Source organism: Urtica dioica, chromosome 8 (assembly GCF_054948205.1).
Source record: "Urtica dioica subsp. dioica isolate 48M chromosome 8, U.dioica_male_clone48M_v1_H2, whole genome shotgun sequence".
NCBI classification, from domain to species: domain Eukaryota; kingdom Viridiplantae; phylum Streptophyta; class Magnoliopsida; order Rosales; family Urticaceae; genus Urtica; species Urtica dioica.
Genome location: NC_142763.1, coordinates 28,200,612 through 28,254,079, shown reverse-complemented (window position 1 = coordinate 28,254,079; position 53,468 = coordinate 28,200,612). Strand labels below are relative to the sequence as shown.

At 34.9% G+C, this 53,468-nt stretch overlaps 2 protein-coding genes and 3 pseudogenes across 6 annotated transcripts; 1 reads left to right on the top strand and 4 right to left on the bottom strand.

The window, feature by feature from the left end:
- Positions 1–6,214: 6,214 nt before the first annotated feature.
- LOC149388884 (zinc metalloproteinase aureolysin) lies at positions 6,215–8,609 on the top strand. Of its 5 annotated transcripts, none has more exons than XR_016300468.1 (4): positions 6,215–6,552; positions 7,230–7,340; positions 7,412–7,587; positions 8,094–8,206. XR_016300468.1 is itself a non-coding variant. In XM_089621614.1 (4 exons), exons 3-4 carry the CDS (start codon positions 7,517–7,519, stop codon positions 8,284–8,286), a joined length of 204 nt encoding a protein of 67 aa, XP_089477740.1. In that variant the 5' UTR covers positions 6,336–6,552; positions 7,269–7,340; positions 7,412–7,516; the 3' UTR covers positions 8,287–8,609. The 5 variants fall into 5 exon arrangements, 4 of the variants coding, with proteins under 4 accessions (XP_089477740.1, XP_089477738.1, XP_089477739.1 ...); XM_089621614.1 differs by having other exon boundaries at positions 6,336–6,552; positions 7,269–7,340; positions 7,412–7,527; positions 8,094–8,609; XM_089621612.1 differs by having other exon boundaries at positions 6,336–6,552; positions 7,412–7,527; positions 8,094–8,609.
- Positions 8,610–19,645: 11,036 nt separating this feature from the next.
- On the bottom strand, positions 19,646–20,328 carry LOC149388883 (monothiol glutaredoxin-S1 pseudogene; annotated as a pseudogene).
- A 13,687-nt stretch (positions 20,329–34,015) lies between these two features.
- Positions 34,016–34,321, bottom strand: LOC149388882 (monothiol glutaredoxin-S6 pseudogene; annotated as a pseudogene).
- Positions 34,322–38,087: 3,766 nt separating this feature from the next.
- Positions 38,088–38,417, bottom strand: LOC149388881 (monothiol glutaredoxin-S6 pseudogene; annotated as a pseudogene).
- Positions 38,418–48,753: 10,336 nt separating this feature from the next.
- On the bottom strand, positions 48,754–50,720 carry LOC149388880 (Cysteine proteinases superfamily protein). Its single transcript, XM_089624679.1, has 3 exons — positions 50,590–50,720; positions 50,150–50,266; positions 48,754–49,905 (listed from the first exon to the last, which is right to left on the bottom strand). The coding sequence occupies exons 2-3, from the start codon at positions 50,254–50,256 to the stop codon at positions 49,068–49,070; spliced, it is 945 nt and encodes a 314-aa protein (XP_089480805.1). The 5' UTR covers positions 50,257–50,266; positions 50,590–50,720; the 3' UTR covers positions 48,754–49,067.
- Between the last annotated feature and the right edge of the window lie 2,748 nt (positions 50,721–53,468).

Genomic DNA, 53,468 nt, shown 5'->3' with positions numbered 1-53,468 from the left:
TCCTCAAACTTGACACTCACTGATTAAGTGATGATTATGACAAGAGCTTGAAAGCTTGAGGCTGGCTATCAACCAAAAAAAACTTCTCTTCAAGTATTGCACATAAATTTTATGGTAGAAATTTAGTATGGTGCATGTTTATTATAGACAAAATGACTCATATATACCATGTGTTTAACTGAAATGTTGAGGTTAAATTTTATTTTGATGATTTTCGAATGTCGATTTTTATCCTTTCCTCTATTTGTGTTCTTCACGGTATTTCAGATTTAAGAAATTGCTGTTTTTTGTTTTTTTAACAATAAATTACATGTAGGCTATAAGGCGCGAATGAATAAGGGTAAAATGAGATTAACATATAACTATCAGAGTCAACATTAATGAAAAGTCAATAAAAGAAATATTTGTAGCATAATTATTTATTTTATAGTATAATTTCGTCATTTTAATTAAATTGAGAGTACAAACTAGACATTTTTTAAAACTAAAGGTTAAATTCGAAAATTTACTTAAACACATGATATATATATATATGTCATTTTCCCTTTATTATATTAGTTTAGGCTATTTTTTAATTTTAAGATAATATGGTTAGAATCATAACATAAAAAAAAAATTAAATAAGGTATATGTCTGATCGACTCCCCAATATATATATATATATAAATTAGTAAAGTTGAAGGAGGCAATTGGGTGAAAGCACATAGACATGAAATTGGGGCTAGTTTAATTCGTATCTAAAAAATAATTTAGAAATTCGGGTGAGCGATGTTTTGAATACATATATTCCATAAAATATTGGTGGTTCAGTTGAAAGTTGTCCCATGCTTTTTGGGGCTGCCCTTGGGCCAAGAAGGTGTAGAAGCTCGGTGGGTTTAACGATCTTATTCCGTGTTTCCGGGCCGACGACACGATTGGGATGCTCCTTCTTGCCTCGACGAGACTCAAGGTACGTACTCTCGAACTCTTTCTTACTATTATGTGGGAGCTATGGAATCACATGAATGGTGTATGCTCGGGGCGGAAGGTGTGGAAACCAGACGCTCTCCTTGAGTGGTCGGGAATGTTTCTATGAGATTACCAAGAAGCGTGCGGTGGCCTTAAGGGGAAGCGGGAGGCTGTCCCGCCGAGGAAGTGGAAACCACCTCCGGAAGACAAAGTGGCGATCTCGGTGGATGCCGCCGTTCGTGCGGAAGAACGTTGGATTGGGCTTGGGGTGATTGCGCGGAATGCGAGGGGGGAGATCCTTGGTTTGGAAATGAAGATTATTCATCTTGGTCTCTTGCCCCAAGTTTCATAAGCTTCGGTGGTGCTTCAAGGTATGCTTTTTGCGCTTGATATGGGTTGGTCTCGTGTGGTTGTGCAATCCGATTGTCTTGAAGTTATCTTGGCTACCCGAAGGTGCGAGGCGCCGGCTACGGAGTTAGGTACGATTATCAATGATATTTTCCTTCTTTTATCTAGATTTGATAGCTTGAATTTTGTGTTTCACCTTCGTGATTGTAATAAGGCTGCCCATGTTTTTGCTAGTTATGCTTTTAATTATGACCTGGGGGCCCGGTGGTTGGGATCGGCCCCTCCTAGTGTTGTTCAAGAGACCGTGAACGACCTCCGTGGTATTAGTCCTTGATGTAACCATGGTATTCCTCCGCTACTTAAGTGAGAGTTTTTAATAATATTTTCCCGTGGTGCCGTCCACAATTTTTCAAAAAAAAAAAAAAATTGAAAGTTGTCCACGGTTATCATTTTTTTTAATATTGGTGAACTTTCCTGATTGGAAGTAGCCAATTTTTTAATATATTTTTTAATCTAACCATTTATCAGAATTTACATATGAAAAATATTCGAATTACTCTTATGTAGCTAAATCACAAAAACCAACAACTAGCTCACGTTTCAAGATTTTGTAATCAATAGTCATTGAAATCAGTTAAATAATTGCATAGGCCACATTTGACAATTTAAAAATAAAAAAATAAAAAAGAAAGTATTTATTAAATTAAACAAAATTAACACAATATCCTCTTTTTTCAAACCTAATAAGATTAAAATAAGCTATTTTTATAAATGGGTCAGAAATTAACAAAAAATTTCAATACGAAAAAATAGAAAAATAATTACAAAGATTGATTTCCTTGATCATCTCACCAATGATCGTTCAAAAAATTTAAATTACATATGACAGTTTAAGTTACATAACTAAATAACCATTTTTCAAAAAAAAAAAAAAGTTACACAACTAAATAAGGTAATGATATATACGAAAATAAATAATAAAGGTCAATTGCCTAATATAATCATATTTGGTACGTTATTATTTTTTTTTAAAAATAACTAACCCCTGTATGAATGAAAGTCAATGTAAATGAGAGCAAATATATGGACTATAAAATAGGCAAGTGAATATCATCAAATAAATGAGTATTACGAATGAATGGCAATACATCAATGCCGAAACGTGTGCTAGCATTTAGCATTTTTTTAACTGGGGATAATTATGTAAATTGCTATTTGATTAATGAGTCGTCTCATCGAATATGGCTACGTTGACTATCAGAGTTCTTCCGATTATGAATTGTGAATATAGATAAATAAATATGTATATCAGAGAAAAAAAAAATAGCAAACTAAAACGTTTGACATTGCTAAATAGCCAATATTTAGTAACTCTTGGGTAAATAGTCACTTTCAGACATAAATCTTAGGTAAATAGTCACTTTCAGACATAAATCTTAGGTAAACAGTCAACGTTTAATATATGAAAGTGATTATTTACCTAAGATTTACATCTGAAATGACTATTTATCTAAGATTTACCAAACATTAGTTATTTAGCAATGTCAAACGTTTAAGTTGACTATTTTCCTAATGGACGCTACATATATTACTTACATTTAAGTTGTTACAAAATCAATCAATTGATCATCAATGTTGCAGGAACATATCATGGGGGTACGAGATTCGAGCCTCAAAGATAAAAAGAATTGTTTGCCGACAACACTCATATCTTCCAAGTGAAGGGTGGTCATTCACCTTTTTTTTTCAAAAATTAAGTAACTATCCATTTTAAACGTGTGAGATTGTCATATAGCTACCTTTTCGTAAATACTAAATAAATGGTCACAAACATGACGTATCATTCCCGATTTACTCTTTTAATTTATTGAAATAAAATAGTGAGATATTTACGTCAATTTAAGCATGTAAATATGTGGATATGACCATTTATCTATTGTGTACAAAATATTGGTTATATAATAATGTACAATTGTAAATATAATGGACTCTTTTTTTTTTTTTTTTTTTTTTTGGATTATAGCCGAACATGCTTCATCATATAAAAGTTGTTCCGAGTGATCTCGCATGCTCTATATACTTTATAGCCATTGCAATTATGAACCAAGTGTGATAATGTGAGAATGACACATTTTGTATATATGACATGGGTCAGCAATTGACAAGACCTTATCCCCATAAGCTATTTACGAATTCATCGTTACTCGCCCATTTTTGCATCTTTCATAAGTAGTTGAACAATTACACATTCTATGAGAATTAAATTAGCTTTTGTCAATAAACGAGAATTTCACGACTTGGTTAGTGCTTCTTCCACTAACTCTTGCGTCCCAAATTCAAATCTTTATCTTACATTATATTTTGAGAGGAAAACAAACTTAAAGACAAAGTAATTGCACAAACTTAAAGACAAAGTAATTGCATATGTACATGATTCATTATGGGAAAAGAAACAAGAGTACTATTATTAGTATTACTCACACAAAGGTCATAAACTTGGAAATATTTTTTGCCCATGATAAAAGTCCTCACGGCGTATATTAGTTTACGATATTATACGTAGACTACAAAAAAAAAAAAGGTATATAATATATTGAACTTGGTGAATGACAACGATGATAGACAACCGTCAAGTTTCATGAACCAAGAGGCTGTATTGTTTGGCTAAGCTTATTCAGATTGTTTTTTTTAGCTTTTTCTAGAAGTCAAACCGTTTTTAAATATTTGGTAAAATAACCTTTAGTAAAAATTCAAAAACTTTTTTTATAAAATATAGAAGAAAATAAAAAAACTACGAAAAAGTAACTTTTGGGAAAAAGTATTTTCTATTTTATGTTGAATTACAATTCTCTCCTTAATTATTCAATACAATTAAATGTCCAATTTTGTTTCCTTCTGATATAAGGTTGTGCGCGATTACTTTAGTGATCAGATTCAGTGGTGATAGATAACATTATTTTTTTTAAATTGTATTATGAGTTGTAAACATTAAGGATATACAAATCTATAATTTTACTATTTTAAAATTATCCTTTATATGTGTATTAAAATTGGACACTGATTATAGATTCAGTAAATAATATTAGTAAAAACAAATATATATATATATATATATATATATATATATATATCGCGTCAGTCTTAATGTTAATATTTTATACAAAACATCTTAAATATGGGTCACACACACACACATATATAAAACAGTATATATATACTGTTATTTTTATATTATAATTAATAATTATAATTTTATTGCATATAAATATTAATAATTTTTATTATTTTTTATAATTATATATATTTTAACGAATGCTATCTCTGTTTTTTCTATTTGCAAAAGCTATTTTAAAAGTAGTTTACCAGATGTCTGCTTAAAAAAAAAACAGTTTTTTTTAAAGCATAATTTAAAAGCATTTTTTTTAAAGCAAAATTATATCAGAGTGCCACTATTCAGAGAGTACATCTTCTTGTCGGTGCTTGTGTTATTTGTTGATGACTATTTTTTTTTTAACATTTTCTTTACTGCTATGATTCTTTACATGAGATGATTTATTAGATCATCATTATTTGTCCCTGCGTTTTTCCTTTTTTAACTCTTGCGTTTTAGAAGATTCAATGCCTAGCTAAATTTTGAAAATGGCTATATGTTAATACAAATGTTTATAATTTCTTGGTAAAAAGAAGACAATATATCTAAACTGTAAATTAAAATATAATCAACTTAAAAAAATATATTTTAAAAATATAATCAACTTAAAAAAATATATTTTAAACTAAAATAAGTATCACTAAACTATAATTATAATGTTTCAAAAAACTAAAATTGTTAAACTTGTGTTTAGTGTTTTTATCATCAAAGCATAAAGTAATAAGGATATTTCATTAAATTAAAAATATAAATTAGCTTATAAACATACTTGAAGTTGATAAGTGTATGCGGACGTGATCATTCTCTTGCCAAAATAGTCACAAAATTTAGGATAAAATCCGATTTGTATATATAATATAGTATGCCCCGCGCGTTGCAGTAGAATAATTAAAATATTTTAATTCGAAGGAAGAAATATCTAGAGACATGTTTAGAAATATTTAATTTTGAAAAAATGAATCTAAAATTTTGTTGAGACACTTTTTTCTTTCAGACAAAAAAAATCAGATGTTATAGAATGAACAGTGCTTTGTGTAGGGGTCCAATATCTTCTTTTTTTCTTTCTGATTATTAAAAAAAAAAAATTTATACAGTAAATGAATAATATTTGAGACTAAGCAGCCATCCTCTGCTTTATATACATACACAAATATACATTTATATATATATATATATATATATATATATATATATATATATATATATATATAATGAAGAAAGCGAATTGATCATGCGCAAGGAAATAAATTAGATGCTTCTATTTACTTTACATAGGGGTATTTATAAAAAAAATGATTATATAACGAGTTTCAACTTTCAAGGCATAGGGACACATCCTCGTTGAAAGTCGTTTGTCGTCAATTTGTGACATGCGTTAAAATCCAGATCTTGTGCGAGATTATTAATTCTCGTTTCCTCACTCATGCCTCAACTTGGGTTAAGCTCGTTGGTTTGATCTTCGTCAATTTCTTCTATCTTAAGGACAACTTTTAAATCACGGGCCTGATCACATAGTCTAAGCCTAAAATCCTATATATCCATTACATATAAAATAAAGAGTCTAACTCTTCTATTTTTTTTTTTTTTTTTTTTTTTAATTTGGATGTAGAGACCGCCACATGAGTTTACCAAACGACGATACATGGCGATTTTTAGATTTTTTTTCCCACATTTCTAATTTTATTCTCTCTCTCAATTTCTCTAGGACGAAATTCTAGTTTTGTAGATTTCATAAACTATCAAGTATTTAAGATAAAAATGCAATAAAATCAACAAATTAAGTATCAAAAGACGTGTGGTAGTGGCACTTAGTATAGTATAGTTTAGTTGTAATTCCATATATTGTAGGTTCAATCCTTAACAAAAAAAATAAAAATAATAAATAAATAAAAATACCAAAGGCGCCGACTAAAGCTTAGGGACTAAATTAACCCAGACATAACTCTATTTGCACCTAAAACCCTTTCCTAAATTCTCATCTCAATCACACACAAGCTTTCTCGTTCACTCGGAGAAGGAAAAGTAGGGAAAATTTTGCTTGTTCAGAGGATGAGGGTGCCTTTTTCCCGGCTAGGGAATTACTTGCCCTTCTCCAAGTTTTTCAGGTATAATAAATATGTAGTCTTGCTTGGATTTCGGTTTTCCGTCATTTCTTTTATGTTTGTGTTTTGAATTGAGAATTTTTCGGTTGTTCGCTATATCAAACCCTCAATTTGTGTGGTCAACAAAGAGATGCTTGTCAAATTGATTATCACACTCCCAAACGTCATTCACACTGGCGATTTCGCTACTCCACGGTGATTGATATGCTCTGATATTTTTAATTCGGACCAGTTTATTGTTCTCTGGCCAATGAATCCTTTATTATCCTTGTTCTGGAAGTTTGTGCATTCCAAGCTAGAATTGTGATAGTATCTTCAACAGGCAAATCAATATTCTAGTTTTAGTAGTTTTTCATTGTGATTTTTGGGAAGATGAATTAGCAAGTTAACGAGGATTTTGAGACTTAAGACACCTTGCAAGATACAAAACTCTAAGTTACATTGTTGAATAGCAGGTTCAAGTAGATTTGATTTTGATCTGTGTGTACTTGCATCGCATCTTCACATTTATAAACCATGTCTTTTTTTTTATTATTTTTTTTTCCTCTTGGTCACGCCTCGATGTAATTTGTATGTCGACCGTCTTGTTTTGTGTTTTTTTGTGTGTTTAAATAGTCGGTGACCACACAATATGCATTTGAGGCTTACGATTTGGTGGATTGTAATCTTTTTTGGTCGAGGCATTTTGCCTCAAAATTGCCTCGCAAAATCCGAGCCAGCTTGTTATCTTACCAGTCAATTTCAGTCACCGGGACTCAAAGACATGACCTAATTCAGGGGCCGTAATGGAGGTGGGAGAAAAGACATTTAAGTTTTGAAAAGCCAAGGATTATTTGAAAAATGTTTTGGGTTCAAATAACAGGGATTAGGAAGCGGGAAGGTCACGAGGCGAATATGCTGATAGGCGAGACGAAGATTCCCTAAAGTAAGCGGTGAGGCCGATGAAACCCGGCCGACACAGTGATATATGGAGAGATGGTAAACATTTTTATGGAATAGTAGACAACAACCGTCCAATCAGTGGCCGAGCCAGGAATCGTAAGTCAAGGGGGAAAGAAACAATTTCAGAGGGGTATACATGAAAAAAATATATAAGTTTGGGGTAGAAATTAATAAAACATGTCAGGTAGAAATTAGAATTTTCAAAAGTTCAGGTGGCTCCGCCAGTGCGTTCAATAAAACAAGAACTATTGAGCTGCTTGGTAATGAAGATGGTTAAGAAGAGAACAAAGTATCGGAGCATCGGACTAAACTTCAAGGCTGAAAATAGCTTTGTCCTTCTTTCTTTATTTGAAATTAACCCCGATTCCCATTTACACCTATCTGAACCTTGTTCTCTGGTAACGTGGAACGGTTCTGGAGTTTATACATCTGTGGTAAGAATAGAACCTGGGAACTCTCCCAAGAGACCCAACTAATCTGTTCTTCCCTCAATGAATTCTCTGATTTTCTACTTAACGAGACCCAACAATGCCGTGTTTGTTACTCTTATCGATTAGTTGTCTATAGTCGAGGAGGGTAACAAGGTCATTTTGCGATGTCAGGCAGGTGGAGCAAGAGGCGGAGACTGTCGTAAAGGTGTTGCAGCCGGGCCCGCTTGGAATCGTTGAACACAAATTCTCGGCGGAGGAGATTCGCAGCGCACACGCCACCGTCCGCAATGCGGTTCTGAGCTGGCAAATGAGTGCCAAGTCGGAGCAGAGCAGTCACATCTTGACTGGCTTCATTCAGAAATAGAAACCTGAATCTTTTCTCAGTAGAAAGCTCTTTTGCGTTCTTCTTTCCGCTCCAAAAATGCTGAAATAAAAGGTTTGAGTATCATCACTCGGATTTAATGGTCTTTGTTAAATAGAGTACTGGAAAATACACTCAAAGTTGATTCCTTTTTCGCTGTTACGGGCTTGTTATGCTGGTCTTTTAAGTTTCTCCGCAACTTTTGCTAATTTTATTTTGAGCTCTTTATACAAGGGTATTGGACTTTAGGAGTTTTCACAACCCAAAAGACACAAATGTGCAAGTTTTTTAAAGAAGACATTCCTATGAGTTTTTTGGTTTTTTAATACACTTTGTTAGGCATTGGAGATTCATACATAAAGTTGTTATGAATGTTTTTTATTTCTTTTATTTTTATTTTTAAGTTTACACATTTTTGTCTTTTGTCCTATAAAACTAAGGCCCAATCCCCTTATGGAAGTGCTCAAAACGTTCTATTAGAAACAAGGTTTTACGCCCCGAAGCAGTTTTAGAACTCCTTCAACCGAGGAACATCAAGTCCTTGATTTGGATCGGATCGGAAATCAAGCTGAGTAACGGCTCTTTTGCAATGCCCACGAAGGCCATATGCCAAGAAAGAGGCCATTCTTCAGCCTGATTAAACAAAACTCGTTAAAGTCATTTGCAGAGCCTGGTTCGTGGTTTCGTGACAGTGCCTAATGGTATCAAAGATAAAATGATGCCAGTCGGTAGTTTGAGGGGAACTTAGTTTTTGAGACTTGAAATACTTTGACTGGTTTTTTTTTTTAATTATTTTTTTTATAGGACCAGGGAATATTAAGAACATAATTAAATTAAAAATAAATCTCATTTTTACCCCCCGAACTCGAACGTCCGTTACATTTCGCCCCCTGGACTCGAAAATGTTGCAAAACTCAACTCACAACTCAGACACGTGTTACAAGGCCCCACTTCCATCAGTTTTCGGACATTAAGTTATAACGTTTTGATGATGTGGCAATATTTTAAAAGGTTTTTTTTTGTGAAATTATTATTTTACCCATTTTCTAATATCTTTACTTCATCTTCTTCCTCAAGATCTGAATCAATCAAAGCATAACTCGCAGAAAAACTCTTGGACCAATTCAGAATAACAAAAGGAAAACAATCCGAGAATCACAATCGACCTCGTCAAGTCTGAATCATCATCGATCACTAATCAACTTCAAATTTCAAGTTCTGATCCTAGAAATCCGAAAATCCCTAATCTGAGATTTCAAACGTCAAACCAGCTACGTAAAACTTTTTTTCTTTTTCTTTTTCGTCCGTTGCTTCCTTCAGGTTCAGTGGTTTTGGAGCCCTGTCTTGAAAGCCTGTGCTGGTCCCAATGCCTTGGACTAAACGACAATTTTTTTTTAATCTTTTGGTTGTGGGGTTTTAATTGTTTCATTAATTTTGGAGTGGGTGAAAGATAGACAACACCGAAGAAGGAAAAAAAAAGAGGAAGGAAATGAGAGAGCAGAGAGAGAGGAGTTGAGCGTGAGAAAGAGAGAAAGAGTGAGCGATTGAGAAGGAGAGCGAGAGAGTCTCGGTGAAATTGAGGAAGAAGAGCTCGGAAGCGATCCACGACGACCCAATCGCCGACCACTCATCCACGTGACCCAGCCAACCCCCGAACCCCTATTCATTAGCGCGAAACTTGGACAAGCCGACCCTGCTCGTCCCTCACCCGGACTGCCTCCTCACCCGCGAACGCGACCCGGCCAACCACCAAGACTCACCACTGGATACGCTCTCCGACCGAGGCGAACATCCACCATCGCGAGCCACCGAGACGCTGGACCAGGAATGAACACCAGAAAAAAGCGCAAAAACAACCAAGGTAGCCCACTGATCCCCTTCTTCTATTCCCGGAATTTAAGAATCAAATTCTAGGAATTTTGGATTCTAGGGTTGAATTGAGGGGGGATTGAGGTTTTAATTCCGAATTGATGAGTGGGTTTTGCTCGCTGAGTGTTTTGATGATGGGTTTCGATGATGATTCTGAATTGTTTGGTTGATTGAGTTGGTTTGTTGATTTTGTCTCTCCTCTCCTCTGTGTGGACCGATTTTGTGACTTGTGTTGAGCTTGTTTGGCCGAAAATTGGTTATGGTATATGTTGTTGTTATGAATGCTAGGGCATACTGAGTTGTTTGGGTGATGATTCACGTTGGCCATTTCGTGTTCTTACAGAGAGAGGGGATAACAATATTTAAATCTTAAAAGTATTTAGAATAATAGAAAATACTGTTATACCCTTTTAAATCTTGCCACGTCATCAAAACGTGAAACTTAACGTCCAAATAGTGACGGAAGTGAGACCTTGTAACACGCGTTTGAGTTGTGAGTTGAGTTTTACAACATTTTCGAGTCCAGAGGGCGAAATGTAACTGAGGTACGATTCAATGGGTAAAAATGATATTTATTCTTAAATTAAATAGTCACAAGTATTATGCTGTCTTGAATTTCTCTGAAATATTTTGTTTTTTCAGAATAATAATTAAGGGATATATAGTTTATTTAGATCATTTATGTTAAAATTTTAGTCTAAATATTATCTATGTTACAGTGTTAGTCTAAGTTTAAAAAAAATTAAGGAATTAGCTCAAATTACACAATACGAGAGATGTAGATATTTGTTTAATATTTGAATAATTAAACACTAATTTTAATCAAGGATAATTATTTATTCATTTCATACAGCTTCAAACAAAGTGAATATCGTGTCAGTAGCAAGAAAGATCAAAAAAGATTGAAGGAACCTCTTAAAATATAATAAAGAAATGATACGGATGACTCTCATTACTTATCGCTGGCTTGTCTTTGTCATATTGATAAAAGCCACCAAAACGCTGGCCATGATTCTGCATTACGTAGCAAATGACATCAAAACAATGACAAGAGATAAAAAGGTGTTAAAAACTACTCTCCTTTACGCCATTCTTTTCTTTTGTTCTCTAGCCCCATTTAATCCTAAATTTGACTGACAAAATGAAGATAGGGCTGTTCATTGGCTATTTTGAAACTTATAACTATAAAGTAGTCACTATTTGAGTTATCTTTGTTTATTCGCCAGCTAACATGATTACCTAACAAAAACGAACGATATCACCCTTAAAATGATTCCTGTCAATTCACGCGAAAATAATTTCTGAAAAGAAGAAATAATCAAAATAAATGAAAATAATACCTATCGCGCTAAACGAGACAACTAATCAGCAACACCCAACTGATCATCATTTTGAAACAGGAAACCAAATTATTAGTGTCAAAATAAAATGAGAAAAACCCAAAAAAAAGTAAGGTTACCTATTAACAATAATTACGATTATAAACTCATGTAGAAAGTAGAAACACAAAAAGTAAATTATTAACCGTTGTTATTAATTATTTACTGCACAATTTTTTAATAAAAAACTAGAAAACCATACATATCCAACTTATTAACAGATATTACGGATTATTAACTGTCAATTATTTAAAAATAAAAACTAAAAAAAAATCAATTTTAAAGGAAAAGAAAATGGATTCGATTATCTCTCTTAGCGAAGAAACAAATATGGACGAAGAAACTCCTATGTATGTATGGCGATGAGCGAAGAAACAAATAAAGAAAAAAAAACATGCGACCCGACCATGAAGTGAAGAGTGCCTGATGTATGGCTGTCATAGCTTTGTTCTTTGTCTATGCAAAAACAAATTTTAGTAAGAAAGAATTAAAAGATAGAGAGAGAATATCATATTTGAATCAATATCATTCACCACTGCCATTTGAAAATATTCAAATGGCAGTGGCGAAGGATAATTCAAATACGATATTCTCTCTCTCTCTATTTCAAGGTTCCTCTCTGCCGCTCTGCTTCGCCTCTCTGTTTCCGAGTTTGATTTTTCTCCCTCTCTGTCTCCATCTACCCAATCATCCCTATAGAGAAAATAGTAAACAAGATAATGACTTGAAATAGAAAAGAAATCAGCTTGGCTTTTCATTCATTAGTAAATGCTTTTATACACAAAGGTTTGTACAGATAAGGATGGGAATATTCGATATTGACAGCTAGAATATGCTGATGGTTTGCAGCTGGAAGTGTACGGGTAAAAGCGTTGCCCAATCAACATCCATTTGCTAGTACGATGAACAGTGATTGGTCAGGGGATGCTGCAGGAGGATCGCCACATCAGCACTGTTGTGTTTGAGATGAACGACCTATTATTTAGGTGATCTGTCGTTTGAGTTGACTGTCGTTTGCTTGTGAGGAGTCTTAACATTCCCCGTCAATTCGAGCTCTCTCTGCCCATTGCCGTACCCCAAGGCGACTGCGGAGATTCGTGAAGAATGCTGCAGAGAGTGGCTTTGTGAGAACGTCAGCGACTTGATCTTGTGCAGGGACATGCCTTACTTGGAGTGACCTGTCTTGAACTTTTTCCCTGACGAAGAATAGGTCAAGCTCCATGTGTTTGGTGCGCGCGTTTTGGATGAGGTTTGCTGACAGGAGCACTGTGCTCAGGTTATCTACCCAAATGACAGGGCTCTGATTGCTGGAGACTCGGAGTTCAGTGAGAAGTGATCGAAGCCAGAGGATCTCGGCGGTGGCTGAAGCTAAGCTCCGATATTCTGCTTTAGTCGAGGAGCGAGAAACTGTCTGTTGCTTTTTCGAGCTCCAGGTGACCAGATTACCTCCAAGATAGATGCATATGCCAGTGGTGGACCGTCGATCGTCTATGTCCGTCGCCCAGTCGGAATCTGAGAACCATGTGATGCTGAGATCTGGTGAGCGACGGAGTAGCAGTCCATGATTCAATGTGCCACCAAGGTATCGTAGGATTCTTTTGACTGCTTTCCAGTGAGGTTGTAGTGGGTTGTGCATGAATTGACTGGCTTTATTTACGCTGTAGCTGATTTCGGGTCGAGTAATTGTGGCGTATTGTAATGCTCCGACTACACTGCGATATTGTGTGGGATCTTCAACAGGATCACCTTGGTGTGCTGAGAGACGGAGGCCACTGATCATGGGTGTAGGCAACGAGGTGGCATTGAGCATATTGGTGTGACGAAGAAGATCAACAATGTATCGTTTTTGGGATTGGTGGATACCCTGCGGGGTGTATTGAACTTCTACACCGAGGAAAAAGCTCAAGGGCCCGAGATCCTTGAGTGAGAAGGTATGATCTAACTTCGAGATTAATGATTGTACCTCGGTTGGGTCGCTGCCAGTGATTATAATGTCGTCGACGTATACCAGAAGATACACAATTGAAGTTGGAGAAAATCGCAGAAATAGAGAGGTGTCTGCCCGAGACTCGGTGAAGCCAAAGAGGACGAGTGTGGCTCTTAGTTTTTCAAACCAAGCCCTTGGGGTTTGTTTGAGCCCATAGATTGCCTTGTGGAGACGGCAGACAGTGGGCATGGGTGAGAGGATCTCGAAGCCTGGTGGTTGATCCATGTACACCTCCTCACTGAGATCTCCGTTGAGAAACGCGTTATTGATGTCGAGCTGATGAATTCGCCAGTTGCGAGATAGAGCTATGGTGAGGACAACGCGCACCGTTACTGGTTTGACCACCGGGGAGAAGGTGTCAGAGAAGTCAAGACCAGGTATTTGATGAAACCCTTTTGCTACTAACCGGGCTTTGTAACGAGCAATGACCCCTTTGGCTGTGCGTTTGACCTTCTAGATCCATTTACAGCCTACTATTTTCCGATGACATGGGGCAGGAGTGATGGACCAGGTGTTGTTGTGTTTGAGAGCCCCAAGTTCAGCTAGCATCGCTTGTCGCCAATTGGGAGTGTCAAGTGCATCCTGCAAGGTACGTGGCTCTTCCTCCGATAGGTTGTAGGTACTGGATATGGTTGTGGCATATGCTTTGGGTTTTCTGATTCCATGTTTGCCTCTGGTGATCATATGGTGGGTGTTTGTGGGCTGTGGATGACTATTGATTGGTGGGCTGGGATCAGGTGAGGGAGGTGTAGGTTGTGTGGTTTGATGGGTGTCAACCGAGGCAGCTGAGTATGTTTGAGAGTTGGTATATGTGTGTGGTGTATGGGAGTGATGAAGGATAGGGTCAGTAAGTACCTGAGGTGCCGGCAGCAGGATCAGAGGAGGCGAGCATGGAGCTGTATCGACTGTAGTTGAGGCGCGGGTATGGTATGGGAAGACCGACTCATTAAATGTGACATCTCGTGAGAGGTATGTACGGCCGTCGGGGGCCAAGCATTTGTACCCCTTGTGTTGTGGTGAGTATCCAATGAATGTGCAAGGTTGGGAGCGAAATTCAAGTTTGTGCTTGGTGTATGGGCGGAGGTTTGGGAAACATTGGCAACCAAAAATCCGGAGAAAGGTATAGTCGAGTTTTCTGTTGAATAGTTTTTCAAAAGGGGTCAGGTATTTTAAGGTGACTGATGGAAGACGATTTATCAGGTAGGTGCTTGAGAAGAATGCGTCATCCCAAAACTTCTGGGGCATGGATGCTTGAGCGAGAAGGGTGAGACCTATCTCGACGATATGCCGGTGTTTACGTTCAGCAACGCCATTCTGCTCGGGGGTATGCGGGCAAGAGACTAAGTGATCGATGCCATGGGTGGTAAAAAATGAGGTGAGGGCTTGAAACTCCCCTCCCCAGTCGGATTGGACTTTCTGAATTTTTGTTTTGAGTTGGAGCTCGACTTTTGTTTTGAAATTTGTGAAGGTGGGAAAAACATCGGATTTTTGTCTGCGAAAATATATCCATGTGTAACGAGTGTGAGCATCGATAAAGCTAACATAATATTTGTACCCGTTTCGTGATTGAATAGGGGATGGGCCCCAAAGATCGGTGTGGATAATTTCGAGAGGCGAGGTGGTGATGGTGGATGCCCTGTTAAATGGTAATTTGTGTGACTTTCCTTGTTGACAGGCTGAGCATAGATTTAGAGATTTAGATAGAGACAAGTGACACGAAGAAATGATTTTATTTATTATTTTGACCGTGGGGTGGCCTAACCGTTGGTGCCAGTGAATTACATCATATTTGCTAGGAAATTGACTGAATGGAATAGTCTGTGAGGTAAAACACATGGGTACAGTTTGAGCCACATGGATACTAGGTGTCGAGGTCTGTGATTGATTGAGAGCTGTAAGAGGGGTTGCAGGTTGAGGGACAGTGAAGGTGGCATGGTGGTGATGGGGGCCCAACTTGAATCGATACAGTCCATGCTCAGGCACTCCGCGAAGAAGAACCTGCCGGGTCACCTGGTCCTTGATAAAACACACAAACGGGTGAAATTCGAAAAACACATGGTTATCTAAGGCAAATTGAGAAACGCTTATCAGATTTTTGGTAATCTTAGGGACATGTAGTAAGTTTTTTAGAATGAAATTTCTGGATTTGGGTTTAAGTGATGAGAGGGTAGAGTAGCCAGTGTGAGAGATTGAGAGTCCAGTACCATTGCCGACATTGACTTTGTTGTTGCCCTTGTACTCACTCCCAATGTTGAGATTCTGCAGGTCATTGGTGACGTGGTGAGTAGCTCCGGAGCCTGGATACCAGGCGTCATCACTTGGGGAAGTCTCGTTTGGGGAGAAGATCACGGCCAGGGCTGATGGGTTGTGGCACGCTGTGTTGTGGTCATTGGCGTTGCCTCCGGTGTTGTTGCCTGAGAAGGAGGACCCATCTGGTGGGGTGTAACCAGTGAATGCGCTGTTGTAGCGATTGAAGCACCGCGATGCCACGTGGCCCTGTTTGCCACAGATCTGGCACAGGAGACGGCTGTTGGAGCTTCTGCCGCGTCCACGACCACCACGACCCCCCCTGCTGGTGTATTGGTAGGTCTGAGGTGAGTAGTATTGGTGAGGGGAAGGCCGAGAGGGGTATTGCTGTCGGCGTTGGTTGTTGAACTGAGTGAGATTGATGCTTGGGAGGTTGGAGTCGTTGGTTGAGTTGGTGTTTCCTCTGTCCAGGCGTGCTTCAAAACTGAGGAGGAGAGAGCTCACGTCGTTCAGAGTGAATGGTTCTGATCGAGTGGTGACAGAGACCACAACAGGGTCATACTCACTGCCGAGACCGGCGAGAATGTGAAGGATCTGGTCTTCAACTGACAGCCTGTGTCCTGCAGAGAACAGGATGTCGATACACGCCTTCATTTTTGACAGGTATTCTCTCATTGTGAGATTTCCCTTTTTCATTTTCTGGATTTGGAGCTTGTGTTGAAGAATTTTTGCCTTAGACTGCCCTGCAAAAGCTTGTTCCAGGGTGCACCAGATCTGACAAGCATTATCCAAACCAACAGTAGAGATAAGAATTGGCTCACTTATAGATGCGAGTAGCCAGGAGGCCAGCAGCTGATCCTGGCGGAGCCATAGGTCATGAGCAGCATTTGGTTGGCCGTCGAGTTGAGCTGGTGGTGGTGGTCCAGTGGGGATGAGGATTTTTGTCAGGCCGTGACCTCGAACTGCAGTCAGCACTTGCTGGCGCCAGAGCAGGTAGTTGCTTTCAGTGAGTCTAATGGTGAGTATCTGGTTTCCTGGGTTAATCATGGGTTGAGGAATGGGTATGATAGGCTGTTGGTTTACTGGTTCAGGGAGGGCTTGGTTTGGTTCTGCCATTTTTGGTTTTAAGCTGATATTGGCTCTGATACCATATAGAGAAAATAGTAAACAAGATAATGACTTGAAATAGAAAAGAAATCAGCTTGGCTTTTCATTCATTAGTAAATGCTTTTATACACAAAGGTTTGTACAGATAAGGATGGGAATATTCGATATTGACAGCTAGAATATGCTGATGGTTTGCAGCTGGAAGTGTACGGGTAAAACCGTTGCCCAATCAACATCCATCTGCTAGTACGATGAACAGTGATTGGTCAGGGGATGCTGCAGGAGGATCGCCATATCAGCACTGTTGTGTTTGAGAGGAACGACCTATTATTTAGGTGATCTGTCGTTTGAGTTGACTGTCGTTTGCTTGTGAGGAGTCTTAACAATCCCAACTCCACCCAAATCATCTCTGCGGCAAACCCGCTTAACCACTCCACCCTAGCCGTAACGTTTTGGGCTTAAGCCGTGACATATTTCGTGGCCGACGCCCTTATTTCTTGTTGTGTTCGTGAAGTATATTGGTGTGCTCCGATGATTTGAAGTGGATTTACTCTCGCAGGGTTATTTCATCATGCGTAATTTGCGATGATTGAGCTGCCTATGCTAGTGCAATTTTTTACTCCAATGTAGTGGAATCTTAAAAGATTGAAGAATCTCGACCGTTGATTTGCGCATAAATACCAACCACTGCTTGGATAATGTTTGTAAAAAATTCAAAAAAAGAAAAGAAAAAAAAGATAATGTTTGTGCACAGCTTAAAGAAAAATGGAAGAATATAAAAATACGACAAATCATCTTCCGAGGGCCCTAAACTCACTCAAACAACCTTTATACAAAAATTTCAATAACTATATTGTCAATCCCTAAATGAAAAGATATAGGAGAAAAAATTGTCAAGTTCTATTCATTGACGACAACACCGTCGTTTGATTATATTATCATATGATAGTTTACTGATTATTTTTTGCCAAAGCTTACGAGGATGTCGCCGCCTTTCTCCGACCACATATACCGGCCACATATGTCAATGGTAGAGAAATCCCTCACTAATTATATATTTTGTATCAGCAACTGGTTATTTAAAAAATAATGATTTTATGGAAATTTATGTAGGTCTTTTACTTTCAATTTAAAGCTGGCTGCCAAAAATTATGAAAAAGAATAAATACAAATGACAAGCAATATATTTGGTAAATAGGGGCTATGCACTTCTAAAATGAACAACAATGAGTAAAAATTTTAAGAACGTTAAAGGACTAAATAAATTACTGAAAAATAATACAATACCAAAGGCCAGAGATTTGTTTTAGATTATAAGTGTTAAAATTATTATAAGTGTTAAAATTCATTTTTGTTGATTTGTATACTAAAAAGAGCTCTTACACATGGTGCATGAACATGAGAGATATTAGTTTTATGCAATTGTAAAAAATAAAATACAATTATTTAATTATATATTTTATATATATATACACATGCACACACTAAAGAACTCATTCTTTCCAATAAATATTCCGTCATATGACGACACACTAAGAGGAGAGAATATAAGCTTTTAACACTATGAATAATATTTGTGATATCATATCCTTCGTATCAGCTTCATGCGCTGATAGAAACTTATATATTAATTCAATTTAAACTCCCACTTATTCTTATTCTTAATATTTATTTTTATGTTTGAAAAAATGCACGGATCTTTTATTAGAGGTAAAACATCTATAGATTCACGAGAACAATATCTCACATATCACAAATTTAAGTTTCATCTTGTGCATACTAAATCATTTTAAAACGCTTATAATGAATAGATACAATCAACCACGATCCGTTGATATGAAGAAAATACTTCCTTAGAATGTATAAAAAACTTAATAAGCTCGAATTGAGATAGTGAACGACGAGTAATCCGTTTTGTAACGAACCAAGCAATACATAACAAAAATAAACCATTCCAAAACATAACAAAAATAAATCATTCCAAAACATACTACTACATTTTTGGGCTTTAGCAGCGGTACAAAACCTTTGTAGAAAGCTTCTACAATGATTTTGTACCATTGTAGAATCTCGAGAATTTAAAAATGTTTAAAAAATCAAATCTTAACAACATAAACTACCACACAGAGATCTACGACAACGAGAGTCCGATGATCGTAGCCGATGATGAGTGATGCCACACAACCGTCGCCAACAAGCGACGTAGCACCATCACTGACGGCCCACGTTCGACAACTGATGCAGGCGGGCCCCGCTGAACTTCCTCCACGGCCCTCAAACCTCCGTCTTCACGCTTTGCCATTGTCTCTAGTCTTCTTCGGAATATAGACTGCAGGCTAGCAAAAACTATGTTATTTCTTCTCCCCTAGAGGTGTAGGCACAAAGGCAAGCGACCGAGGCCAGTGCCTCCACAATTCCAGATCGGAGAGTTGGGTTAGGAGCCAGATTGAATTTATAATGGTACTTTTCCTAATGAGGAAGTATCCATGCACATTAAAAAGAAATAAAAATTAGCACTACCTAGTTGTTTTTAATTGGTCAATAAGTTGCTAATCTTATCATTGTTACTTTCCTAATTATTGGTTTATATTTTATTTTAACGGTCATTTTTCCGAACCCAAAATTCCACTTATTCTCTCCAAATAATCCAAAGAAAAAGGATATTGTAATTAAAAATAAATGTATAGCTTGAGATACATATTTCCCTACCTACAACCTTTATTTAGAGGCAACGATTTCATGAGACATGACGTACAAAACTAGACGCATATAATGATCAAACTCATAAAGCTTCTCATATATATAAGAATCGTAGCGTAAAAACAAGTGTTTTACCTTTTCCAGTACAATAAGATACATCTAACATGTACATATTTCTTATATCTCTGTCCCTTATTAGAAATTCAGACATATCTCACTCTCAATTTATTTATAAGATACAGAAACTAGGGGGTCAAAATCCAAAGAAAGCAAAACAAGCACGTACTAATTATTCAATATATAGCGAGCATATATAGCTACTATATCCATATGGCTTTGGCTTGAATGAGCAAATGGACGAGCTCGTTCTTGAGCTGGAGGTTGAAGATCTTGTCGGCGCCGCCGATAAACTTCTGGCCGATGAAAACCGCGGGGACGCAAGGCGAACAGCCGAGTCGGAGGAGCTCTCTTTCGATGTGAACGCCGATGGAAATCTCGTCGAGCTCGTACACCGTCGCGTTCGCACCGTAGTTCTTTATCAGAGCCTTCACCGAGAAGCACATTGACTCTGAGGTCTTGCTGAATATCACCACAGGTTTCTCTGCAATCAAACTCTTTATAATATCAGCCATTCTTCTTCTTTTGTATTGAATTGGTGACCTAGATACAGAAGTTTTTATATATTTATGTATGTGTGTATATATGATGGATGATATGTGGATATTTATCTCAGTTGATATCTGTGATGTTTTTGGTGTGAGGAAATCTTGTTGCATGCAATTGCCTTTTTATAGTAATCTAGTGGGACTAGTTAACATTTTTTCTTTCTTTCTTCAGAATTGGTGGGAATTTTAAATCTTAAACGCATATAGAATAATATTGGACACTTTTTGAATGAAGTTGGGACATATTGCGCGCTACTGTTAGATTGCAATATATTATTATCATAGCTGTATAATATATCATCTTGATATCAAAAGCTCATGGCTAAAATACAGCTCAATATTAGGGTTTTTTCTTTTCACTATTTGTATTTTAATGGTTTTCGATAAATTCTCATAAACCGATGGCCACAAAGAGAGAAAGTTACGTTTTATTGGAATATTCCCTGACTGCCCTTTCATGATTGCTTGATAGAGACCTCTTTTTGGCTCGATGCACTGGATATATACATATTATATCAATATATACATATTATATCAATATATATATATATATATATATATATATATATATATATATATATACACGGTGCAAAACTGCACGTTTGTATTGGACTACTTTTGCTAGGTCAAAAGTCCCTAAATAATAATTATGCTGTAATCTCCTTTTTCTAGTGTTGACTTTGAATTCAAACGAAGTTAATTACTTGGTGTAAACAGACAAAAATAATACAACAACAATTATTTTGAGAAAAAAACAAATAAGTTTCGAGCAAAGAGGTGTCGGGACTCGGATGAAATAGACAAAATTATCTTTAAATATAGAAAAATCGAGTTAAAGAAAAAGAGGAATAACGATTGAGGATCGTGAACGATATAGGTGAAGTCTTTGGTATGTGTATGTTAATTGTTCCCTTATTGCTTTTCTTCTTGCCTTTTATAGAGGTCGGGATTAATGAATTGATCAGACCCACGATCTAACAAATATTCGGTTACTATCCACGTTCGCATGGAGTGGGTGGTTATTGTGTTTTGAGTCTTTTTCGTGTTGAACGTTCGAGCACATGTTCCCAAGCGTTTATTTCGATTACGTGATCACTTTTGTTCACTAGTTTTTGACCTTCTAACTTCTCTTATTTCAAATTTCTATTCGAATGGGTTGACTCTTACCTTATAAGCTCTTTCGTTTGATGATCCTTAACTCTACTTTTGGATCTAAGTGTTGGATATAAGTCGTTCTCAGCACTTCTGAGCTTATGGCTCAGTTATGTGTAATAAAGGGAGTAACACTTGGAGAGAAATTTTAAGTACTAATCTATTTGAACTTGTGGTACTTTGTTTCAGTTCCGCTTTGTATTGCTTACTTTTAGTCTCCGTGTCTCCGTTTTTACTATCTTGTGTTTTATATATCATGGACGTTGATTTGTGTTGTTACATGTGTTGTTGGCTTGCATGTCTGTTTGGTAAGATGTCTTGCAACATGTTCTAAGATATGTTGAGACATTTTAGCCACTGTGTACAAAACTGTATATCTGACAAGTTTCCTGTTTCATTAGTATGATTCACAGATGACCTTCTACGTATATTTTCTTCGCGTGAATGGGTAAGGAAACCTTATTTTCAACTTTCAGAGGTGTTGACTACTATAAAAAGGAAAGATCATGCCCGTAGTAGTTTTGACGCATTCATTCACACAATTAGGGTTATTAGACGTGCACGATCGGCGGACCGAGAAACTACTTGTGTGGTGTAACTCTGTAGACGCTATTTCAGAATCATTGAGTGTTAGAGTGTTGTGTGTGGGTTTTATTATTACGTGATTGAGTTATCACGAGTGTTGACATTGAAAATTACCAAACACTTGAGAAAGTGTTTGAGATTAGAAGTGAAGGGATCTCAGATTCAGGGGGAGCCGAAGTTAAAATTCACGATAATAGTAGAAAAATCGCCTTGAGATGAAGATCGTTCATATAACATAATTGTGTATTATTAACTACTTTTCATATAGTGAATTTTCTTTCCACGGGGCAAAATGCCTCAAGAGTAAGTGACGTTTGCACCGAACTAAGTTGCCATTTGTTTGTGACAGTTTTTTTACTCATTGCTTTTATATTTTTCATCTATTACATCGGAATAGATTGTCGCAAATACTGACTCTAGCTACATTTTGTGCGACATCATATATATATATATATATATATATATATATATATTTGACTAAACATAATTTCAATTTAGATTATTAGCATTCTTTGATTTAAGTCTATGTTCCTTGGGATTCTTGGTACTCTAGTCATATAGTCCTTTGAAATGACATGATATATAGCATGAAATTTTATTTATGTAAAATCAGATTTATCTCGAATGTTTTTGATAAATCTATCTTTAATACACACGATGGTCGTCACAACACGCTATCCGGCTGAAAACAAATATCAACAAGCTAAAAAAAATTGCAATTTTTAACATAAGATCCAAAGTTATAACTTAAATCTTGAAATTTATGATACACAATAATATTCTTGAGTATACAAACATATGATGAAGTATACAAACAACTAAAAAAAAAACAACATCTCCATGAGTATTCTTGGACATTTGAAACGGAATAGACGAAACAACGGAAAATTCCATTCCAGATCATGGGCGAAAAAAATGGAACGGAATAGTTTTTTTTTTTTTTTTTAATTCCGTTTGTCCTCTCTGATTAATCTTAAACCGATTATTTTCTTTAATTTTTTAAAGTTTGATTCTGCTTCTGGAATGGAAGGATTTCGCATATACAGTTTTATGTCCGAAACGAGAGGGATCGAACATAATTTCCATCCGTCCATATGAGTTTATCCATGAGACAAACTTCAAGAAATCTTCCAAAAGACACGAAACATGTTAAAAATTTGGTACATAAAATTTGATAAAGCTCGTATGAGAATTTCATGGTTGATGTGAAACAATGAATTCAACTAATTTATTATAGAGAATAATATTTGTGGATGAAAAGACAGGTTTGGTGAAACAAAAAAACTAAAAAATTAGAGTGAGTTATATATTTTAGACGTAATTAGGCCAGTTATTGTTTAGGGTTATTATACATGTGGAAAAAAATCATCAATATAAAATGTCCCGTTATTGTTGTTGTCGTTTCTTCTTCTTCTTCTTCCCACTTCAATTTTTTTTCCCTTAACGGTAACTATATCGATAATTTATCATGATTGATGACTTATCATGGATATCGATATTTTATCATGGTATTTTGACGATATACCATGTATGAAAAATAGACCATCATATATGTCAAATGATCTCATTCTCAAAAGCTTCCATGCAAAATTTGTAATGAGTGATATTGGTCCAAATTATGAGTAATGTATTCTTTTTTAGATAAGGCCAATGGAGAAAAATATTTAATTAATTAATTAGAAATGTTGAGGCTAACTTAAAAATATATAAAATATTAGACTTTTTTTTAAAAATAACATCCCTTTACCCACTTAATATCGTGTGTCAAGTATTGAACTACTAAATATTATTTACTGGCATATACTAAAGCTGAGAAAGAAATTGCAAGTTGTCTATGAAAGAAAGTGTAGAGATTCGGATCCGGTTGAAGAAAATCTATAGCCTGCCCACTCCAAAGAAAAAGAATAAATAAACAATTAAAAAATACAACAGAACAAGAAGAAATGATAGAGAGATGCTTCGTCATACAATAAAAGCAATGATAATAAAATATAGAGAACATTTTAAAATTACAATGATAAAAGAAATGATAGAGAGATGCTTCCCTTCCTCATACTATAAAAGCAATAATAATTATCAAAAAATTTTGTTTAAAAAGATGTAAAAAATAACATATGGATCTCCATGTTAAAACTTTAATATAATTATCTAACAATTAATAATCTATTTTAGATCACTTTTGTAATTTTTTTTTTTTTTTTGATAAATAGATCACTTTTGTAATTGATTTCGCGAAGGTATGTGAATCAGTTTTTTTGTTTGGGTAATCGATTACGTTTTAAGGTTTTTCATTGTTACATGTGTTTGAGATGTTTTGGGAATGATGAAATGTGGTTGCTATGAAGTTAGCTATTTTTAGAATATGATTTATAATATTTATCACGCAAAATTGAAAATAAATTTGATACTGACAGTTAATAGTATTTATAGTACAGAGTACAGACACAGAGATGTTTTGGGAATGATGAAATGTGGTGCTATGAAGTTAGCTATTTTTAGAATATGATTTATAATATTTATCACGCAAAATTGAAAAATAAATTTGATACTGACAATTAATAGTATTTATAGTATAGACATATGATAATTAATAATATTTATCGTTCGCGAAATTTAGAAATAAATTAAACTAATTCTGGATTTGAGAATATGAAATCCATAAAATATGTTATTCGAAGTGAATGATGAATTATGAAAAAGGGAGTAACAATAAAACAACAAATAGTTGTCTAAAAATTGAGAAAATTATATTACAAACTTGATAAGCTCAGCCAAACACCACATAAAAGATTTGAACACAAAAGTTGTTAGAATTAATTATTGAGCACTTTGGTTTTAAATAGGATAGTTTAAGAATATAGTATAAGAATGGCTATTTTAATTTCATGATATTTGAATTTACATTTAACTCCCTTTTAAAAATAAGCTTAACACTTAAAAATCTCATAATTTAAATATGACTTGGTAAAACAATAAAACCAAATACACATGTAAGCATCATGATTTGTTGTAAAAGAAATTGTGAAACATGACAGAAGAATATATATATATATATATATATATATATATATATATATATATATATTGCAATATATTTATTAGTCTTTGAGTAATATAAGATGTCTTTTTAAGTAATCTAACCATTTTATATCTCTAAACTTAAAAAAAAAACAAAATTGATATTTTAAATTTGTTAAACAACTTGCCATATTCAAAATAAGAAATATTATTATTGCGTTAAATTGTTCACACTCAAATAACTGGTAAACTAATAAATAGAATATCTTTCTCATTTGTTACTAGAAAAATAGTCTAATATTATTATTTTGATATTAATATTCTGTTTTATTAAGTTTATTGTGAACATTTCTTTTATTATACATTGACAATTTTTTTTTTTTTTTTTTTAATAATTATTAGAATATATCGTCATTAGATTGAAATATATAATCATTTCATCAGATGTCGTTGGCTTGAGAAATCCTACTAATTGAATCATACATTCATTGAACACCTAAAGCTGAGCATTATAGATTGGGGTCACGCTTCTTTTATTTATTCTTTTAAGAATTTAATTATCAACGTGGGATATTTACATATTCTTTACATGGTGCTGCACGTTTGGGAATTTCATCAATCAGGTCAGCTATATAATCCACAATTTCTGACCATAACGTGACTAGTAACATTAAAGCTAAAAAATGGATTTAAGTTAATAATTAAAAAGTCATTCATATTACTCATAATTTTTTTTATACACGATATCACAAAGGCTCAACATTGGATTATAAATCACACCATAGTCTAAGAGTGAGCACGATTTAATGGTATACAATCAATCAATAAATCATATCAGATTAGTTTAAACAGTTTTAAAAAGATTGAGACCATACTAAATTGTTTAAGGAAACAAACTAACCCAAAGAATACAATTTAAGACGTCCGGTTTAGACCGGTATATATAAACTATTTTAATTTTAATTTTTTTTTTACAAAATTAATAGAAATTCAGCTATAAGATATTTGTTTTAAAAAATTCACATGAATATTCTATTGATTAAGATGTGAACCCCAAATTACTAGATTTTAATGACTTAAAATTAAGAAAAAAAATTTAAAATTAAGGACGCTCTAGCCAACTAGCTTTTTTTTTTATACTTAAAATTGTGAAAAAGCCAACGTGTTAGTAATATTTGGTAATTAGCCAATCTTTGATGCCATAAGATTAAACTGCCCTTATTTTTTCCCCTCATTCCTTGCTAAAAATAAATTAAATGAAAATAATTTATATATACCGCTAAATACTCTCTCTCTCTCTCTCTCTCTCTCTCTCTCTCTCTCTCTCTCTCTCTCTCTCTCTCTCTCTCTCTCTCTTCGTCACATTTTTACACTTGAAATTGTGAAATAGCCAAAGTGTTAGTAATATTTGGTAATTAGCTAATCTTTGATGCCATAAGATTAAATTGCCCTTATTTTTTCCCCTCATTCCGTGGTAAAAATAAATTAAATTAAAACAATTTATCTATACCTAAATACTCTCTCTCTCTCTCTCTCTCTCTCTCTCTCTCTCTCTCTCTCTCTCTCTCCCCGTCACATTTTTTAGCCATAGCTCTCCGTCACATTTTTAGCCATAGCGGATGTTAAAAACAACAACATCCCAGTTAGTATAGTTGGTAATAACTGTTAATAAGTTTATGGAACCAGGAAACCTATTAACAATTATTACCGACTATTACTGAAGCAAAAATCTATTAAATTATATTAATTGAATAATTAATAAGAGTAATAACGGTATAGATAATGTGCCACGTCAGCGTGTCGGTTATTTTTTAAATTTTGACTATAATAAAATTCTCACATTTGAAGTGGTCTAACATGGTGATAAAAATGTAAAATTAATCATTTTGCCTTTTTAACAAGGTAAAATTATTTACTGTAAAAAAGAGAAAATTTATTTTGACTTTGAGTAGCTCCGATGGTGAACATGCACAAAAAGGAAAATTGATCAACTATGAATAATAATAAAAAATAGATTATCATATCAATTCGGGGTTAAATAATTAGAGATCTTTAGACTGGTACTCCTGGATGAAATATGACACGTATCCATACTACAAAAATAAAAACAAATTTCGACGTAATTAAACCACTAAAAATTTGTGAATTGCTAAATAGCTAATTTTTCGTTTATTATAGGTAAATAGTCATTCAGATGATGTGTAATCATGTGTACAATTCAAACATTTTATACACAACTTTTTGTGTATTACGTAATTTGGCCATATTAATAGTAAAGAAAGCATGGCTATTTACTTATAATCAATGAAAGGTTAATTATAATTTGGTCATATTAATAAGCAAAACCATGGTTATTTAATTACAATAAACATAGCTATATAGTAATTTTATAATGTTTACAAGGCTATATATATCTACTAAACCCAAATAAAAATGAATTAAGTGAAATCATTAAGATAAAACACTGTATAAATACATACAAATATTTCCGATCGCTTTAATTTGCATTAGCGTATTATATATATTTTTATTTATCTTGGAAAGATATTGTTGGATCATCTGTGGCATAATTTTAAATTTGACAAAACAAAGTGTAACAGTTGTTCAAGTCAAAGTTTCAAAAAGTTGAACAAGCGAATTCAAGACATATGTATAGTTCAAGAAAAAGTGTATTTATGTATTTTTCCTCATGCGCGAAAAATAAATGAAGCACGATGTATAGTTCCGATTTTCACAGACATATAAGAACGAATTTCTTAGTGCATTCGACTTATTAGATTTCACGAGAGATTAGAAATCGTATCGTATGAAACCCACCTAGAATTGTTTTGATCAATTCACTTTTCTGTTCGGTTAATTCACGCAGCTATATTCTTGTGCTTGTCTCTCTATTCCGGAGATCATCATCGACAACGAGCTCAAGAAAACTTGCAACATGTGTACCGTCGTACAAAGTGTGTGAGAGCGTGTATTTGCATTGACGTGCTCGTCAATCTTCGGAAGAGGATTGAGGTGAATTAGAGAGGGAGTCTCGAATCGGAGGGCAGCTCAGTTCTACATTCATTGGAGAAGTCAAAGACGAATGTGTTTGTGAGAGAGTCATCAAAGTTAATATTCTTGTTCCTTTGATGATTGATATAGTTTATTGTTTTCACCCGGACGTATCAGTCCCCTTTAGTAGATGTTTTATCACCAAACATGATTACTAATTCCGTGTGTCCATTATTGCTTTATTTATTGTTTGATTGATTGTTTATTTAATTAACTATGCTAAAATAAATCAATTCAACAAGTAATTTCAACAACATACTTAAACAACCATCTAATATCAAATTAAGTAATTTCGGATATAATCCGTATACTATTTTAAGCAAAACTATATATAATATAACACATAAAATCTATATCTTCACCTCGCTAAATAAATTATCCTAACTTCGTCTCTCCTTTCTAAGATACCTTTAGCGATTTGATGATATGCAGGGAACAAAATGCAAAGCGTAGTCCCACGGCTACGACTACGAGTACTCTACTTCAACAAGTTATAAATATATAATTATATATGCGACAAAACCTTAAGAATTTATGTGTTTTTGACGTTTCAAAGGAATGTCAATTCTTTATAGAATAGGCATTATAATATATTTTCGACAAGTAGAGTTTAAGATTATAAATTGTTCAAGGTGCGGTTATTATCATGAATAGTTTCCCTCCTCTAAATGAGTATAATTCCTTCAAGTCTATGATGACATGATACTCGTGCATTGTGACAATTTGTTTGAAGACGCCTGTATTAAGAGGGTTGGTTTATGATTTTTTTTAAAATAGGATATTGCACGTGAAGTTTGGCTAATGACAATGCGTGGGGTATAAAAAAAAAAGTATTCCAAGAGGGAATAAAAAAGTAGAGCATACAATTTATTTCACTACTCAAGGCAAAATCTCTTTTCAGAATCTCATTTTCCCTCAAAAAAAAAAAAATGAGTAGTTCTTTTCTACTTTAGTGGAGAGCACGGGGTAAACTATTCCATATATGATATATTCTGTCTTTATGCTCGATCTGACATTTGGTGGTCCCAAGGCGTGTGCCACGTGTTTTTTTTTTCTTGTTTTGATGGCATATTGTCCTCAAATAGTTGCTTTAGCTGGAGCGCATTAATTTTAAACAAGCATCCATACATATATCCATATTCCATATCATATTGCCATATTGTTCGCCTCAAAATATTAATAATAAGCAAGTCTTCACACGAGAGAGATTTTTCTTCATTCTCTAAGAAAATTTTTATCACTTCTTATTTTCTAAGAATATCTTCCTGTTATTCATAGAGGTTTCAAAGATATTATTCTCAAGATAAGTAAAGCAAGTGGTAATTAAATCTATATGTTTGTTCTTCTATAGACTTCTATGTACACACAAATAAACGTATATATAACCACAACCATGAACTTCAAATCCAAGAAAGAAAAAAAAAACCTTGGCTTGTTTTGTTGATGCTATTGTTTTCGGGCGGTATATCACAGCATTTATTTAGGGAGAAAAAAGTTAACAATGTGAACACACACAAATACACTCAAGGATTTATTAAAAAAAAGAGAGTTTGTATGAAGACAGAGAAAGTTAAGTATATGAAAATGAAAAATAAAATTTAAAGGAAACTACTTGTTTGTATGTATTTATGTGTGTCTGATTGCATGTATGTATAAGGGAAACAATAGGCTAATTAAATACGAGCTAATAAGATAAGATTTATTAGTTTAGTAACCATCACTCTAAATAAAGAGATGAGTTCGACTCAACCGACAAATACAAAATATTAAAAAAAGGTAGTACGTACCTAAGAGTAGCTCAAAACGTCAAGTAATACACCATTTACTGTGTTTAGTGGATATCACAAATTGTAGTAAACTATATCCTAAAAAAAATAGCTCCAATCTATCTATGAGCACTAACTCATATCGAAATACTCGCATTCGAACTAGCTAAAAAATGAAGCATTTAAAAAAAACGAGCGAAAATGTGTGTGTATATGGATATATACATACGTGTGTGTGATCCACGTGACATGGATAAGCGAGATAGCAAAAATAATATTTGCCTCACATCGTGACAAAAACATTTCTCTAAAACCAAAATATAATTTGCCGAAATTATCTAAATTATTGAAGGTGACTATTTCATATCTAAACAAACTTGCTCACTTGAAAGACCACACTCACAAATCTTTTGGTGTTTCCTCTCATGTACTCTATGACGGAAAATAATGATAGAGAGGTCCTATATTTATACCCATGGGGGTTTAGTCATACGCGGTGAGGACACGGAGTTGCTAAAAGTAAAGCTATTCCTTTGAAGCTTCTACAAAGTTCAACTCCACTTATACTAAAGCGTCTCACGTGTGACTAGCCCAAACCTTGTTTGGGCCAAAGTTATACGTTGAACGATGACATGTACTAGACTTTAATTCTTATGATGACATGTACTAGACTTTAATTCTTCGTTATTTACTATAGGTTCGTGTTGGATCATCGGAACTTTATTCGATAAATGAACGTTACTTACTTTGAATACGTAATGAACTAAAATAGACTTCTTCAAAGTCATATCTGCTCTGTATTTGTACTTCATAGAAGAGAAATTAAGATAAGTGTTTGTAGTTTATAAGCACAAATATACATAATTCATTGCTAGTCGGGAAAAAAGGAAGAGGAAGAGGGAAGCTTAAAATTCTTAAGCTAAAAAGATCTTAAAGATCATCATAAAATAATAGCAATGCAGAATCCCAAGAACCCTTCTTGTTGACGATCCCTAAGCTAAAAAGTCCAAAGGATCGTCCTCGATGAACATAACATAAACAGGGAGTCTCAAGAATTAGTTTTCGCACACGACCCCTTAGCTAAAACTTCCCGAGGATCGTTCTCAAGAGACATCAACAACGAGTCTCGTGAATTCAATTCTCATTGATGATCCCAAAGCTAAAAACTCCCAAGACTCTTCGTCAAGAGAGAGCTACATACGTGGGGTATCCACTTCTCCATGACAATCCCAAGCTAAAAAGCCTAAGGTTCATCCAAAAGGAACAAAGACGAGGGAGTCCACATAATACATCCTCATTGAGGACCCCTAAGGTTAATTTTTGTTTTCAAAGAATCATTCTCAAGGGATGCCGAGATATCGTTTCAAGGATTGAATTCTCGCAAGCTATTCATGATGAGCTAAAATGACTCCAAATGGCGAGCAACTGAACACCTATACATGTAATAAATTTAGACCTAGTCCACTGGACACAACCTCCAAGGGAGAGATCGAATTTCTCAATCTAGATTTATGATTAACTATTGTAGGACAATTTCGTTGCGGTTCCAAGAACGTCAAAACTCGAAACTAATAAAAGATGTTGGATCCTCGAGAGATTTGTGGGTTGACTTAATAAAGCTCCTTGGGGTTGAATTAGATTATACACAATTATTAGGAAAATTAACTTCGCCTTAAACCCTTAGATAGTCTCTCTGCCTTGGAGATCTACATCGACAACTAGCTTTTGGTACTTGCAATTTTGTGATCACTATTTTGATCTGAATTTTTGAGTTCATGTGTTTGCATTAACGTGCTTGATAATCTTCGAGGGAAGATTGAGTGAAACATAGAGAAAGAGTCTCTAATATAAGGAGAGTTCGGATTTACATCCATTGGACGAGTTAAACAGATGTGTTGTCAAGGAGTCATCAAACTTAATATTCTTATTCTTTTGACTTATTGATATAGTTGATTGTTTTCACCCGTACGTATCAGTCCATCTGAATAGGTGGTTTATCGCCGAACAGGATTACCAATTCTCTTGTGTCATTTACTACTTTTACTTTGATTATTTGGTCATTTATCATCTTGATTAAAATTGCCTAAAACAATTAGTTGTTCAACAAGTTGTTCTATACACTAGTTAAACGATCATTTTAATCACGTTGAGTGATTTCTAAAGACATGATGCAGGCCAATAAAAAAACATGATATGGACTGGAGGCCCGAATGTTGTCTCCTCGTAGGAAAAATCGATTGTTGACGTATCTCAAATTTTAGAGATGACTACATTCGATTATTGTACGGTTTCCAAAGAAAATAGGATTTCTAAAGGTCCTCATGTGCATAATTTAACCAACGATGAGATGATCACTGAATGTGCCAACAATGAGTACAAACGGATCCACAATAATCGACTCCATGGAAAATTATTCTCATGAGCTTTTGACAATCCTATTAGTTTGGATCATTCTTAAGGGTATTCAGGCCAGATTGTTGTGTCCCAACAAATTCAGCTGAAATTCATTCTCCTCTAAACCAATAATAAGTTTATTTTTATAACTCGTGAGTAAAATATAGCTTTCCTTGACCATAAGCAAGACATTATAACTAATCATTCTTACAAGAAATTGCTACTTATCATCACAATGATGACACTAATACAAGTGAGTCCCACTTAACATAGTGAGACCCATCCAGATGAACAATAGTCTATTCTTGCAAGGTATTAGTACCTGCTATGAAATCGCCCAAAGTTGTGTGTAGTCATTTTTTTAGTGAAAATAACGATGTAGTATTGGTTGGGTATTTCTAATAAACAATACCAAGTTCTTTTATTAAATTTATACGTCTCTTATTTTTCCTTATATTCATGTCGGTAAATAAGCTTGTTAATTTTGTGTTACTACTATGCACCTTCTCTTTCTTTACGGGTGTTAATACTCTGGTCGATTGTCCATATTTTCTAATATCATGACATACACATCGTTTCAAAATATCATAAATTTTTTAAAGTAAGCGAATAAGTTTTATGCATGAACGATCAGAAAAAGGCTGTTTGTGGTTTGTTGGGGGTGTTGTTAGCTAAGTTATGTTAACTAGGCTTGATAATAATATAGTTGCGTGGTCCGGTTCGGGTTTATAATATCAGTTTTCAAACTGGACTGGAGTTTTTTAAATCTTTTAAATTTGTTAGACCGGGCAGAACTGTTTCAGCAAACTCAACCGAACTACCATTTTAAACCGGCACGGTTCCAATTGTACTAGTTTAAAATGAATTAGATATCTGTTTTTTTTATGTTTTTTTTTTTCCACAAATTGAATAAAAGAATAGCAAAAATATAAAATAAAAACAAACATATATTAATTAAGATGTCCAACTCAAATCAGCAGGTTCAAATAACTTAAAATTATATATAAAAAAAAAAGAATTAAAAACACTTCAAAAATATAAAACCATTCCGGCCCAGTCTAAACCGTGTCTCAAATTTTGAGACCGGATCGGATCGTTTTAGACGAAATTAAAAAAATTAGCTAGACCAGATTAAATAAAAAAAATTAATAAAAAAACTATTATAAACCGGACCGGTGATTTAACAAAAACCGGCAATCCAATCTGACTAAAGTTTTTTTTTTTTTTTTTCGCACGCCCTGGGTAATAACATAGATCATTAGGTTCAGGAACAGGTTTGCGTGGGAGTTCGAGAGCTGTAGAGGAGGTTGCAAGTGATTGTGTGGTAGCATTTTGTGGTTGCATGGCCAAGATTGGTGATGAAGAATGGTGACTATGATCACTCATTCACAACATCTGTAGACGTGTGAGTTACATGAGTAGTTAATCATTGTTCATCGCTATATATGATGACCACAGACTTTTTTCTACTGCGCAAACAGAACAACCCGCAGTTTAAAAGACCCAATACAGTTGAAGAAGTATATCCAAGCAACCAAGTGGAAATGTCAATATTTGGCGTCTTACAGCTATGTAGAGTATGAGTAACAAGAGACAATATTATATGTACATTCATACCAACCCATGCATGTTTCCGTACTAATAAATACGTACTACTAAAAACTCAAAAGAGAGGTAAAACTTAACAGACTACGTGCAATAATACTATCACTTGTTCTAAGCCATGCATTCGCTACAGCCAAAACCTCTTACTAGGCTCAACTTGCAAAAACACGATTGCGTGATACGTAAATCAACACACTCCTATGATAATCAAAGACCTTTCTGGTTGTGCCAAAAGAAGATAGCCCCGGCGGCGATGAGCATGGGAGCGAGCTTGTTCTGGAGGTGGAGGGTCATGATGACGTCAGCGCCGCCAACTAGCTTCTGTCCGATGAAGACGGCGGGGACAGCGCCGGAACCGCCGCGCCGGAGAAGGGTCTCGATGAGGAGACCGTTGGGGAGACGGTCGAGGTCGTAGACTGTAAGGTTAGCCCCGAAATCACGAAGCAGTGTTTTCACGGAGTGACACATCGGACACCCACTCTTCTCAAACATCACCAGTGGCCTTCCCTCCATCATCCCACCCAAATACTGCTACATATATATATATATACATATATATATATATACATATATATATATATATACATATATATATATATACATATATATATATATATATATATAAATCAGATATAATAATATATATTTTTTTCAATGGTTTGGGTAGTATGAATACTTACTACTTTGTTCTTGGCTGTTGGTTTGCTTTGTCCGGATTTGTTTTTCTATTTAAAGTGTGACCTAACTAGTTTTTTAGTATGTGTTTTATTATTAGGTTGTGTTTATCATGTGATTGATACTGTTGTGTAGACTTTGCACTTGTAGCTAGTGATTGGTTCAGTGTTAAGTACGTGTTGAAAAAGGAGAATTTGGGAGAATATTGTAAAGGGGATGATTTTATTCCATATGCATATGGTATAGTGTGTTTTTAGATGATATTATTTGTTGATATAGAATGATGGCACGACATCTTGGGTTAGCTTGAGAGTATCTTGATTAAGCCATATCATGAGCTTATGAGCTTGACAACATGATCGAGCACAGTACTGATTACATCGGTATATATATATATATATATATATATATATATATTAATACATTGATGTGATATATATTACAATGATATATATAAATATATAGCATATGCTGTTGGAGAGATTTTCTAGTCGTGGTAGATCGATGTGTTTAAGAACTGGTTTAGGTCAAACCTATTACGTGATGGTGTTTAAGAACTGATTTAATTTCTAGTCTTGATGAGCTGGTGGGCTGAAAAGATAAACAAACGTGAAATAAAGGGAGATAAATCTAAAGATTTGTTGATTTGTGCATGAACGCTAAATTATAGCTTCTAAAACTTATTGATATATTAGGCATCTAAAACCCCTTGATTCAAAAAATGCCGAATTTAGAGAGAACAAGAGAGAAAATTGTAAAAAAAAAAAAAATCTTCAACTTTAAAACATAGGAAGTATTAGACATAATTAATTTAATTTCTGACGTTATTATCCCAAGCTATCATAAATTCGAGACACTTTTGTCATGCATCAGTTCATTTACCTAAAAGAACCATAATTCTTTGCATAAATATAACTATTGTTATACCCATATTATAATATATAGTTATCATTCTAATAGGGTTGAAAATAAGTGAAATGACTATATATCTAAAAGAAAAATAAATGTTGGTTGTGAAATTTAATAAATGGTAGTCGATAACTATATTTTATGTTAACTTGTTAGAGGTGTGAAGCCTAATTGGTGCCGAGGTGAAGACTGAAGCCCATATTTCTGTTAACTTTAACGTTTTCCCTATAAATATCCTATGCGCCGATGTTCTTTTGAGAGCGCAAGAGAGTTGTAAATACATTTTTTCTTCTGATTTGGGTTTTAGTGAGAATTATTTGCAGCGACAAAGTAGACGTAGTTTTCGCATTGAAAGTGAACCAATATAAATACGTGTGTGTTAATTAATTTCGTTCCTTACAAATGATCTGTTTTCTGATTTTAGATTAGATTTGTGTTTCGAATCCTAACAGAACTTATATTAATCCTTCGTAAAATAAATTTTTCACTTTCTTATCTATCACAATGTATATTGTCTACTTTTTTCTTTAGTCTTGTCTCACATATTCCTAAAAACACATTAAAACTTCCCAAAGCCTCGGCTCCTTTTTTATGTCTGTTTAAAAGACGATTGTCATTAGGTCACTTTTTGATGGACGAGAATATATATAGTGATATGCCTGAATAATAAATTCCGTACCGAAACTTGAAGTCGATCCGGACTAACTGGCACATCCTAAAACAACGGAAAACTTTATCTGCTTGTATCTTCTTCTTTTTATATTTTTATTTTTTATTTCTTATTATCTGCTTGTATCTCTATGCATTATTCACAATCTTCGATGGAATATATACAAAATATTATCGCTATTTAAAGGATTTTCTGGCGCTAGTTGATAAAATCGGATATTACTTTATTTCCACCCATATCGAAATTATAGATTCCTTCTATCGATTGTTTACTTAAGACCCACAGAGAGACGAGATACTAAATTGATAAACGTTTCGTATTTATCAACTCGTATGACCGTACATATAACTTCCAATTTAAATAGATATTTCTAGATAACAAGATTGGACAACACAATTCACATTTAACCAACAGTTCAATTTATACCAATCTTTACAAATTTTATAAACATATAATTATTCACATAATGATACTATCCATCGTAGGTGTTAATAAGCTTTATTTTGTGGTTCGACTAAACGGTTCAAGATGTCGTTGTACTTGTTGGAGCATCTTTGCTTGATCCTTGAACATATATCACGAAATTAGGTTCGTTCTGAATTTTGTGGCGATTTATTTTCCTCTTGAATATTTATTTGTGTTTTGATATGTGAATCTTCTCTTTAACCCTAGAAAGTTCGCCCAATATGTTGACCTCTATAAAAAGATGATTTTATCCACTTAGAGATATTTTTAGAAATTCAGAGTGTGTGATCGATTATATTATGTGTGACGGTAGATAAGTTATTTTGATGCTTTTGTTTATGCCCATATCTATATCTTTTAGTACTACTTAATTGTGAGTGATAGAAATTGAGTTTTGTTATTGCAATTTATTCTTTTTACGAACCGGTGAAGCTAAGTTATAAAACAAAATGTGACTTTAGATTGTGAGTCATTGGTGGGTTGAGGTAAGTAATACTCCTCGTTATCCATTTTCTTTCTTAATCAATCTTCTACATAGTCGGGACACTCGCTGGAACAGTGATACATAACACTGATTATCAGGTTCTCGACCAAAAGTTTGTATTGTCACGGTGTTTGTCATTGAGAAGCGCTGACATGAAGAATTCGGACACCGCAGCTACACATATGTTACTCCTGAAATTCGCACATGTATCTAGCTGTGCCCAAGGTACCTAGCTGTGTCTGAAATACCGAGCTACCGAAGTATACCGAGTTATTGAAATAGTGAGAATAATATTAATCCACATGGGACTCGAGTAAACTTGGCTCTAGGGATATTGAAGCAAGGCAATATTAATCCACACGGACCCGTTCATAAGGAAGAACGAACCCTAACGAATAGAACTTCAAAGAAAAGAAAAATTAGTAGGTCAAAGACTAATCATCAAACTAAAAAAACGTGACCACATCGTAATTTAAATAATAGCCACACGAGAACACGGCTCGAAGGTTTCCTCAATAAGAATTAATTTTGAATGATTATGCAAAATAATTACTCACTCACATGAAACAATGAGAAATTACAGAGTAACTATCACATCATGAGTCTGATCACTCCATGATCTTCAAACACATTACTATAAAGGAGAAGCAAAACAACAGAGAAGAAGAATACAAGCATATGCTAGAAGTCCCACCTATATATCAAACAATACCTTCGATTTATTGGCTGTCGTTTACTAGATTCGTTAGTATTTGGAATAAATCATGCCTGGAACTTTTCTGTGTATCTGTTAGGTAATTTGCGCATAAATATTATGAATTATACAAGAGTTTAAAATATTATGAAATTTGCTATTTTCATAATCACACAGTTCAAAATAGCTATTTTCTCCCATTTATATTCATATTCATGTTTCCGTATACACCATACTAAGAAGTCCAAAGAGAGACAAAAGAGTACGTGTAATATTATTACTCATACCAACCCATGCATTCGCTACAGCCAAAACCTCTTACTAGGCTCAACTTAAAAAAGCACGATTGCTTGATACGTAAATCAACACACTCTTATGATAATCAAAGACCTTTCTGGTTCTGCCAAAAGAAGATAGCCCCGGCGGCGATGAGCATGGGAGCGAGCTTGTTCTGGAGGTGGAGGGTCATGATGACCTCAGCGCCGCCAACTAGCTTCTGTCCGATGAAGACGGCGGGGACTGCGCCGGAACCGCCGCGCCGGAGAAGGGTCTCGATGAGGAGACCGTTGGGGAGACGGTCGAGGTCGTAGACTGTGAGGTTAGCCCCGAAATCACGAAGCAGAGTCTTCACAGAGTGACACATCGGACACCCACTCTTCCCAAACATCACCAGTGGCCTTCCCTCCATCATCCCACCCAAATACTGCTCCATAATAATTAATGTATTACGTACTTTGTTTGCCCTTTGTTATTGGTTTGGTTTGGCTGTGGTTTTATCCAAGTTTGTTTTTTCGTATTTATAGTATTATCAGCTTCTATGTGTGTGAACTATTAGGTGGTTGTTTATCATGTGCTTGGTAGTGTTGTATAGACTGTGTTGTGTTTGGTTCAGTGTCAATTACGTGGTTGCATGAGAAAGAAATATGGAGCATATTGGAAAGGAGATTTTATTCCAAATGATAATAGTATTTTTTAGATGATTATTAGTTTTATATATATATTCTGACCGACCTCCCATTGGGCGATAGCTTGAGTATCTAGATCAAAGTTTATCATGAGCTTGAATACAAGATCACAGTTCGAAGTACATTGATATATATATCGCCGAAAGTGGGATCGTGTTATTTTTATTATTTACTTTTTTGTATTTTGAGCAGAGATTTTTCTAAAGTGGCATCGATGCATTTAATTAAGTACCTGTTTAGGGATTCATTATAAGATTTCGTTACGTCAAAAGAACCATAAGTGTGCATAAAAAGTATTGGCGGTGCATATATATAGACAACAAAAATAGACAACGTTTAATAACCAACAAAAATATTCATGTTTTGAAAATAGACAACGTTTGTAAATTTTTGGAAAAATAGTCAAACAACCTAGGTGGCATAAGTGATTGCTAATAAAAATTACTTTTATGATCTTAACTTTTTAAATTCGTCACGTTCTCTTTCCTAGTTTTGAATTCGTCACTTTCTCTCTCGTACTTTCTTTTCTAGATTTTTTTTCTTCATAAAAACATCAAAAATCCATATCTATCTCATATGAACTCGAAATTGATTGATTCCAAATCCTACGGATTCGTGACGCCGAGATCTTCAAAAATAGATCTATTGTGTTTGATGAAAAATCATATTTAATGCGTCATGTTTACGTGTGTTTGTAATGATTTTTCCAGAAAAATTCAATAAATTTCCATTTATTTACAAATAATTTCTGAAAATTTTCAATTATTTCCATATCTAAGACAGTAACGTGATTTTTCTACATCTATGGCATTAAAACAAATTTCTACATAACACAGTAAAACAAATTTGTCTCTCACTTTTTAGTTACCTTAGTTCTCACATTATCCTGGCTAATAATGTCTGTTCTAAAAAATAATTGAAAATAACATAAAATAAAATAAACAAATTACCTAACAAAATCTAAAGTCGAAATGAAATGACACATCCTAATATTAACCAAAACCTTTAACCTGATGTCTCCTCTCTTACTATTCACAATCTTTGATAGAATATTTATTACGTCTTTATCATTATTTAAATGATTTGCTGGCGCTAAGTTGATGAAATCGGATATATCACTTTCATTTCACTCGAATCAAAATATTAGAATCCTTCTAGATTTTTTAAGACCCACATAGAGAGGAGATATATACTTCAAGATAAACTTTTTAATTTCCATATTTATCTCCTTTCACGACCGTACACAACTTCATACTAAAAAAAATGTTCGTACGTAAGATGTCCTACGTACCGATAAAGAAGTAATTCACATTTTAATAAGAGGAAATGGTGGCTACATAATATTTTCATGTTCATACACTTTAATACATAATATATATTTTTTTCACAACAAAACTATATCTAATGTTAAATTTGCGTTGCATCGTTATATAATTCACCATTAGAATATAAATGAAGGATCAAGATTTAACAAACTATTTAATTGTAAAATACGATTTAAATTTTTTTGCTGGGTAATAAAATACAATTTAATTAAAACAGAAACAAGAGAGGATACAATTTAATCAAATAAAAGGAATAAAACAGAAAACAAATCGTCAAAATACCCAAATAAAACTAACCAGACCTAAACAAAATCCTCAATCAAAATTCCCAATCCAAAACCTTAATCAATTTGCACAGAGCTTCACCGTCAAAGATGGACGACCATTCAGGTAGCGAAGAAGAAGAGTTCGTCATTGGAAGAAGAGTTTGTCAAAGTTGAAACCCCGCGTTTAGACGAGACCCAAAACACGACTCAACCTCGGTCTTGGTGGTCTGTTGTGAACGAGATATGCAACGAAATTGGTGACGAAGAGTCAGATGGTGTACGATCCGCTAGCGACCTCGACAACCTGTGTAGTGACAAAAAAGGGAACTCGACAAAGAAAAGCAAGACAAAAAAAAAAAAAGCGAGAGTACAATCCTCGATCAAACCCATAATATTTCAAGTTTAAAGTGGTTGTGAAGTTTTCATCTATGGACCATTTAAGGTATGTTTTAAAGGAAGAGTTTATTGAGGTTGTTTGTGTTCAATGATCAAACGAGAGTTAGAGCCAAATCCAAAGGGAAATGGTTGTATGCGAACTATCTATGCTCAAGTTAAGAACTCGGACAAGAAAATAGTGAGGATTACTATGTTAATCGATAAACATGATTGTGGTATTGAATTCGACAATAGGCTTGTCACAGCCCCGTGGTTAATGAAGAATTTTCTAGATGTTTAGGCTTAATCCAAGTATTGATTATGAAAGCTTCAAAACATGATGACTGCGACGAAGTTTAGCAATGTGTCAAAGTCGGTGCTCTACATGGATAAGAAACAAGCAAGAATGGCGCTAGATGGATTAGTGAAAGATGAATACACAATCCTTGATGATTCCTGTAGACAATTAACAACAACGAACCCAGGTAAATTGTTCAAATCCTTGATGATTTCTGATTTCATATAACAAACAACTACAAGCATAACCACTACTATTCTTGAACTCCAAACCCTTCCCGTTAATGATTCCACACAGGCAACCACTCTAATTTCACCAATTTCGAATTCTAAGTCGTAGATTCTTTGAAGCAATCCAGGTATCACTTGTTTCGATCTTGCACACATATTTTGGTCTACCCACTGAAAAAAATTACATCCATCATCAGACTGAATGAAAAAAAAAATTAGTCAAGGGAAAATAATTAATAAAACAAGTCACGACATAGCTAGAGAATCTAAACATGCAAGCTGATTACAAGGGAAAGACAAATTGGTTATAGGTTATGGATCATTTCTCTCAATCTCTCATACTGGTGATTCAATCATTCATGTACCTGTTACTCATACCAGCCATAAACTAAACCAAATACTTCATGTACCACAAATTACAAAAAATTTGCTTAGCATTTCACATTTCACAGTTCACTCGTGATAACAAAGTTCAAGGATAAATGCACTGGGCAAGTCCTTGTGAGTGGAGTTCTTAAGGATAGTCTCTATTAGCTCAACGTCTCACACCCAGCCTCTCAAGCGTCACCAAAATTAGTCTCTAGTGTCTAGTGGTGATAGAACAAATGTTTGTAATAATACAACTAGTCTTGTATCAAAATCTGTCTGTAATTTTGTGTGTCAAACTGATAGTATTCTAAACACAAATCTTGTAACTCAGTACGAGATTTCTCTGTAGCATAACAGACTTGGCCATCCATCTCCGAGTGTGCTTAGCCTTGTAATACCACACGCTCTCTACTACAAATGTTGGATTCTACAACTCATTTTCTACAACGCTTACGGCTAAGTGATACCACACACTCACAGTATTGTTCATGAAATAAAGAAACAGAGAAAATTAGGAAAAATAGCCAACTTAAAGGTTGACATCGCTAAATATCCAACGTTTGGTAAATCTTAGGTAAATAGCTGTAAATAATGACGTGGCCTAATATATGGAGGTGACTATTTATCTAAAATTTACGTCTGTAATTACATGAAAATGACTATTTACCTAAGATTTACCAAACGTTGGCTATTTAGTAATGTCAAACGTTTAAGTTGGCTATTTTGCTAATGGACCCATAAAAAATAATGTCTTTGTGCTTCTTGTATACTTGACAAAATGCACCAAACTTCGTTTTCAAAGTCACTATCTAAAATCACATCGATATTTCAAATTATCTACTCTGACCTATGGGGACCAGCACCAAATTCATTTAGAGATGGCTCCAGATATTATGTGATCTTGTTGATGATTTCAGTAGATCACTTAGATTTTTTTTACTAAAATTGAAATCAGATACATTGACAGTGTTCAAACACTTTAATGCCTATGTTGAGAGAAATTTTTCCTCAAAAATTAAAACCTTACAATCAGATACATTGGGCTCTAATTCCTTTTCTATACACTTTAGGTATCACTCACATTCATTCATGCCCTCACATACACTAACAGAATGAAATTGCAGGGCAAAAACATCAACATACTATTGAGACTGGTCTTTCCTTACTTTCTCAATCCAAACCCCCATCTCACTTCTGATGGGATGCATCTGTCACTGATGTCTCACTCATTAACATTCTCCCAACACCAACCTTGAAAAAGAAATCTCCTTTTGAAATCTTGTTCTGCAAGCTACCCGTGTTGTCATTAATAAGAGTTTTTGGTTTGACATGCTTTCCTTTTCTTCGACCTTATAACTCCAATAAGTTGAACTATAGGTTTTCCAAGTGTGTATATCTAGGTCCTACAGGTCATCACAAAGGGTATAAGTGTCTTCCTCCTAGTGGTCATGTCTATATTGTTCAAGATGTAGTGTTTGATGAGAATAAATTTCCATACACAAGTCTATTTTCTAAATCCACTTCTTAGCAAGCACATGCATCACCACCTCATTCCACTCCTTTTCATATCCCTCCTACTCATAGGTCTATGTTTCACAATGCAGATCACCCATCACGGTCAAGTGCAAACCCTCACCAAGCCTCAGCATCAACCAGCTCTAATAGTGCGTAATGAACCACAAAATATCCATCTCTTATACCATGTCCTTGATCCCGCGCCCTTCCCTGGCCCATTCCCAGACCCTGTCCAACCTACAAATACACATTCCAAGGTCTCTCATGCCAAGGATGGAATCTTCAAGCCTATGGCACTCACAGTGCAATACTATCATGAGTCTATACTTGATGAACCTTGAACTGTCTCTAGAGCACTTTCAAAACCTAAGTGGCTTGGTGCTATGAACTATGAATGTGAGGCATTGATGAGAAATGGTAACATGGGTGCTAGTCCCACTTACCTCTGATATGAATGTTATTACTGACAAATGGGTGTACAGGACTAAGCTCAACTCGGATGAGACTAAGCTAAACTCAGATGGGTCTCTAGAGCTAAAAGCGACTTGTTGCCAGAGGGTTTCAACAAACTGAAAGTGTTGTTTATTTTTACACCTTTAGTCCAGTGGCCAAGCACTCAACTATTAGAATCTTGTTCTCAGTTGCTTCAAAATTTTCCTGGCAAATCCAACAGGTTGATGTCAACAACGTTTTTTCTGAATGGCATTCTTAACGAACCTGTCTTCATGCCTCAACCAGCTGGTTTTGTTGATCCTAAATATCTTGATCATGTCTACCTGCTCAAGAACACCCTGTATGGTCATAAACAGGCTCCACGACCATGTTTTGACCAGCTCAAACAAGCACTCATAGCTCTTCATCAGATAACTCTTTTTTTTTAAAGGGAGTGGTTGAGATCTCATGCTAGTGCTTGTATATGTGGATGAAATCTTGATCATTGGTGGAAATTATACGCTTATCAAGTACCATGCGACTCAGCTCAACTCACAGTTTGCTCTCAAGGACTTGGGTGCAATTAATTATTTCCTGGGATTTGAAGCTCGGAAAACTGATACAACTTATTATCTCACGCAGAGAAAGTACGACATTAATCTACTTGCCAAGAGCAATCTTCTTCGTGCTAATCCATGCCTTTCTCCTATGTGTCAAAGCAAGAAATTCAGTGCTGAATGGGGTGAGTTGCTTTAGAACCCCCAGTTGTATCAAAGCACTAGTAGTGCATGATATTGCCTACCACTAGTACAAAATATAGCATCAGGTGCGACTTTTTTCGCACCTGAAAGTGCAAAAGTCGCACCTGAAAGTACTTTCAGGTGCGACTTTAGATGCGACAAAGTCGCACCCGAAAGTCCGCACCTAATGTTCTTTGGTGCAAAAAGTCGCACCTGAAAGTTTCTTGATTATCAGGTGCGAAAAGTCACACCTGAAAGTCTTGATTATCAGGTGCGAAAAGTCACATCTGATGCTCTTTATCTTTAAAAAAAAAATTAATACTCGATTCTCAGATTTTTAGTTTAATCCTCACAGCCAAGACATCAAAACAGCCTTACACTATCCAGCCAAAACAGAAATCAAACTCAAACTCGTCCAAATAAATTTCCAGACTCAAACTTATCACATGATTCTCAGATTGCTCACGGTCAAACATCAGTAACATCACAAATATCAACCAAATTCTTACAGCTTAACAACATACGAACAATAACATCAAACTCGTCCAAAGAAACCCAAAACAAGCAATCTCAATCACACGACGGGAACAATTCAAACCTAACCTCATCCAAAATCAATAACAAATCATCTCACCACCAAAATCATCATTGAATCAACCTCAAAATCATTAAATCCGAAAAATCCCAATTCCAGTAATAAAAACCCTAATCAAATTCTTCCTCAAATCCGAACCATAGAGGGACATAGATTTAAATCGAGCTTTCCTTCTATGTCGCCGTCTCTCTCTCCTCCTTCTCCGGCGAGTTTCTCTGCTCCGGTATCCTCGGCGCGCTCATGGCGGCGCTCGCTCCTTCTCGGCTGAGTTGCGCGCGCTCGAAACGGTTCCGGGTCACGGTGGCTCTCGGCCGAGCGTCCTCCTCTTCACTCGCTCGCTCTCTTTCTCTCTCTCGCTCTCTCAGCTTCTTCCTCTCTCTCTCTCACTCTCTTTCTTCTCTTTCTCTTTCCCGTGTCCTTTCTTTTCTTCTTCTCCCTTTTTAAAACTGAATGAAAAAATGAGGGGGAGAATTGGCCCGCTTAAAATTTTAAACAATCAGGTGCAACTTTATCGCACCTGAAAGTTTTTTTAACTATCTGGTGTGAAAAGTCGCTTTTAACTATCTGGTGCGAAAAGTCGCACCTGATACTCAAAAGAAAAAACAATTTTAGCGAAATTTTTTGGACTTCTGGTTGACAATCTGATGCGACGACTAGTCGCACCCGAAAGTCATTTAGATGCGACTAGTTTCATCTGATAGTCATGCGCATCAGAAAACCAAATTTGTAGTAGTGTACCCTATCAACACGTTAAGTCAATGTTTGAAGTGATTGTAAGAGAATTCTGAGCTATCTCAAAGGGTCATTGGATAGATGTCTGCCGTTTCAACCAGGAATGTCTCTGACAGTTAAATGCTTCTCGGATGTTGATTGGGCGAGCTATGTGGAGGATAGACGTTCAACTACATGGTATTGTATCTTTCTTTGTGGAAATATGATGAACATGTACTCGCGCAAAAAGAAAGTAGTTGCACGCTCAAGCTGTGAAGCAGTGTACATAACTGTAGCTGAAGCCACTTCTGACATTACTTGGGTTCAAAGTCTGCTAGCAGAACTTGGGCTCAAGTCATCTACATGTGCTTTGCTATGGTGTGATAATCTAGGAGCTGCATCTTTGACCTCAAATCCAGTGTTCTATGATAGGACTAAGTATGTTGAAGTGGATGTGCACTTCATGCGTGAAAAGGTGTTGTGAAAGGCTTTGAAGATCAGATATGCTCATACTAAAGAACAAGTGGAAAACGTGTTCACCAATGCACTATCAATTCCCAGGTTTGGAGCATTGTGCGACAAGCTAACGGTTACTGCATCATCATTTCAGTAAGCTTAGCTTAAGGGGGTGTGTTGAGAGTACTTGTACACAACAGAGTTAGTCTGCTGAGTTGGCATTGCCTACGTGCAAATAGAGCTTTGTTGAGCTGTGCAATTCTGCTGTGTATCAACCAAATTTGCTCTGTTGGTAACTGAGTATATAATCTCAGATTGTAGACTGATATCATTTGAGATTTTCAATACTAAATATCTTTTTTCTCTATTCACTGTCTCCTCTCTCTCGTATACAAAGTTCTGCAGCCCTTAATCCATGTCAATTTCCACAATATCACCATCTTTTCAGCACGTGCTCAAGTCAAAGTAACCTGTTTCTATGTAAAGTATAATATTTAGACAAAATAGCTTTGTTAATTTATTTTATAAAATAACAGTAAACTAACAAGATATTTTAGTCGGTATATATATGTTTGAAATCGTTTAGGTGTTAAGTTTATTAAAAATATAAAAGGTCAAAAAAAAAAAAACTAGTAAATCAATAGGTTAGAGACTAAAATGCTACAAAAAAAAAAAAATAGTTAGTACTAAAAGAAATAGATGAATCTGTTAATCTTTGATAATCAATTTCTCATTCTCAGCTAAAATGTTAATTTGGTCAGTAGGCACATTTTGTCCATAGCTTTATGTTTTCTTAACATTCACACTATTTCATCTTTTCCTCTTCAACACTCCTAAACCGTGCCAATCAAACCCACTTTTCCTTCTCTCTCTCTCTCTCTCTCTTTAATTTCCATTTCTTCAGAAAAATCCCAGAGTCAGAGGAGAGAGAGAGAGATGGAATCTGGAGGCGATTCGCCCCTGCATATGCGATCTCTGTCTCTCAATTTCCATCTCTTTCTCGCTCTATCTTTCTCGTCGACTTTTTCTCTTTCTCTGGCTTTTCCTTTCTTTCCCGATTTTCTTTTCTACATGGTTTTGCTTTCTTCTGCGTTTTTTTTTTTCCTTTTGCTTCGTTCTTTCTTTTTACGTTTGTTTTTCCCTTTCTTTGTTCGTTCTTATCGTAGAGTCGGTTACTTTGTACACACGTGTATGTACATAAGATTAACTATTACTTCCTATATATATAAACATACACGTTACTAGCTCTGTAAAGATAATGGAAGTATAAAAATCAAGTAATGGAAGTCTTAATATGTATAAGATAATTTTATAATACTTGATACAGTTTAGAATTAAATAAATAAAGTTCTCAAAACATATATATATATATATATATATATTCATATTTTTTTATATGAAAATAATAAACTGAGTACTAATATTTAATTTTACAGGATAAGAACTTATGATATTAAGATTTTGAGCATTACATTTCTCTTCTTTACTTTCTTCTAATTTGATGGCTTATAAGAGTTTAGATTAGTTACTCTATAAATGATTTTGTCATTCTAAGTGGCCTCGGCTAGGGTTTTGGTGGAGCCAATTTCGGGCAAGGAGAGCGTGAACGATGTCAGGGGAAGAAAGTGGATTCTCTCTACAATTACCTATCATTTTTTCTTCGAATCTATGGCCTTGAAGATCTATTTTGGTATTTGAAGAGAGAGGAGAAAAAATGGTTTATGAATCTTGATTTTTTTTTTGTCCCTTATAACTTCTCTCGAAAGTGGATGTAGAATTGACCAAATATTGAGTTTAATTGAGATGTAGATTTGCTTGTCCTTATTTATTCCTTGATCTGCTAATTCTCAAAGCCTTATATAGTAATTTATTTTGTGAATTCATGGTTGTAAAAATGCTATACTATTTAATTGTCATAAAACCTTAACAAATCCAAGATTTGATGACTTGCCAAACAAGTGACGACATATGAAAGCGGTATGGATTTGATGACAATTATGTCAGCAAATCGTGTCATTTGTTGTCAACAAATTCATTTATTGACACATATACCAACAAATCCTGATAAATCCTGATATTTGTTGATATATATGAATCCACAAACTTTTTATTGTTAGTTGTTGATAAATATATATATATATATATATATATATATATATATATATATCAATAAATTGTGTCATTAATAGATACAAAAATATTCTCTCTCCTCTTTTTATTAATAAAATTGTCCAAATTAACATTTTTTTTTTTTGGCTGATAATGAAAAAATGAGTTGTGAAATTGTAACAGATTCGTCCATTTCCTGGTACTAATGCAAACTAGAAATTTGTGACAAAAAGCCCTTTTTCTTACTCTGTGAACTAATTGTTAGACAATAAACTCACTCAACAAAGTCTTCCAGTGGGTTCCCCTTCCCGTTTTGAAAATTCAGAAATATATATCTATGCAAAGAGTCCACAATTCGGGAAAAATAGATGTAAAAAATAAAGGTTTTTAAATCAAAATACAACTGAGGTAATAAGCTCGATTTTTCTTTCACCACATTTAGACAGGTATTTTGTTTTTTTTTTTCTTTTCCCTGTCACCTTTGACAAACTCGGTTACAGTTCAAGTAACAACTGAGGAAATTTCCGAGCAAAACAAGTAACTGAGGAAAAAGAAAATAAGATTGAAGAAACGATCGTTTACCAGAAGAGGTACAGTAAAAATACAAGAGAGATTGAGAGAGGAGACAGATTAAATGTCCAAGTTAATTTTTCTCAGTATGATAATATAAACTAAAACAAAATAGATTACTAAATAAGCCTCTAAAAAAACTCATCTTCTATTAGTTCAGAGATGAATTAGCAAACAATAAACTTACAAGGACTAAAATCCTCCACAACAAAACAGTTCAAAGACACTTTGAGCTAAAAACCCAAAAAAAAAAAAACATATATGCAATCAGCAACAGGTATATAATTTCACAAAGCATTGCAGTTTCCTCTCAGCAAACTAGACTGCCCTGACCCCTCAAAAATTGTCCAAACAAAAACCAAACTAAATATCTCTCTCTCTCTCTCTCTGTCTCTATATTTTCAACTCATATAGGAACCACAGAGTTGTAATGCTCACCGAGCCCGAAAGCGTGCTTGTGAAAGGAAAGCCTGATGGTGGTGGTGGAATCGTCGGACTTGTACTCTTTCCCGATCTCGACGTCCGGGAACGAGCCCGAGAATATCACAACGTGCCTGCGAAGGCAGTGCGTCAGAGCCTCGAGCTCGAGATGCCCGCCCCACGCCGCCGTCCCCTCCACCTCCCCGCAGTAGCGCTCGAACATCTCCGCCGGAGACTCGCCGGAATCCGCCGCCGGAGCCTTCTCCGCGATGAAGAACGGGACGAAGCGGGGCGCGTGGGCCCGCATGTAGCGAGCGGCCATCTCGCGGAGCTCCTGGAAGCCGTGGGCCCGGCCGAGCTGGGCCTCAAGGGCCCGGTAGAGGCAGTGGCCGTCGGGCTTGACCTCGGCCACGGCGAGCCCGAGCGGGGCGAGCTTCGCTCGGAGCTTCTCGTCCTCGACGGACCGGTCGCTCACGAGCCCGCTCTGCTCCTCCGCGATCCTCCGCTCCCTCTCCGCCTCCTGTTGGGCCCGCTTCTCCCGCCTCTTCGTGGACTTCGACGACTTTCCGGCGGTGGGGTCCACGGAGACTCCGGCGATGGCGTTGACCAGGCCGTCGAGGCTGCTCTTCTTCTTGTCGGCTGCTGCGGTGGTGGCGTAGCCTAAGGAGGCGAGCTCGGTGGCTTGTCTCTCCTTGAGCTCGGCCGAGAGTTGGGAGATCTCTTCCTCGACTTGCTTCTTCTTTGCCTTCTGCTCGGCTTTGCTTCCCTTTGCCGCCGCTTTTTTCATCCCCACTTCCTTGCCCTGAAGATCCGACGTCTCTTTCCTTCGATTGCAAGCGTCGTAATAAGTACAATGTCAGGGATGAGATTGCCACAATAATACCATATATATGTATGTATATAATTCAAACTGTGATGGATTGTTCGATAACTCGAGTCAAACTTAGCCATACAAAGGCCACCACAATCAGCAAATTAAAAATAAAATATAGAAAAACTTTTTGCTATTTTGCTAATATTTCAAACGAATGCAAGGGATAAATCAGAAAAAAAAAAATCCACTTATACCTATGCCTCGAAAGCATTTCATCTCGAGTTTCTTGATTCTTTTGAGGGGCTTCTTCCTCTGCAGTGGGTTCAGATGATTTGCCAACAATTTCTTGAGCATCTTCCATTTGAGCAGCCCTAGGGTTGAGTAAGAAGAGGAACAACAAAGTACGAAAACTAAGAATGAGTACAAATCAGAGGAAATGGGGAAACTGAAAAAAAAAAAAAAAAAAGATAAGTTGAAAAAAGAGAGAGAGAATGCGAAGAAGAACCTTAAACATATACGACCCAACCAGCTAATAACCTTACCCCATAGCCTTTGAAGCGAAAGAGGGTTTATTGTTAGCGCGAACATTTTCAAATTCAATACAGCCTTTGGTTCAACACGATAATTTCGACCATTTTCAATATAAATAATCAGAGTAACAAAAAAAGGAACGGAATTCGTTTAAAGAAGAGACCTTTAATATGAAATCGAAGTTGAGAATAATCGGCGGTGGCGTTTGGCCGTCCGTGGAGGAACAGCGGCGTCGGCTGATGAAGAAGAGACGAAGCACTCTGTTCTCTCGATTATTTTGTCCCTTTTTTCTATTAAGGGTTTTTTTGTTTATCACTTGTCTTTTAGCACACACCAAGCTCCCCTACCCGGCCCCACCCAATAATAAAACGAAATTATGTAAATATCACTTTAATTAGACTTATTTACAAAAGTATACGTATCATATATCCCTATTAAAAATAAGTATTTTCTTAAATGATATTTGTTTCATTCTCTCTCGTTGGGCATAAACCTACGACGAAAAAAAAAAAACAAAAAAGATGGGCGTCGAAGCAAAATAGCTATTTAAAATTTGGGTTATTACAAAATAGTCATAGTTTTATAACTTTTTATGCCAGTAGCCACTAATTCTATTGTGTATATAAGATGACTAATGAGCCCTTCTTAGAGAATAAAAAATAAAAAATAAAAAATAAAAAATAAAAATTTATAAATGCATTAGATACAAATAAAAGCAAATCACCCATTCCGTTAACTGAAACTTTTGACAAATAAAATAAGAAAAGTATCAAAATGGTTAAAGAAATTTTAAAATTGGAAACTGAAAAATAAGGTTAAATTACATCATAAAAATTAGCAACTTTTCATTCTTCCCTTACTTTTTTTTTTTTTTTTCCCTTGAGCGTCCTTCCTCACACAATAAGAAATGTCATTTTCTCCATAAACATTAGTTCCAATCACTTAAAAATCAATTTTTTTTTTTTAAACAAACAAACAAAAGCTTTAAGATTTAGTATACAAACAAGCAAAGATTTAGTTAAAAAAAAAAAAAAAAAAAAAAAAAAAAAAAAAAAAAGTTAATTCCAATGAATCAAAGCATCTACTTTTTTTTTTTTTGTAATTTAGCAAAATAATCAACTCAAACGTTAAGAATTGCTAAATAGCCAATATTTTGTAAATATTAGGTAAATAGCCACTCGAATGACGTGGACCAACCAGATTATTTTTTAATTCCGGAGATTGTCCTTTTAGATTTGAATCCGGAAATTATTTAGATTTTGAATTGTTTAGGATTCCCGGAAATTGAATTTTGAATTGTTTCAGAATTCCCGAAATTAAGTGTGAACAGAATTTGGGGTTTAATTTTGTTTCATATGTAGCAACTGAAATTTATGTGGGTGTTTTATTGTTATTTTGTTTCTTTATATATTAGACATTATTTATTTCTTATTTACTGAATCCGAGTATACATTCTTTCCTTATTAGTTATATTTTCCTTAATAGTTGTTTATTCTTCAAAGCGCTCGTTTTTTTTTCATTCAAACAACTGAAAATATCACCGATTTAGAAGATGTTTGGGTTTTCTTTGATTGAATCAGGTGGGGTTCTATTTTTTTTTTTAATATTTAGGCCGTTTTCGCACAAGTTTACGTAACATTACCCTTTTATTTGCGTTTATTTATTGTCGTTGTTATGTTGTAGTTAACCTTTTTGAACGGCAATGGTTGAAAAATCATAATCCATTGTCAGGTGGTGTAAATACATAATGTGATCAAAATATTTACGAACTTGCCCATGAGCGCCTTATTTTTTACAGCAGCTGTTTTTGTTCTATCTATCGTGGTTGAGCCCGATTAACCATGTTTGCTGTAAATACGTGTTAATATTCCTATTTAACAACTTTTTAACTTGACATATTCTACAGTGAATACATTAAATATAAAGAAACAACAACATGTAAAATACCTAGACATCATAAACATGAACAACTTCATACCTAAACCATTGACATATACATGCAAACATATTTTCATTATTTACACCCCAAGCCATATATAACCCGAAACCTCCTAAAATCGTCCACTAGATATAACAATTTTTGGACTTGACATATTCTGCATTAAATACATGTAAATAATCTCGTCTGCAAATTTCTAGGGTTTAAGACAAAAATCAAAGTAACAATACACGAATATTTTTAGCTTCAACCCAGATGAAGAAGATGAACCCAAAATCGATGTTATTCAATAATCGATCCAAAAACAAATCAGATCTTTTTTTTTTCTTTTTGTGAGTAAATCTCTATCGAATATTAGTAAATACTAATTTAAATAGCAAAACCCTTTACATAAGTATACCAGTTATAACTTCGACAGCCGAAATCGCTCGTCAGGGAAGATGAACGGATTTCCTCGTTGGAGATGAAAGTAGAGCTTTTTTTTGGGTAAAATCTCTTTTATTTTTTCCTAAATGTGAGAAAATGAACCGTCCGGAGCGGTTATCAATTGGAGTTTAATGACCTCGATTCTCGCATTGAAATCCCGATTTACTTGGATTATCAGCATTATCGATTGGGCGGGAAGAAATTTGGGCATATTAGTAAACTTAGATGTATAATTAAAATTTATTGGCTATTTACCAAATATTTACAAAACCTTGATTATTTAGCAATTCTCAACGGTTGAGTTTACTATTTGGCTAATTATTTGTTTTTTTTTTCTTATACCAAAACTGCAATACGGTGACAACAAACAACCCATCTAAAACATAACATCATATTATTAGGTTATTCAATAAGCTAATTTACAAAATAAATATATAATAGGATTAAAGAACAAAATTAAAAAAAAGTTGTGATTTTGTAGTTAATTTTACAATCCAAAACTTAATTAAGTAGTAAAATAGTTAAATTTTGTTTCAAATAAAAATAGTCCGGCGCTCTAGTAGTAAAGTATAGCAGAGTTGAAACGTTAAAATTTTAAGAGAAATTGCTCAAACTACCACCTTATCACTAATTTTTTTTCAAAAATCCACCAAAGTATAATTTTGGCCAAAAATACA

Excerpts from the sequence above, each read along its gene's own strand:
- LOC149388884 (XM_089621611.1), top strand. The coding sequence starts at position 6,497 with ATGAGGGTGCCTTTTTCCCGGCTAGGGAATTACTTGCCCTTCTCCAAG. Across the intron at positions 6,553-8,093 it reads CCCTTCTCCAAGTTTTTCAG|GCAGGTGGAGCAAGAGGCGG; the intron begins GTATAATAAATA and ends TTGCGATGTCAG.
- LOC149388880 (XM_089624679.1), bottom strand. The coding sequence starts at position 50,256 with ATGGAAGATGCTCAAGAAATTGTTGGCAAATCATCTGAACCCACTGCA. Across the intron at positions 49,906-50,149 it reads GAAATGCTTTCGAGGCATAG|GAAAGAGACGTCGGATCTTC; the intron begins GTATAAGTGGAT and ends TTGCAATCGAAG.